A 60,575-nucleotide genomic window follows, 5' to 3' on the forward strand; every position below is an offset into this window, starting at 1 on the left:
GCCCAGCCAATTCATGCCATTTGTTGTTCTAGATGAGGTCCAAATGATTGTTGGATCTGGTTCAACTTGTCATAACGCAACTACTTTAAAATAAAAAATATGTTTTATTAGACTTATTACTATAATGAAATTTGGGATATGATCCAACTACATCATATCTAATAATACCTAATGGAGGTCGGATCTAGACCTCAACTCCCATTGACGTTTGTGTTTCTCACGATCTGCAGAATTGCAGACAGTAGAGGATGGTATTCTTTCAGAGCACTTCTGGATGCCCTTCATATCCAAAACCTGTACCAATGGGATGCTCGTCACTTAGATGGCCTCACTCTTTTTTCCGATATGGTTCGTATTTCAGATGGACAACAACATCTAAGGTGCCTCTCACAGTGTTACCGTCAAAGGACATGATCCTCTCAGGCTAAATCTTTGGATGATAATTGAGAACCCCCAAAAGTTTGGTATGCATTTGAATTATACTAAAAGGTTCGGTGGGTATTTGAAAATTTCCCTTCATACTGAATTAGGGAAAAGACCAAATAAGTATGAACCAAATCTAAATTTGAATTTTATTCAGGTAACATTGAAAAACAATGTGCCTGATAAACAATGTGCCTGATATCCAACCATTCCAATCCATTTTCCTAATGAAATCACGATAAATCTGAATTCTAATCTGAAAATCTGGGCATCATGTCAGAGTCTGAATCTAGACCCAAACTGGATCCGATGCAAGAGAGTTGAATCTGGATATTTCAGATGGCACAAAATGGTTGAAAACAAGGTTTTAACAAGTAAATCTGCAAAAATGGATTATATTTAATTTGGATACGGATAAAGATCCAATAGAAAGTAATGTTTCGTATCCACGTTCAAATGCGAACATGTTCAATCATGTAAGCTGGCTCCCAATAGTAGCACACATTCAGATTTGATTTTAAGATCCTTATCCGATACTGTTGTTTGGATTTGGACCAGAGTCTTACCAGATCCAATACATTTGCACCCTACTTGCAGGATCAGAATCTAACTAGCTCCCTAAACTCATGGGATATAAACAACTTTACTGGATTATGATCCTTATGCAATTTGGATATTCTCGATACGGGATTAGGACCATGAAACGATAAATAAAAACCAATAAATTTTTATAAGAAACGTGGGAAAATATAAACCCGTTTTGATGGCATCCCTAAATCCACAATTGGGTCATGAACTTGGTTTTGAAGTTTGACAAAGTTAAGGTTCATTTGGAAGCAATTGCAAGAAGTCCGAGAAAATACAAAAACTGGATTTCAAGATAAATGGATTTTAAAGGAGTTATGGATTCCCTCTATCACCATGTTTGGTTGTAGGTGAGTGTAGTTGTAAGTAAAGGTGGGCAATGAGTCGGGCAGCCCAGCCCAGCCTGTCATGGGCTGGGCTATGTCCAATTTCAACCTGAACTTGACCCGTATATTGGCTACTAATGAAGGCGCAAAACTAATGAGTAGAAATCACCTTTTTTCTTCAAAAAAATTTAATTTTTTGTAGATCGAATGTTACATATGAGATTTATGTGGTTTGTTTAGTAAGAAACTTGTTTTGAATCATACAATTATGACAAGTGATTAAGTTTGTAAAGGGGTTCCAAAATCAACTGCTCAAAATGTGCCAAAATTTTATAACTCAAAAGATCACATCAGAAAAGCACGATCCAAGGCTTGTTCCTTAGCAAACAAGCCATGTTGAACACATCTATGTGCTTAGTTTGAGTAGATACAACTTGCCCCTATGATTTCTAGCTCATTAGTTTTGTAACTTCATTAGTAGTCAATATTAACCTATATATATATAGTAATGTGCTGGTTATGCCCCATTAGGCGCCTTGAAAATTGCATTTTTTGGTATTTTTTTTCACATCCAACACCATAGATGTGATATATAAGTTTTGTTTAGTGGGAACTGACTTTTGGATCACCTGAATCTGACCTCTATATAGGTTTTTCTGGTGATCCAAAATCAATGTGGCTACGAAGGTATCGGTTTTTCTGACTTATAAAAATATATTTTCCGTCAAAAAAACAGTATCCAAGAGTTGATTCCCACTAAATCGAGCATGATAAACACATCTAGAAGTTCAGATCTATCATAAAACGCTTCAAACTATGGGGCTTAATGGGGCAGAACAAGAAAAAGAGGCCTAATATGTTTAGTTCTAATATATATATATATATATATATATGACTCCGTTGTTTTCAAAATATTGGCCTTGTTCTTTTAGAGAAACTTGTCAAACGCGCGCGAAAAATTACATTTATAAAGTACGTTTCAAAAGACTCAATCATGGATCCAAATTTATTGGGTCTCAGATTACATTGAGACTTAAATTTGAACCCCATATATAGTTCCATAACTTTGATTTTCAAAGAAAAAACTGATAACCCTAACCTCTCAGGTCTAGTAAACCAAATGGTGCCATCCTAGCTCACAAATGGTCCAGTCCACTTGGTCCAACCTTAAGTAGCAACTAAGCCCATATCCAAGGCAACTAGCACCCTTGATTCAACACCCCCTCAGCACGGCTCCCCTAAGCCCAGGTGGGTCAGATACCCCACAACTCCATGCAACTCGGACCAGGAATCGAACACAGATCCGGACCCTGCGTCCCGTACTTAGTTTAGTAACGGCTACCGTGGGGCCCACTGACCCACACTACAAAAATATGGGGGTGGTGGCACTCTGGTAAAATAAGCTTTGGAATTGTCGAGTTCCTGAGTGGAGGACCGCATCCGGAGATCACGTGTCGGCCCTAGTAGGAGCGGTCCAATGCCACCGCACACGTGTCCATTGGCAGGGCGCCACTTCTCCTCCTCGTTAAACGAGAAAATCAAGGCATGCAACTCCAAACAGCTGTCAGCTACTGCGAGCTGTTCCTCAGCACGCTACCAACTTTTGACATCTTCTATTTTCCAACCACTATTCCTCCGTCAGGATGGGAACCCGGCGGATCGGATACCGTTGGATCCGAAACCGGTCCAATCTCCCGTGAAGCAGATGGGGCCTACGAGTATCAGGATATCGACGTTATGGATCACAATTTTCCATTAGGAAACATATTTCAGGTCAAATTAATTTAACTAAGGATAGATTTTGTTGCAATAAAAATTTATATGAACCATTTATTTTTTAAAACGAAGTAGATGGTACAAACTTTTAGCATCATCCCTTGTTTTCGCTTAGACCAGAGAAATATGTCAAACATGGCTAATTAACGACTCAAAATATGTCAAACATGCCCACTTGATTTTTTTTGTTTATAGTTTTACCTTTTTGTGGCCTAACAAATTAGACACCTTTGGTTACATAATTGTTGCCTGAAAAATTTGGGTGCCCAGTTCAGTTATCGCCTGAAAAAATCAGATGCCATGTAAGTTGTTGCTTGAAAATCAAACATGGTAAAAGTGTCAATTAAATAGTAAATTGGTCATGTTTGTTATATTTTTTTTAACTTGCGGTTAGTCATTGTTCATAATTTTTTATATCTTTACGAAAATCTATCTAAATATGAAAATGACCTAATCTAAGTACAAAAAGTAATCCATAAAGAATGCATCTATAAGTTCAGATCAAGCAAATAACACACCAAAGTAATTTTAGATCCAGTTTAGGAAAGTTATGACAAATAAACTGGTTACAGCCTACTAATTACTCATTATTTAACATGTGATTAATGCGATTTGGCTTATTTATTGTATGAGTCAATTATTTTTTCAACTTCAAATGCATGCTTTATATATTAAAAGTATAACACTTCCAGATTTTTAACTTCTAAAACACGTAAAAACTAAAATCTTTTCTTTTATTGAATAATCATCAGCGGAAACATTCTTAATTTTGGTTCAAAACCTCACGTGGGTTACATTTCACATGAACACGATTATACTAAATTTAAATGCAGATAATACGACTCATTTAAAATATTTTAATTTCAAATGACAGAGTATTACAAAATCAATACAATAGTAACATGTATTCAAATTCAGTGATTAGAAAAGGAAATTGATTGTCGCAGCATCCCGTATTCGCTCCACAACTAAACTTATAATCACATGTATGCCCATAAAATGTGTCAAACTCGTGAAAGCTCGGTAGGTCTACACAAAAACACATGGTAAATGTACAAAGCTAATACATGTAGCACATTAATGATAATATAGCTCATTAAATAAGATATTAATGATATACTTAAATCATAATATACGTATGTGATATATATCATTTAGGAGAACATAATGCATTCATTTGCAAAGTAACTAAGTAGGTGTGATGTTTCATTTACTAACATGTATAACATGTTCAGTCATGATCTCCCACTAGGGGTCCATAGATGATAAGGATATAAAACACCAAGAACACATTTAATGATAACATAATTCATCAAATCAAATATTAATGATATACATTTTAATGCATTCAATCAATTCATACATACATCACGTATGGAATCACACCACATCATAACATTGTATTTCATATTATTCACAAGTTCATATTTTGAATTTTGAAACATGCATGTACATGAATCAAAACATGTGTATAGGTGAATCAAAATATACATACATAAGTGTAAGCATGCATATCCAATACATTGAATTAATTATATTTCATAATTCAGAACATGAATATATAACACATGAACTCCTATGCATATGTACAATTTAATATAAGATGTCAGAATTCATCAAGGCATGACACATTTTGATATAAAATATCACAATTCATCAAGGCATGGTGTAATTTAATATCAGATGTCATACTTTATCAAAGCATGATACATTTTAATATAAGATGTCACATTTCATCAAGACATGATACAATTTTAACATAGTTTATCAAGGCATACAACGGTTAACCAAAAATAGTATGCCAAATTTCAAAGTTAGCAACTAAGAAGAAACATGCAGTTTTATTCAAAATATAATTATGCATTATCAGGGAATATTTTTATTTCAAAAATGTGTGAATAAGAAGGTTATTGTTTCTCTTGATTACAATCTCCTTGTGTATGCAATGAAATGATCACCTTAAACAGTCGTGACATTTTGATAGTATATTATTAATGAGTTGTATTTTACTCGGGTGTCGAACCAAGCAGGACAATCTGTGATCAAAAGAAACTTGATATGATGAATATACAATATAAGATGCATCATAAAATAACTGCAGTAGTTGAGAATCTATCACCTGTACACGATATAAGATGCATACACGGCATTTGAAAAATGATGAGAGATGACTGGTATTTAGTAGATGGCTAGGGGGTGATGGATAGAGGTGACGTGTGATGAGACCTAATGGGGCTCGATGTGACGAACGTGAGGTGACAGGTTTTGGAGTTTAGGTTTGGTGAGACCCACTTGGTTCTCATTTGACCCAAATCCAATTCACTTCAATATATATATAATCCAAATCCTATTCATGTAAGAGAGATCAAATTGGGTCTTAGGTGGATCTAATTAATTTATTTCACTTTAATGAGATCCATTTGGGTCCCAAATGGATCCAACAACTCATTTTACATATTGAGATCCATTTGGGTCTCAAATGGATATAAATTATGGTTTTTTTAGTGATATTTATTTGGGTTTCCAAATGGATTCAAAACACTTTCTACTTTAGAGGGAATCTGTTTGGGTCTCAAAGGGATCCAAATCTCTTCTAGGTCTGGTTTAAACCCTTATATGGATCTAAACTTAACCCAAATCCATTTGGGTTGACCCAACTCATTTGGAGAACTAAATGGTGTGAATCAAAGTCTTGTAACTCATGATGGATTTATTTGAGTTTGGATCCTCTCTTTTGTGCAAATTCAACAATTCAAATTCAGATTGGGTCCACCAGTTGGATCCAATCCCAAACACTTGGGTTGATTAATCTGAATCCTCCCTAAGATCCAAATCCTGATACTTTATTCAAAACCTTGTGAATTTCCCAATCGAACGTTTGAATAAACATAATTGCCAAATATTTTAAATTCATTGATTTTCATAAAATCAATAATCGAATAATCTTAATTAAATACCAAAATATTGTTGATAATTACTCACTAATTAATTGTCTAGAAAATACCTGAATAATTTTTGTTAAAATTCCAAAAAAAAATGTGGGTATTACGGGAAGAAACCTTTTGATTACCATAGCAAATTAACTTTTGAATACACATAAAATTAATATATTGTATTTGTCTCATAAAACTGAATCTAGATGAAAATATAGTCATTTCTATTATTAGTTACTAGATATCCAATACCAAAATTTTCTTTCTGCGGGTTATGAAAAAAAACAATTAGACATTTGTCATGAAAAAATGCCTCTTATGATTGAGAGCCTTGTGAAAACTTACCAAAAATACCTCACTTCGTCGGCCACTTTTTTGGACATTTGAAACTATCACCCATGGCCAAGTATTTCTAAGGTATGTTTGGAAGCAAGAAACATTTTTATAAAAAAAAAGATTTTTTTTTCTATGACAAGTTTTGATATGATAATTTTTTTAAATGAAATTTTTTTCGAGTGGTTTTCTATAACATATCTTTTCGCAAAAGTGAGTTGTTTCTCTCTTTAAAAACATGTTGCTTACAAAGTGATGCAGGAGCATAACCAAAGACTCATTGTCCATAGTAGAGCCAAAGACTCGGAGTCCATAAGGATTCGTTTGGATCCATTTTGATGTTTTTCATTTTTAATCATTTAGATCATTTTTAGTATTTGGATAATTTTGTAATGAATCTTAAATCCGATATTCAAAATTTATTAGACTAGGATAATTAAGAAGAGTTTTATAATTTTAAGAGTTTATCAAATTAAGTAGTTTATTTGGATTGGGATTTGGGAGACTCATATGTAAAAGGATGAAAACCCTATCTAGAAGGCATATTGATTTCTCTTTTTCCTTTTCTCTCTCTAAACTCTATTCTTTTATTTTTTCTTTGTAGCTGATAGCATAAATCATAGATTGTAACATAATTCTTAGTGACAAATATCACGAAATTTATGAAGATAATATTGTGAGATTTGTGAAAAACTTGCGATAATATTGTGAGAAAGAGCTTGAAAGTTTAAAGCGGTAATTTCTCGCAAGATTTTCAAAATATTGTGAGTTTTATGAAAAATATAAATATATACCACAATTCAAATGCTTTATTTACGTTTTAAATGGCAATTGTCATGAAAACCATGTTTTTTATTTTTTAATATTTTTATTAATATTTTCTTATAAAATTTATTTTTATATTTTATTTTTTATTTTTTATTGCCAAGATTTTGCCAAAAATGAGAGATTTATGAAAAAATTTCAAATTCTTGCGAGTTTTTGAAAAACGATAATTTGCCGTTTTTAACTTTTGTCAGTATGACGGGATAAATGCAAGATGTCAAAGTTGTCCCCGTGAATGTGTCAATGGTTGTCCAATCCCGCATAAAAGAAACTGCATAAATGACATAATAATCAACCGGTGTCAACACTTGTCAGCATCAGATTAATGCGTGGTTGTCACGTCTAACCATCAATAATTTATAGGTTAAAGGTACTGTGATGTCTACTCATAAGTAATTTATAAAGTAATTTATAGGTTCAAGATAAGATTTAAGATCTTGAAAAGAAACATCAAACACCCAAATTTGTTAGTCTGGCCACAATTGGTAGACTGATTTGATAGGAAATCAGAACAAAATGTGGCAGTTGAACCTGATGATTATATTATAACAAGTGCAATAAAAATTTACGACCAAGGCACACTAGCTGGAGGCATCTTGGCATTTTATGATTTAAGAAATATTTAGGGCATCCTCCTTGTTTCTGTATATACTAGAATGTCAAGCGGGCTGTCTATATGGCTGGGCTCTAGATAGGTAAGATTTATGTTAATATAAAAAAATTAAATTAATAAATCTATGAAAATATGTATACATTTGAAATAAAACAATTCTTCTTAAAATAAAGTACATAAAAAATATTAAAGTCAACCATCGACCTTGGACACCACTTTTGGGAAGAAAGGTCTAAAAGATTATCCAAGCATCTTATGAACATTTTAGAGGAAGAAAAAAAATTAGGTTAATTTTAGAACATTTTTATGGCAAAAAATGTAAAGAATAACTGCATACCGTTGATTGTATTGGATATGAGTGAGTTGAGAGGGATATGAGCTGAATAGAAGATGATATAGATGCTGGTATGGGATTGTAGAATCAATAATTTGTGGAGATGAATATCTTAAAATAGCATCTATTTATAGATTGACCCTACAAAAACAACCTGTATAATAGCAACTTTATGTCATGCATGAGAAGGTTTGGTTAACGCTCTTACGTTTTCAGCATTGTGGTATATTAGAGAAAGAGAGAGACGTTTTTGGTCATGAAAAGGTAAGCTCTCTCACATTGACGAGAACATTAGGATAGGGAGAGCATCTAAAAGGTAAGCTCTTACGTTGATAAGAACATTAATGTGATTATATATATATATATATATATATATATATATATATATATATATATATATATATATATATATATATATATATATATATATATATATATATATATATATATGTATATATATATATATATATATATATATATATATATATTAGGGGTGGCAATTTCTGACACGACCCGCCAACCCGCCTCTTAGGCGGGTTCGGGTTGGGCTTAAGCCAACCCGTTTAATAAACGGGTCGACCCGCGTAACCCGTTTATTAAACAGGTCGGGTTCGGGTTGGGGGTATGCCAACCCGGCTGACCCGTTTAATAAACCGGTTAGGCGGGTGGGTCAACCCGCCAACCCGCCCCGTCAACCCGACCCGCCAACCTGACTACCTGCCAACCCGATCCGTCAACCCGCCAACCCGATCCATCAACCCTTCTTCCAACCCGCCAACCCAACCCATCAACCCGACCCGCCAACCTGACTACCTGCCAACCCAATCCGTCAACCCGCCAACCCGACCCGCGAACCTGAAAACCCGTTTACCCGACCCAACCCATTTATTAAATGGGTTGGCGGGTCGTGTCGGGTTACCCGTTTATTAAACGGGTCGGGTTCGTGTTTGCCACAGCTGACCCGTTTAATAAACGGGTCGGGTTCGGGTTGAGGTATGTTGACATGCCAACCCGCCAACCCGACCCGATTGCCACCCCTAATATATATATATATATATATATATATATATATATATATATATATATATATATATATATATATATATAGAGAGAGAGAGAGAGAGAGAGAGAGAGAGAGAAGCTCTCGAGTGTAATATGACTGCACACCCTCCATCTGAGAACAGGGCCTGTCAGTTGTGGGGCCCAAGGCCTGATGGAGGGCGATCAAGTATTTAATGCACAAATTTTATGCCATGCGATTGCATCCGATCCCGACTCTCTCACGTTGATGAGAACATTAACAAGAGAGAGACAATGTAGCTAAAAAAGAAAATTATCATGTGCCATGTAACTTTTTTTTTATAACTACGTAAGAATGACCAAACAAATTTTTAATTAAACTATTACATGTCATGGCATGCATTTTAAAGAAAGTATTGAAACTTCAAATATTTGCAAACTACTGTCCTCATTTTATAATATTTAAGATATAGACCACACGATTGAGCATAATAGTGGACGCCCGATCATTGAATCGGCGCCTCACACATCGATATGATACATGAAAAAAATAAGGAATTAGTGACAGTTGCAATTGCGTGCATCTTTGATTGTGTGCACGCGCAATCAGCAGAGCATGCACGTCTGACATAACGACGAACATTGTGTGTTTGATGTTATATATATATATATATATATATATATATATATATATATATAAAGAGAGAGAGAGAGAGAGACAAATTGGTAGGTGCTAAATTGATACTTGCTAAATGAGATTTTTTGTCAAAAACTCATTTAGCACATATCATTTTGCACCTACACATTACTCATATAGAGAATATGCAAACAATGGCAGATGTATGTGAACCACATGTTAACCCACTTAAAAAGAAAATAGGGGTCTCTAGTGGCAGATACTGCCACTAAATGGTCTTTTTAGCATTTCGATGTGTGGATGCCATCTATTGTTTGATGGCTGGGTTGGATGGAATGAAGAAAAAAAACAAAACATAACATTGGTTCTGTTTGTTTTATAACAACTATTCCAAGTCCAATGTTTGTTTGGACTGTACTCAAATGCTATGTTCCAAATGTCCGTTATTTTGGATCGTATGACCCGATCCATCTACCATTTTACATGTTTTAACAAGTTTATTATGTTTTTTGCTTGGATATGGATCCAATTACGAAATTATATCTAAAATCATGAATTTTTGCCTCGAATATGGATTTGGAATTGGATTTAAAACCAGGGGAAGGATAGCCAGCTGGCGGGTATGCTTGTGGGGGATAACCCTGTGGAGGATAACGTTGTGGAGGATACCCCTGAGGTGGGTAGCCTTGTGGAGGATATGCACCAGGCGGTGGGGGGTATCCATGTCCATGTGCGAGGTTTGAGAAGAAACCCTTGTCACTAGAATCTGAACCATCATGCTTTTCTTTCCCACCACCCATTTTTTCTTAAAGCGAAACTGATACAGAAACCAAAGAAAATCAACTATTAAATATTTATGCAGTTAGAAAGTAAAATAGATATAACAGAAATTGCAAATATGCATCTTGAGTAACCAATTGGCCATAACAAGTGACTGTTTAAACTAACATGGTTAAAATGAAAAGGTTTGCAATATATATACATATATAATGAAATTCTTGTATAATTATTAAGAATCAGCTATGTTAACAAGGTATATCAAGATGTTGAACTACTCCAACATAACACATAAAAATTACGGAGGTACTTTGAGAGACACCTAGATAGCACAAGAACACAATCGATTTGCTTGCACATTGGCTGTTTCTTTTATGTTATCCTCCCCTTGTATAAGGCATAAATTTTTATTCAGCTACTTTGCAAGCCTTGACAATAACATTGAACACAAACACGGTCAATCTATCATGTGATAACTTCATCTACAAAAGCAGATCCATCTAGATGAAGGCAACATCTTCAAAAAAATAGTGGCAAAATCCTTGAAATTCTAGTAGCAACTTCAGCTACAACAACCTTAGCAGTTCTATGAAAGTTTTAACCGTGAATTATAGTGTGCCAATCGTATAGGGTGACACCAACATATCTGACCATCTGTCTGGAAGAGGTCATTCACTAGATAAGACTATTTTCAAAAGTTAAATGCAACACCCTTTTGATTTGCAAAATTTGAATGCAAAGGGAAAGGACAAACTCTAAACAGTCAACCAAGTGAAAAATATACAGGTATAGGATGTCATCTACAGCAAAGAATAGAAGATAGAGGATGGGAAATTCAAAGAACAACCATTAACAGCTTGATGCTAAGAAACTACCACCCCTCAAATTTACTAGTAACATTAACAAGCAAATTTACACCATTTTCATTGTTGTTAGTGACAAAGCATAAGATCATTAACCACATTAACCACCTATCCAATCAGCAAGTAGTTGCACCACCTAATCTCACTGAGGATGTTACGTTAGCAACCCTCACTATTACAGAAGATGATGTGGTAAGCCATATGACTTGTATCAGCACTTCCAGACATAGTCAAGTTTGATTAACAGGTCTCAAAGATGATGTTCTAATTTTGTGAAAACTCTTACAAATTGTGATCTGCATGTAAAGATTGAGTATTCTTATAATGAGCAAACCCTGATGGAAAGATTGGAAATATTTCCAATAAATATATAATACTAAGAAACAACTTAAGATAGACTAACCAGAAAAGTTTTTTTTTTTTTTGCTTTTTCATATTCCCCCAAGAAATATGTTACTAGTTGAGTCTAACTTAATCATGTAAATCTGTTCTTGTTAAAGACAAATATACATTCTAAACTGATTCATGCACCAACATAAACACTTGCATAGGATCTCATCACTTTGATTCCACCTGCTCTTGCTGTCATATATTGCAAGAAGTCTTAGCCACACATAGATCAATCCAACAACTTGATTAACAAATACTGAAATCACTATTTCTGAAATTTATTCCCAAAGAATCCACACATTGATCGTTTGAAGTCTATCATTTAAAAAGTAGATAATGGAAAGTAGATGCACATCATTGAAGTCTATGATTTAAAAAGTAGATAATGGAAAGCTTATCCACAAAATACAGAGTACACCCATCAATAATTAAGATATACAAAAATAAAATTAAAAGAAAACAAAAGCTCTCATAGCATCCACATAAATGGAAAAAAGACAAGAAAAGCTGAAAATGCAGTTCGTAGGTTTGATTGTATGTTCTCATCACCCTGCACGCGCGCGGGCGGTGCGCGCAAAGCAAATGAAAAAGGAAACAGAGAATCTGAATATTCTTTCTTCTAACTCAAGAAATATTACGAAAACAAGCATAGTAAACAAACCCAAAATTTTGAGGCGAAACCTGTTCTCAAATGTCATATTTATCCCAATTTCTAAAAAAAAACAAAAAAAGAAAGAAAAGATGATGAAGAAGAGAGGGAAGGAAATCCATTAATCCAGAACGACAAGATGCATACGCCCAACCCAGAAATTCTTAATCTAACGTTCTCTTTTTCTATTTTCATCGGTCACACGCACAAATAATCCTTACTTCCACATCCTAATCCAAAGAAAACGAGCTTTTCCAGCAGGTAACAGAGCTAAACCAAACAGAAAGCCAAAAACAGTTGGTATCGTCCTCATCAAGATTTTCCATCATAAAAAAAAGCAAGGAAATCGATTTTTGTGATCTCATCAAACACAACTTGAGAGAACAATATCGGCAGATTAGAATCCGCAAAATAAAATTGAAAGGGGAAAACGAGGAACCAACTCAACGCAACGCAACAGTGAGATACAATCGAAGATGAAGAATTTGCAAAGAGAAGCAAGAAAAGGGGGTGGGGGAGCGCGAAGCCTAACCTATTGGTCTTCCCTTCCCGAACGTAGACAATGTTGTCAATTAGTTAGGTTTGTGTATAATAAGAAATAACACTTTTATTAGCGCGCCAGTAAAAGCATTTTTTCACTGGTACTATTTTGCTTTTCACCAGTGAAAAACTAAATTTTATTGACAAATTGTGTACTGCTCCAATATAATTAATTTGTTTCTGAAGCACTATAAAGTTGCACCAATCAAGAAAAAAAAATTGGTGCAATGAACAAGCACGTTTTATGTTCCCCCCACAACCCCAGGTGCGTGTTCTGGGATTTGAATGAGTGCAATGTATGTAACCAAGTGGGGCTCGTTTCCCCGTGTGTGTCGGCATCACTTAGCATCAAAGTCTAGTTTGTTTGCAAAGACTTAAGTACCCTTTCCCGCCATTAGCATCATCATACGACATTTCCAGTAAAAGACAAAAATATCCTTTCGACAGAAAAGAGAAAGGGTTAAAATCATTATCGTTTTCGCTCTAAGGAGTAACGATGCTTCTTTAACAGGAGCTCCTCGTAATATGTCACCCTAAACATTATGGCTCACCCTTTGACGATGCACCATCTATTGTAATAGGAGCCCCCTTTGACGACGCAACCTTTGACGACGCAACCTTTGACGTCGTATGCTACAGCAGGATCATCCTTTGTCGTCGTCTGCTGCCGTCGGAGTACCCCTTTTCGTCGGCTACTGTCGTCGGAGCGTAGTCGGAGCACCGCTGCCACCATCGACTGCATCTACCTTCTAGGTGTTTCGCCTCCACTGTCGGATTAGCAAAATTTGTGTTCTTTCGGTGAGTTTTGTATAAGGTTTCGTTATGAAAACAAATCGATTTTCGTTATGTAAAACTGAATGCTAAATCTTACAACTAGTTATACTATTCATGTTAAATAACACCTATTTTCATAGTGAAACAAACTGATTTGTACCTATCCACCTTCTTGGCATCGAAAAATAGTTAGCATGATTTGTTCTTATGAAGGCCAAACATTACAACGATATGTACTTATGAGGGCTAAATTTCTACAATGATTTATAAGTTTGAATTTAACAATGATTTATACATTCAATGCAGTAGCGATTTGTTTGATGCAACAACGATTTATATGTTTCAAGCAGTAGCGATTTAGCTGATTTATACATTTAAAACATCCACGATTTATACATTTAACGTAGTAGCGAAGGGTTTGATTTCTATAATGATTTGCGGTTAAATTTATGTGTTGTGCAGGTTAGCAATGACTATAATTTGTAAGACAAAAAAGCCTTCGTCGTTGGAGGGGATGACTCTTGGAGAAACCATCCGCCAATCCGATATATATGAGGGTTATGTAAAGTACCAAAATATAATGAACATTGAGAATGAAAAAGACAGGAACAAATTGTTGGATATTTATTATGCGGAGCCTGATCTATCAGATATTGAAGATGAAAAGCAAACGAAGAAAGATGAGGAAGAACTAAGGATGAAGAAGAAGAAAAGAAGGACGACGAAGAGAAGAAAAAGCAAAGAAAGAATGAGGAGAATGAAAACAATGCACACTTATGAGGCAAAAGGATTTCTTCCTGCCGACCATGCAAAATTAAATCTATATGAACATCATTCTTCATGTTATCTGTCATGATCGTCAGTTGCATCGCACTATACTATGCATTGAGTTGTTATTTACTGTGCCAATTAAAGAAACGACTTATCCTATGTGTGTTGACGATAGCAATTCACGTGACAGTAATTTAACGACAGCTACGATGCTGTGAAGCGATTTCAATTTTAATCGTTAAATGAACAGCGATTTGAATACGCAAATCACCACTGCAATCGCGCAACAATGTAAATGCCGCACACACATGTTTCAATATCATAATACAAATATCTTACAAATTGACACTAGCAAACACATAATATGTTACAAATCGATATACATATCGCATAATATATTACAAATTGATACGAAAATTTAGCATAATAGCTTACAAATCGATATTAACAAACAAAATAATATCTCGCAAATCGATAGTATGTTACTACAACCGCGATTTGCGTTATACTATTCCAATATTTTCTATACAAAGGCAAATCGTTGTGGCCAACATATACGTCATTACATAAATCGCATAAATCGTTTACCGGAATCTAGGTCTCACAAGGCATATCGATTTTTGACAATGAGCAGGATGTGGAACGACGTTTACTGTTGAAGCCCAAATGTTACAACAATATGTACTTATGAAGAGTGAAATTTCTACATTGATTTGTATGTTTGAAACTGTGATTTGTACGTTTAAAGCAGAAATGATTTATACGTTTGATGAAATAACAATGTATACTTGTTGACGATAGTGATTCACGTGACAGCTATTTAATTACAAGTATGAAGCTTTGAAGCGATTTCCATAGAAATCGCTAAATAGGCAACGATTTGAACACAAAAATGGCCACCTTATGTTGCTACAATGTAAATTCCTCACGCACAGTTTTCTATTACATACTATAATATCTAACAAATCGACACTAGAAAGCACTTAATATTTTACAAATCGGTACATATATCCCATAATATATTACTATACCTAACCCTAAACCCTTAATATCTTACTAAACCCTAACCCTAAACCCATAATATATTACTAAACCCTAAACCCTAAACCTAAAACCTAAACCCTAACCCTAACCCTAAACCCTTAATATCTTACTAAACCCTAATGCTAAACCCTAAACCCTTAATATATTAATAAACTGTAAACCCTTTAACCCTAAACCCTAAACCGTAAACCCTAATGCCTAAACCCTAAATGCACTACAAGAAAAATATGGATTAGTGACGGACGATATCCATCGCTAAATAATTTTAGCGACGAATTGGTGACAAATTAGTGATGGATAGCGTCCGTTGCATAATCCTAGTTGCTAATTAGCGACAGAACTTATTTGTCGCTATTTTTGTCGCTAATTTACGATGGATTAACTACGGATATGATCTGTCGCGAGTTCGTCGCTAAATAAGCATTGATTTGGGTTTGCAACGGATTATATTTCGTCACTAAAATAGCAACAGAATATAATCTGTCGCAAACCATCAAAAATTCATTGCTGAATATTAGCGACGGATATTATTTGTGACTAATCCATCGCAAAATTTTAAAAAATAAAAATAAAAAAAAGGACTCCAAGGTGTGCGCCTCATACGCCTTGAGGCACACGCCTCAAGGCGAGGCATGCCTCAAGCCAAGGCATACACGCCTTGAATTTTTTAATCAAATGAGGGCCAAAGTCCTCATTTGACCAAAAATTAGGGTTTTTCTCCATAACTCATCATGTGTCCCCTAATGGGCACAACTTTGATCGAGTATTATTATTGTTATATATATTCAGTTGTTTAACTGGTGTGACATGTCAGTTTTGTGGTGTCTGAGTAAGGTGCTTCTTTATGAGCATAGGGTCTAATATACTAAGTTTAGTGTTTTATTTCTCACTATTTTTTTTCACCTGCAGATGTTCAATGGAAAATTCTATTTGAATTCTGAATGGAGAAAACTAACTATTATTTGATTGTTGTAAATTTCAATGGAGATTATAAGAAAACACTTTAAGAAATGAAGAAAACCAGACATCAAGTTTCTAGAAGTATAACATACTACAGATCCAAAAAACAAATGTAAGACATACAGAGAAAATACAGATGATCATTTTAAACCTCCATATTCACCTGAAATTGTAGCTACTTTATTTCAGAGTTGAGGGTATAAGAAACTTAACAGAGATTCCAAAACATGATTTTTTCAAGTATCAACTTTATACAATATCAGACAAAGAAATCAAAAGCTAAAAACAACCATTAGTGAAAGGCTAATTATACATAACACATCATGCATGCCTTCGAGTGAGCATGTTGATTAGCATTCATTATTCTAAGTCTGATAAATACAAAAAACTGGAAAAAATATCTTATTCAAAGTAGATGCAATTATACAGGATATATATGTAAAATATGAAAGCATACAAAAGCTAGATGTTGAAGTTCTCTTTCACTTTGACATCTAACAAAGAATAAGGTTGAACCAATGAATATCAATGACCATATAAACATTAGGCAGAAAACAAAAAAATGGAAGTATACAAGTATGCACCAGTAGCAACTTAGGTAAAAACATAAGTCTACTGCATATGCACATAGCATTAGATTGTTAGCATGCCTCAATAATGTCAACCAAATCTTCATCTACACAAGAGCTCAAATGTCCATCATATCCAGGGTTATCCATCATACCAAAAAAACCAAAAAAATGAAATTCATATTTGAGGTCTTTAAAAAATTGAACATCAATGATTGAAGGATTATATCCGACAGAAAAACATGTTTTCCTAAACTAGAACTTTTCACCTCTTAAAGTGGTGCAAAAGATCCAACTGTGTCTGCTCATAAAAGATGCAGGTGTTTGATAGGCATTACCAGTCACAAGAACAATAACCAAAAAATAATCAATGATTTGAAATGTATGTAACCATTGACATGTTACATGTTGTTGTAATACAAAATGAAAAAATAGAGGGAAATTGAATTCTCACCTACATCTCATAATAACTTGAACATTAACACCTCTGTTTTTGTCTTGCCTGCTATTAAAACCATCAGCTGATCGGACATCTCTACTGGATTTCTCACTCGAGCGAGGAGTTTGTGATGGCGAAATAGGAACTGGCCCCCCTTTCTTCTGAAGTTGTGAGCCATGATCCATAACTAAAGTACCTAACATGCCCAAGTGATAGCATAATCAGAGAAGCTTCCATTAGAAACTAAAATCACTGGCGGGAGGGTTGCGGGGGGCAACGCCCCCCGAAAGAATTTTTTTTTGGGCTTATGTTTGAGACTCGATTTCTTATGGATCAGACTCAACTTGTTTAGGTTTAGGGTTGTCACCCTTGCCTTGTATAAATTCTTTCTTTTTTTTCTCTCTTGTAACTATTGAAAAGAGCAATAAGATTTCTCTCTAAGCGGCCATAGTTTTTTTATTCTCTCTGTTGAAAAGTGATTTACAGTAGAAATCAAACCAGAGAGTAGCGATTTACAATAAAAATCTGAATTGTACTGTAAATCACTATTCTTTGATTTGATTTTTGTTGTAAATCGATACTCTTTGATTTGATTTCTACTGTAAATTGTTACTCTCTGATTTGATCTCTATTGTAAATTGTTACTCTCTGATCTGATTTCTACTGTAAATCGTTATTATCTTATCTGATTTTTATTATAAATCGTTACACTCTGATTTGATTTCTATTGTAAATCACTACTCGCTGATTTGATTTCTACTATAAATCACTACTCTCTGATCTGATTTCTACTGTAAATCGTTACTCTTTGATCTGATTTTTATTGTAAATCGTTACTCTCTGATTTTATTTCTACTGTAAATCGCTACTCTCTTATCTGATTTCTACTATAAATAGTCATTCTCTTATCTGATTTCTATTGTAAATCGTTACTCTCTTATTTGATTTGTACTTTAAATCACTACTCTCTTATCTGATTTCTATTATAAATCGTTACTCTCTGATTTGATTTCTACTATAAATCGTCATTCTCTTATTTGATTTCTATTATAAATTGCTATTCTACTCAGTTTGATGTTGTCATCATTATCTCTATTGTAAATTGTTATTCTCTGTCTACTCAGTTTGACGTTTGCACCCTCATATCATGATGAACAATAGACAGAATGATGATTTTTCTGGTAGTTCAACTATTTCTCACGAATAGACGATGACAAAGAGTGCTCCGGTGATAATAGACGATAGCGACGACAAAAGGTGCTCTGGCGGCAGCAAACAACGGCAAAGGGTGCTCTGACGACAGCAGACGGCTACAAAGGGTGCTCCGATGATAGCAAATGACGACAAAGGGTGTGTCGTCAATTGGAGCTCCTGTTACAGTAGATGGTGCATCGCCAAAGGGTGATCGAGAATGTTTAGGGTGACATATTGCGAGGAGCTTCTGTTAAAGCAAAGGAGTTTACTCTTTAGGGCGAAAACGATGATGATTTTAACCCTTTCTGGTGGGAGGACATTTTTGTCCTTTACTCGAAACATCATTTTATGGCAAATGGCGGGAAAGGGTACTTAAGTCTTTGCAAATCCACCAGACTTTGATGCTAACACACACGGGGAAATGAACCCCATGTGCTTACATATGTGGCGCTCATTCAGACCCGAGATTACGCACATGCGTGTTTCGGGGGGAACATATAACCTGCTTCACACTTTTACAAACTAGAATATCAGCAAATCCATCGGGGTGTTTACCGCAACTATCACCTTCAGCTACTTTTTTGGGCTCAAAACCCAATATGGAAAGTGAGTCATCTTTAAGCACCTTTCTCCTTCACTGGGTAAGACATGAGCATGTTTGTCAGCTCAAGTCAAACTGAATCATCTTTAAGGATGAAACAGTTTGGGTTCAGATTCAGATTCAGATCCGATATGGCCAAATACCATATTCGTCTAATTGGATGTTGGTTAAATGAATTCGGATTCAGATTCGAAAGGTGAAAAGCTCATACCAGATCCTATCTTTTACACTCAGATTCAAAGTAGCAGAAAATCAAATCCATATTTGCATTCGGTTATAATCGGATATGGTTTTGGCTTACCAAATGCAACTAAATGAAAGGCCTGTTTGGGATCGGTAGTTGGGATGGGTGTCCATGGAGTTTATGCATTTAAGGAAGTGACAGCTGCTTTGCCACAAAGGAGAAAGGGCCTCACTTCTCATCCTAAATGCATAAACACTCATCCTAGCACCAAGATTTCAAATGGGACCATCATGGGCATTTGACCAAGATTTTGCTTCGAGAATACCAAATGCATAAACGCACGAGATTCCTAACAAGCCCGAAATTGAATTCATTGGGATACCAGATAAAATTTGATTCATTGACATTTCTAATCATTTTCTCACCCCCACCCCCACATTGAAAATATGGAAAATGATCGTATTATACGAATAATTTGATCTGATTCCCTAAAAATGTTATAATTTTTTATATTCTTTCGATGTCAAAAATTACAAATATCTGGCATTGTTAGGACCCTTTTACCCTTTATAACTGCAATTAAGGCCTTATTGCAATAAAATTGTATTGCTCGTCGGCTAGATCCAACTCTTAAATTAAGAATCGCAAGTTTTTTTTATGCGGACCTCACGAACTTACATAAATTTATTTGTGAAATTTTGGTGAAACTGAAATCACCAAAATCGCAAATATCCTATTGTTTTGCATATACGTCAATATTTCGCAAAAATATATTTGTGAAACACCTCTCGCAAATATCCTACTTTTTCACATATACTTTTCGAAATTGCATAAATTTATATGTGAAACCACTTACCACTAAATTCGCAAATAGTTGATTGTTTTGCAAAAATGTTTCTCCATGTATAGACAAGTCAATATGATTAACATAGAACTAAATACAGTTGATTTGCAAGAAATCAAATAACTTGAAGTTTAACAATTACAAAATTACATTCAATACATGAGTTTCATTATAAAGTTACACTCAAAGTTTAACTTGATCCATTCATTGACAGTTTAACTTGATTCATTCAATTACAAATGTAAGTTTAACTTGATTTATTACAAAGGTGCATAATTGTCCACATCTCAACTAGCTGGAGAGACTCTTCTAGCACTTCTCTAGCCGATGTCTCTGCCTTTTCATTGTCTTTCGCACCCTTGAAAGCTTTTTTCTTCATGTGCTTGTAGAACTTGACCATACAATTCCTTATATCGGTGACATTTTGCTAAAAATAATCCTTTATTAGCAAACAACTAACTACATCGAACAACTCAAACTAGTGAACAACTGACATATAAATACATATCTGCGTGAAGTTTAATCTTCAGTTTTTGCCCAAGTATTGTATATACTATATGATAAATATACCACGGTCATACCTTTAAAACGAGAAAATCCAAGTGAAAAATATGTACATGTACGAAATGAGTTAATAAATAAATGCAAAGTAATTACTTGTTCTCTTATTGAGAAATACCCTCTATGGTCTGCGTTGTCCAATCTTTGTAATTACGTTAAAAAAATGAACATGCAACGCATGCACGAAAAGGAGAAACATACACAAACAAAAGAGATAACAAACATACACAAAAAAGCGAGTACATTATTGAGTAAGTTATATTATTGTATTATTTGTTTGAGGTTTTTATCTGCTAAATATATATACGACATAGAATTGTAAAGCATGAAGTCCTTTTCCTTCATATCCATTCTTCAAAAAACTTAGTGTTCGTTGCTCCGAGTTGAAAGGAATTAAGAGTTGCAACATAAATCTAGTGTAACGTCGTTGTGCACGTAGAATTTTATTTGTAAGTATGCAAAGTTATGTAAAGATTATACATTGTCAACATCAAGAAAATTATATGGCAAATTGCTCTCTAAGCAGTCAGTTGCCCCCACCTCGTTGCCCCTTAGTTGTGACCATTTATTGTGAACAGATAAAGTTTACCAATTAGTTTTTTAATCGGTAGTAAAACAATATAAACATTGCCTTTCGGACTCATAAAGAAATACTGGGTAAGGTAAGTCTTCAACAAGTTATCTCTTTTTCTTTTCTCGTCGTGAGCTACTTAAAGACTTTGTACGAATCTTGTTAGATGCTACATAGTAAATCCAGTATGGTAACAAAAGAATAAACAAAATTATGTGCAAACATAACAAAAAAACAAACAAATTAATGTGCAAAACTAACACTTATGTCACTTGTCAAAAAAGTTTTTTTGCTAAACTCATACTCTTTCAGCTTTGGGGTATTATCTTTTATAGCTTTTCCTTTCTCATTAATTTGTTCTTAACAACAAAATAAATTATATATGATTAATATTACATATATACACATGATTTGGATATTGCTTATATATGATGTACGACAAGTTTTTCCATGTTGCTCGAACCTTAGGATTGTTTGAATCCCATTATACCGTGAGAATGTTTACGATTATACATCTCAAACTACCTAGATATACACACAAAGAAGCAATTAATTAAACACTAGATATACACACAAAGAAGCAATTCATTAAATAACAGTGGATATACATTGTAACTGTGAGACCAATTACGGGCTCTATACCATTGTCGAAGGCAATGCACTACTTGCACACGTATTTGTCATGCATTTTTCTTTAGTTCCTCTAACTTTTCTTTTACATTCGGCACCACAACGCCTGTCATATGCTATATCAAAATTTCCTTTTTTCAAAAAGTGTGATCAACATAAGACGAAGCTTTTCAATAAGTAGAATTAAGAGTTTATCACATATGGCGAGAATTTACGAATTAAAGCTCTTCACTATATTAGATGTTAAGCAACCATATCCTTTTATTGAAAAGTGATAGTTAGCTCAATGCTTTCAATGCACGTCAGTAGCAACATAATTATGTGTTTGTACTTTATTCCTTAATTTTATCAAAAAAATAATTGCATTGTTTTTTTGTGGTTGCTCAAGCTACACTCCACCAAAGTATACTGAGTGATTAACCATTTTTTTTTATTTTTTCCCTTCAAATGTTTCAAGCAAAATCCAACATGACATGTAGGTCATGTGTGAGGGACAACATACTTTAAACCTTGATGCCTATCTGAGATAATTGTCAATACTCATCTCTATAAACTCGTCAAAGTATATGAATTTGTGCTTTAATACCTCTAAAAACCATACCCATGAATCATTAGACTCCTTCTCAATAACTACAAATGCTACTGAAAATATCTAACTATATGGATCAATAGTATAGGCCAACAATAATATATTTATGTATCTTCTTTTTAGGAACGTGTCATCTACTATAAGAACTGAAAGGCATCGTTTCAAAAACTCATCGATGTTTGGCCGAAAGGATAAGAACAAATACTTAAATCGATCTTTCTGATCAATCTTATTATACCCTAGCGATCTTCGATTAGCCTTCATTAGATGATCCAAACAGGCAGAAAACATCTTGAAGAACTCTTCGAATGAACCATGCTTGTTTGGATGTAACCTCCACACCTTCCTCGTGACTAATATTATTCATGATTTCTCTTAGAGTTGTTTTTGGCTTATCGTGCATGCGTTTGTGAATAACACCTGAAATACACTTTCTTTACTACAAGGTTGTCCAATGATTCATCATATATATGCTCGCTATCATACCTCTTTATTTGAAAAAAATTTGCTTTGCATACCTTTGTGCAATAGATCTTTCATGGGTAATCAACTATCATATGAGCGTTCTTCCTCGTGCATATGACAGTGATTGTTATTGCAGCTCTTTAAGATTTTTTTTTTATAGTTATTCATGATCAGGTGACCTTTTAAAAACTCACGGCAGTGCTGAAGATCATTAAACCTTTTGCCCAAAGCAATTTCTCAATCATTTGAGTGTGTTGATAGCCATTGAAATTGTTCACAATCATTAAGTCTTTCATTACGCAATTGCTCATACAAATCAGATATCTTTGCTTTAATGATTTTCAATTGCCTCATTGTAACAAAGGGTTCACATTCTCAAAAGTAATTGGTGCATCGCTTTCAGCTGCCCTTATTTGTCCCATGTGATCATTGTCTTCATCCTCTCTTATCAACATGGTATACTAATCATCATCGTTATCATCTGATTGTTCATTATCAACATAATAGCTATTATCACTAATTGATTATTCGATTACACCAATTAAATCAAAATTCATTGTATCTATCACTTCATTTGTGTCCATGAATGCATCATTTCTGTATTTTCAACATTCAAGATTAACCATCAAAATATCACATTTATCATCACATTTACATCTCAACCATAAATTACATTAAAATTACTTGTACCTAGCATTATCGTATACCTGAAAAGGTTGCATGTTATTCAAATTATTGTGATAAAGGTTACTGACACTTCTTTGCCCATGTACAACATCAATATCGTTCACTATTTGAAACTGTTGAATAATCGACAAATGACTCAACTCGATAGATGATGCCTGAGATACATGCACATTCTCCACGGGATTCACAACATTTCATTGATCAACTATTCATTGTCTAGCTACTACTTTATTAACTTTACATACTTTCAAGTAAATATTACCACTAAATAACATTGATTCTATATCATCGTCCTATTCAACATCTATCCATATTTTTTTTTTTAAGTTTGAAAAATGACTATATCAAGGGCTCAATAAGTCTACCGCATATTTGGTTTTACGAGACATCAAAGCCGCAAATTAACTAAAGGTAATATTTTTTAATACCATTATAGATTTTCAATTACTGTAATCAGACCTATGGTAGTATACTTTAGTCCTTTCAGACACCATCATTGGCTGCCTACAACAACCACGCTAGTATACTTTAGCTCTTTCAATACTTGTGCAGAGTAAACCCTAGCTTCATTACACCAACATAAGAACAACAAATATTAACTAAAGGACAAGCAAATAATCATAAATCATCTACAACAATATTATTTTTATGAAAAAAATTGAAAATAGAGTAAACCCTAAATGATAAATCTGGTGTCTAAGAAAGTCGACGACAACACAAGAAAACATACAAAATATATCAAATAGCAACAACCAAACACAAATACGGATGGAGATATTCAATGATCGTGAACTTAATCTGTTCACACCTCTTATTGTAGGCTACCATATTAAATAGAAATATGCATAGGTATACACATGCATATTGTATGAAACTCACCTTTCGAACCTGTAAATAGAAAAATCAATTACAAAGATAATACCACAACCTCCTCGGAATGCAAGAACCACCACAAGGGTTCTACAAAGAAATTGTTTGCAAGCACAAACAAGAAGAAACCCTCAAACAAAAATGGGCATATATATATATATACATATATATATATATATATATATGATTCGACAAAATCATAAATATTAAGAAAAATTGCATACAACAACAACAACAACAACTACGCCTTCATCCCAAAACAATTGGGGTCAGCGATATGAACCAAAAAAAGAAATTCATTTTGGGTCTTCCACATGAATCCTTTTCCTCCAAGCATTTCTATCCAATGCCATGTCCTCGGTGAGGTTCAAAGCATTCATATCCTTTCCTATCATCTCCATCCAAGTCTTCCTAGGCCTACCCCGACCTCTTTTAACTAATATATTTTTTCATTTCTCCAACCTTCTAACTGGAGCATCATTAGGCCTTCGCCGAATATGTCCAAACCACCGTAAACGATTCTCTCGCATCTTATTTTCAATGGGTGCAACACCTACCTTCTTACGTATCTCCTCGTTCCGAATCTTATCTTTTATTGTATTTCCACACATCCATCTAAGCATCCGCATCTCAGCTACACTCATTTTTTGAATATGATGTCTCTTGGCAGCCCAACATTCCGTACCATATAGTAAAGCGGGCCTAATAGTCGTCCTATAAAACTTTCCCTTCAACCGCAATGGCATTCTACGATCGCACAACACTCCAGTTGCACTTTTCCATTTCATCCACCCAACCTTTATCCTATGATTTACATCTCCATCAATTTCTCCATACTTTTCAATGATAGATCCCAAATATTTGAAACAGTCATCTACCAGTATTTTTGGCTCACCAAGCTTCACTACACTCCCATCACTACTTCGTTGCTTACTAAACTGACATTCCATATATTCTATCTTACTCTTACTCAACTTAAAACCTCTTTCTTCCAATGTCTGTCTCCATAATTCTAACTTAGCATTAACCCCAGCTCTAGACTCATCAATCAAAACAATATCATCAGCAAACAACATACACCACGGTACATTTTCTTGAATTGATCTCGTAAGCTCATCCATCACTATCGCAAATAGAAAAGGGCTTAAAGCAGATCCTTGATGTAACCCAACTGTTATCGGAAAATTGGTTGTCACCCCTCCACAAGTGCGGACATTGGTTACTACTCCTTCATACATATCTTTAATTATACTAGTGTACTTGAGAGAAACACCTTTCTTCATCATTGTCCACTAGAGAACGTCCCTAGGTACTCTATCGTATGCCTTCTCTAAATCAATAAAAACCATATGCAAATCTTTGTTTCTCTCTCTATATCTTTCAATAAGTTGTCTAAGAAGATGTATAGCTTCCATAGTTGATCTTCCAGGCATAAAACCAAATTGATTCTCCGATATCATGACAACCTTCCTCAACCTAGACTCAATCACCCTCTCCCAAAGTTTCATAGTATGACTCATGAGTTTTATACCACGATAGTTTGTGCAATCTTGTATATCACCCTTATTCTTATATAAAGGCACCAAAGTACTCTTCCTCCACTCATTAGGCATCTTATTTGTTCGCCAAATCAAGTTAAAAAGATTTGTCAACCATTCTAAACCTTTTTCTCCCAAGCATTTTCAAGCCTCGATAGGTATACCATCTGGGCCAACTGCCCTTCTTGATTTCATTTTCTTCAAAGCCTCTGCAATTTCTTTCTTTTGAATCTTGCGCATGAAGTCACGATTTATCTCATGAAAAGGAATGGAGAAGTCTCCAAGATTTTGAGCATGACTATCATTAAATAGCTTATCAAAAAAATCTTTTCATCTCTCCTTAATCTCCTCATCTTTGACTAAAACCCTTTGCGTTACATCTTTGATACATCTAACCATACCCAAATCCCTCGATTTCCTATCTCTCATCTTTGCAAGCCTATAAATATCCTTCTCGCCTTCTTTGGTATCCAACTTGTCATAAACATCCTTATATACCTTACCCCTCGCGTTTCGAACTACTTTTTTAGCTTCCTTCTTTGCTATCATATACTTCTCCAAATTCTCATTATCACGACTCTTACTTAGATTTCTATAACATTCTCTTTTAACCTTAATAGCTAATTTGACATCCTCGTTCCACCATGATGTATCCTTACCTAGTGGTGCACCGCCTTTAGACTCACCCAATACCTCCTTAGCCACATTTCTCATGCCACCCGCTATCTTATTCCACATTGATTCTGAATCCTCCTCGAGACACCAATCAACTTCCTTAACTACCTGCTCTACAAACATTCCTTGTTTAGCTCCTTTCAGTGCCCACCACTTAATTCTAGGATCTATCCTATGTATATCCCTTTTGCGACATTGTCTAATTCTAAGATCTAAAATTAAGACTCTATGTTGTGTAGCTACACTTTCTCCCGGTATAACCTTACAATCGATGCAACAACCCCTATCTCTCTTTCTAAGTAGGAAAAAATCTATCTGACTCGTATCAACCCCACTTTTAAATGTTACTAGGTGAGACTTCCTCTTCCTAAACCAAGTGTTTGCTAAGATCATATCATAGGACAAACAAAAATCTAAAATCCTTTCTCCACTTTCATTTCTTTCTCCTATACCATAGCCTCCATGGATACTCTCAAATCCATCCCTACTAATGCCTACATGTCCATTAAGGTCACCGCCGATTAAAAGCTTTTCTCCATAAGATATCCCTTGTACTACTCCATCTAAATCTTCCCAAAATTGATGCTTAATGGAATCATCTAAACCTACTTGAGGTGCATAAACACTAATAATATTAATAATATCCGTACCTAATACTAATTTAATAAGTAAAATTCTATCACCTTTCCTACGGACCTCAACTACATTATCTATAAACTGACGACTCATAACAATCCCTACTCCATTTCTATTCTTATTTATTCCTGTATACCAAATCTTATATCCCCAAGGTTCTATCACTTTTGCTTTCTCACCTACCCATTTGGTCTCTTGTAGACATAAAATATCAATCTTTCTCCTACACATAACATCTACTAACTCTACCAACTTACCAGTTAAAGACCCTATATTCCAAGTGGCTAACCTAATTTTATGGTCTTGGACTAACTTCTTTACCCCCACCCGTCCAACAAAGTGAGGGAACCCTTGCCTATTTGACACCACACCCGGGCGCCGGTGTGACGCGTCACTTCTGGGCGACGACCTAGCAACCCTTGCCCATTTATCACTGCCTCCGGGCCTAGAGAGTACAGTGCGTCGCTCAGTAGGGAACGCCCCAACGAAATTCTCATATTGGTTCATTTTCATAGGGTATGACTAAGTTTTTATGCTGGCTGTCATAGGCCTACCGCAACCCTCCTCCTTTATCCAGGCTTGGGACCGGCAGTGTATAACTAAACAGTTATACACAGGCGGAGTAAAAAATTTGCATAGAATAAAAAAATCATAAATATTTAAGTAGAATATTTGTAATTTTATTGGTTCCCTTTAAGTAAAATTTCACACATACATTTATGTAATTTCAAGAAATATGCGAAAAAGTAAGATACTTACAAGAAGCATTTCACAAATATATTTATGCAAAATATTGACGTATATATGAAAGAATATGATATTTACAATTTTGGTGGTTTCAATTTCACAAATAAATTAGGTGAGTTAAACCTAGTCAACAAGTGGTACAATTTTATCGCAATAAGGCATCAATTGATAGTTGCAATGGGTAAAAAGGTCCTACCGATGTTGGATATTTACGATTTTGAACATCAAAAGAATATAAAAAATTTGTAAAGTTTTTAGATAATCGAGTCAAATTATCCATACAATCATTTTCCGTTGAAAATATCTTCAAACTATAGATTTCACGCTGAAAAAATGGCTGCACAATTTTATGATGTAAAATTTTGATAAACTTTTCCTAGTCTCCTTCAAGCATGGCAATTGCTAGATTTTGGACATGATCATTATTTAGGTCAACCATATAAAAGCTTATATATTACCGACGATATAAATCATCAACAATGAGAACCAAAACTCAGATCATAAACCAACAGATAATTTAATTGGCTAGGATAACTGGTAGACATGACTATTGCAACTACAATTACGAAACCGCACCTCCTTTACCAAGCTAAAAGTAGTGAAACAGCAGCAGTCATTATGCATACCAAACTTGACACACTTCAGACAAACAAAACATAAAGAGGCCTATTGTACTCATCCATGGCAGATAAACATGGATGATGGATGACAAATGCAGCATTCATATGACAAGTCGGTGAAACTATTTTTTAATTCACCGCTAACAGCCCTTGTAAAAGTCGGATGTATCTCCTTAGGATGGCTTCCCTTATTCATTTGGTTTTCCTCATTTTTGACTTAGCATATCTGGAGAACTAGGTTAAGAAATAACATTTTTTATGCTTTCTGAAAGAAAATGAATGAAATACACAACTAAGAAAAAGGTTAGCCATTGTTGCAGGAAGGATACTCCAAATGCATTCCACCACGATCCGAAGTGGCAAGCAGACAACCTTGAAGAGACCTTAGGGCCTCGGTGGAACACGCAACATCCTGCAGCACATAAGATACCAACAGTAAGCACAAAAAAGAAACAGGGATCCTGCTGAAAAGCATTTGGAAATTTCTCGTGGACACACAATAAATGATAAACATACATCAAATGACGGGGCTTGTATTGATAAGATTTGTTGTTAAAATCATAAAAAATTTCAGGGGTTCTAGATGGATTAACTAATAAAATAAAAATTTACTAGACTCTTGATTTTTCAAATACAAAAGCAGATTTCTCAGAAAGAAATAGCATTTACTCAGCTCAAGGCAGTGTATAAAGACCAGATTTGACATTTCTGTAATCCCAGAAACCACTATATAAACTTGCAGACTCCTTATGTTAGTCTCCTGCCTCAACTAGTCAATTCTAAAATAGCCCAACACGATGATACCCATCCAAACACTAGGCTACATTTGGGTTACTTAAATTTTTTGGAGGCATTTCAGAATTTTCATATAAAGCATGATTATTAAATTGAATGGTGACAACAGCAAAAATAAGAAAGACGGGATAACTAAGAACACATTTGTCAAGGATGTTTGCCGCCAGGCACTTGCAAGCTCCAATAACAAAGAATACAGGGATAGACAAAAACTATGAGCTACTAGAAAGCAAATATGTACACTTTCCTTTAGGAAAAAAATGTGCCTTAAGATTATTGATAAAGAAGAATTGTCCGAGCAGATTTCCATCTAAAAATCATATATGTGCCTACAGTCGTATGCATATCAGGAAAACATACCCACAGATGCCCTAAAATCACAAACTCATAAACACAGAAAAACATTTCCATTATGAAAATGTGTTATGCAGATGAATATATGCCTAACAAGGCATGCATAATAAGGTCACAATTGACAGTTTATGGATTCATGAACATGTCCAGCATTAGTTCTACCAGCAGGCTCCAAGGAAAATCAATCTGACAAGGAACAGTTGTGTTAGATTTGACCAATTTAACTTTCAAAGTAAACTTGATCATTGTCTCTTACAAATCTGAGCCTACAGCATGAAGCAGTCACCCTTACAAGTGCCATGACAACATGTGCTGATTTTGAAAAGGAAAAGCAAGGTAAGCGAATATTTGCTTGTGTTCTTAGGGAATGGACAGGTTCAAACATAATTGTTTAATGTGTGTGTTGATAGCTTAATGGCAGACCATAATCAGAATGCAATATCATAAAATGCTCTAAAACTGTCCTCCAAATTGCTAGGAGAGGGTGTCATATGAAGCCCAATTACCAGCATCAAATTAGTATCTGCACGTTATTGGCATCTATTTTTCTTTAGCAGACATGACATTGCTTTACTTCAGTTGGTGCGGCCAAGGTTGAGCACTTGTTCCGTCACCAAAAATGCCAAAAATGTGCCAAATGAAGTTCGGCACTCATCCTTTTCGGAGATAGAGCCCTACATGTGATGCACAATGATGAAAGAAGAGTCCAAGTATGTGGATGATGAAAAAATTGTATAAACACGCCTTTTGAGGTTTATCTCCTTGGGGACAAGGCATGTTTTGAAGGAATAGAGAATGTTACACTCCTCACTTTGGCATGGTCATGAGCATTTGTATAGGCCGTACTTGTATCAGGTTGGATCTCTGCTATGAAAATAAGTGGGTCCAATAAGAAGTCCAAACTGTAGTTGGATATGGTTCTTTGTAAGGGTTCAAATAATAACTTGTGGTGTAGGCATATCCACATATATCGGTGATATTTTCAAAATATTGTGATATTATCGCTGTAAAATAAAAAAACCTTTATTGAAGGGAAAATATAGCGATATTTTGAAAATATAAAAAATTTATATATATTGTGATAATATCACAATATTATAGGTGAGATTTCGCCTCTTCTAGCCCTGTGACAGCAGAACAAAGGAGCAGAGAAGGAAGGAAAGAAGAAGAAAGAAAGGAAAGAAGGAGAGAAGGAAGGAAGGAAGGAAAGACAGAAGAAAGGAAATGAGGAGGAAGTAAAGAAGGAAGAAGAGAAGACAAGGAAGTTTTGTCCAACATTTCTGTTTTTTTCTATTTTTCCAACTTTTTCATTTTAGTTTTAAAATACAAAGATTGTCGTGAGATTTATTGAAAAAACTTTAACATCCTGAGATTTTGCCTCGCCCAGATATAGCCATGTGTCTATGGGTGTAAGTTCTTAGGTAGCTTCTCTTGAAAGATTTCTAGAGGTTATATAGTTCATTCTTGATCTAATAAAGACTTGTTCTTTGCTCCTAATCGAGAAATTCTTGGAGGCACTCACTTTCCTTCAGCTAGGGGAATCATTGCGAATTCAGTTGTAGGAAATGGATCCATAACAGACTCACTCAAGTCAACCTGATCAACATAAAAAAATTTAATCCAGTTTGTCAAGTCTATACGTCAAACAATGTTGATGATGTACAATATTTATGTGATAAAGGTTGACAGATCAAGCCAGAGAGAGAGAGGTTCTGTATTTCCATCTATGGTACTTTTCTTGCTTGAAGGAACAAAGACGCTAACTAAGAAGAGAAGCTTTTCAACCCATCATATAAACCAGGAAATGGTAAGATAGCTCAACATGAAAATTTGTAAACCCACATGATGAGAAGAAATAAAATCTCTAACACTTCAGGAGTCAGGAGACGGTGCTTGTGCTCCAATTTTTCAACACTAAGTGTTCGACATAGTTGGACCATAGTTGGTCAACTCGTGACTCGGGCTCAGATCGCCCAACCCTTGACTCACGAATCAACGGGTTGACTCAGTGACTCGGACGAATCAGCACTCTATATTTTATAGTGTAAGCACATGAATAAGACATGGAAATAACTAAACTTCAAGCTGTAATATGTCAACAGTTAAGTTACAGAAACATATAACTATACATGATCATTAACATTTTTCATTGAACAGTATTAGATTCTTCATAACAAGTGCCTTTATATAAGAATTGTACATTAAAATCATAAAATGCATGATAAAAAGTTTATAATCGGCATTAGGATTAGTAACCTGAATTGGTGACCCATTTGGGGTCCGATCCAAGTCAACTTGGGTGATTCCCAAGTCAACTGGCCAGGTTTGCCAACTATGAGTTTTTGAACACTTCAAAATGGTTTAATAGTGTTAAGACTTATGTATCATAAGTGTATTACATTTAGTGTGCTACCCCCTCTTTGTATTTATGTGTACATTTCATTGTTTTCGGGGTACTTATGTATTTTAGCCTTAGTGGTAGAGAATAGAGTTAACTGTTTTTGTCTTGTGCCATAGAGGGGACGTCTCCTATTTCTGCTCGTAGCTTCTCATTCTCAAAACTAATGAAGTTTCAGTTCTCTCTTCACTCTTTGTGCTTCTTATTATTTGCTCTTTTTCTGTTGTGCATATGTGTATGGTATCAGAGCCATATTAAAACCAAACAAAGGATCGAAGCTGCACATAGGAGAGAAAGAAGGATTAATTCTGGTGTGTTGTTTCCCTGTCTCAAAATGTGTGCCAAAGGAGGTGACGGCACTGCTCGGCTGGTACGATCGTTTGGATTTTGCTTGATTGAGATAGGGCTTTGTAAGTTCTTGATTTTAGAAGTTCAGAGAATCAAGAATCTTGAATTTTGGGGCCAGATTGGATTCTGTGAATTTCGGAAAATTTCTGTAAAGAGGGTATTGGTCTGTCCAGATTTGATATTCTCGCTGTTTCTGATCTTATTTGGGGTTGTAGACAACTTAGATTAGTTGTATCTGGGTCATTTTTGAGTTTGCTAATCATTACGATCAGTTTGGTTATGAGTTTTGGAGATTTGGAGAAGTTCTATCGTGTTTTAGGTGGTTCCGAGGAGGCGGTAATGTGTTTTTTCTGTTCTGATTTGATAGTCTCACTGTTTCTGGTCTTATTTGGGGTTGTAGACGACTTGGATTAGTTGTATCTGGGTCGTTTTTTAGTGTGCTAACCATTATGATCAGTTCGGTTATGAGTTTTGGAGATTTGGAGAAGTTTTATAGTGTTTTAGGTGGTTCCCAAGAGGCAGTAATGGTTTTCTTTCTTTTTAATCTGAATTTAGTGTGATTTGTGAGTGCGCTGTGAATTGCATACTATTGTGGATTTTGGGTTATCTGGCATCGACTACACTTGGCTGAGATGGTGTTTTTCAGAGTTTGACTCGTTGTGGTTAGATTTTATTGTCCTTTGTGATAGGCAGCACAGTGGGTGTGTTGTTCTATGATTGTTTTGTGTAGTACATACTGGAGTTGGTGATAGTTTTCACACTGAACTGTGAGTTTGGGCTAGTATTGCTGGTTCCTACATCGTTACTATTGGCTGCATCTCATTGGTATCTTGAGAGGCAGATTTGGTAGTAGTGACTGTTTTATTGTGTGTGCATCTGATTTTGTATATCGTGGCATGTGTAGCTGCATTTGTGTTGGTGCACATGGTGTGGTGATTGGTTGTGTCTTGATTTGTTCATGGCTATTCTATTTCTGTTATCGTTGGTTTTATGCAGAAAAATATTGTGTACTTAGGGTTTGTTTGATGGCTTGTAACAACCCGTTAAAAAAAAAAAAATGGTTAGGATTCGGGTCGGATCCGGACCCGGACCCGACCCGGACCCAATGGAGGCACCGCCTCCCTCGTGCCTTTAAAAAGATAAGGCAGGGGGGGTTTCAAATACGAAACCCTCCCCCTCGCTGTCTCTTCTCCCTCACCGCCTCCCGACTCTCCCTCGCTCGTCTGCTGCCGCCATTTGCGACCTCTCTCCGCCGCCGCCGCCGACCACCAGGTACGTTCTCCCTCCTCTTCTTCTCCCTTTTTTTTTTCGTCTCTCTCTCTCTCTCTCTCTCTCTCTCTCCCATTCCTCCCCCCCCCTCGGTTCTTCGTTGCACAGGGAGGGGAGGGCTGAGCCTCCTCCCTGCTTTCGTACGGCAGGCGAGGGGCGGAGCCCCCTCCCTACTTCCGTACGGCAGGGGAGGGGCTGGGCCCCTCTTCCCTGCTCTCTGCTACGGCAGGGGAGGGGTCGAGCCCCTCCTCCCTGCCCCTTTTTGTTGCGCCAGCAGGGGCCATCGGCCCCTGCCTTTCATTTGCCAGCAGGGGCCCATGGCCCCTGCCTTTCTTTTGCACCAGCAGGGGGCCATCGGCCCCTGCCTTTCATTTGCCAGCAGGGGCCTATGGCCCCTGCCTTTCTTTCGTCAGCAGGGGCATAGGCCCCTGCCTTTTGTTTGCCAGCAGGGGCCTATGGCCCCTGCCTTTCTTTGGTCAGCAGGGGCATAGGCCCCTGCCTTTCATTTGCCAGCAGGGGCCTATGGCCCCTGCCTTTCTTTGGTCAGCAGGGGCATAGGCCCCTGCCTTTTGTTTGCCAGCAGGGGCCTATGGCCCCTGCCTTTCTTTGGTCAGCAGGGGCATAGGCCCCTGCCTTTCGTTTGCCAGCAGGGGCCATCGGCCTTTGCCTTTCTGTGTGCCAGCAGGGGCCATTGGCCCCTGCCTTTCTGTTTGCTAACAGGGGCCATCGGCCCCTGCCTTTTTGTTTGCCAGTAGGGGCCGATCCCCTGCCCCTTTTGTGCGCAAGCCTATACCCTTGGTCGACAGACCCGGGGAATCTTTGGAAGCTACATCGTAATGGGGACAGATTATTACAATTGTTGATCTCCAGCGAGGAATTCCTAGTGAACGTGAGTCATCTGCTCACATTGACTACATCCCTCTTTGGGCGGCAAGGCTCATTTGGCCCTGCCCCATCCTTTTTGGTTTTGAGTCATTTGGGACCGTTGGCCCCAACTCTATGTATTGGAGAAGTTGAGTCTTTGCCTTGCTTTTGCTTTGTCGGGGCTTGCATGTTAATATCGCATATTCGCAGCTACGACGGATCTCATTCGCGCTCCGCGACCCGAGCCGTCAATTGTGTACGTCCGCAGACGTCGGCAAGCTCGTAACCCTCCAAGGTAGGGGAAGATTGTACGAAAGACTTGGATAATTGAATTAAGTTCAATTAAACTAAAAACGATCAATAAAATGAATATATATATATATACAAATATATATATATATATATATATATATATATTTATACGAGTATGCACTTAACTCAAGGACGCGGTTTCACGATCCTTGCCCTTTACCTTATGTCAGTCTATACTTACCATCGTGTATCACGTCGAGATCTCGTGTTGCATTCTTGCTTATGGTTTGTATGTGCCGTCACGCATCGTGGCGAGGTTCAGTGTCGCACTTCTGCTTACCGCCTTTACCTTGTCGCCGCGCTTTGCGCCTAGGCTCTTGTTTTTGTATGTATTATTACTGCTTTGCTATTGCAGATGCCGCATAGGTTTTTGCTCTTTGCATATGCCTTAAAGGCATCCTCAGGCATTCACCTCTCTCTCTTGCGACGAGAGTTGAGATGGGAGCTAGCGTTACATCCTCGTCTAAGGAGGGGGATACCTTGCAAGGATCCTGACTCCTTAAGTATGCAGTCCTGCAGACGAGTTGGAGGTTCTGTTGAGAAACATGTATCCCGTCTATCGAGGCCGGTGTCGAGTCATGCGAGGCATGTAGATACCCCGATAGCGGATGAGGTTCTAGAAAATCGCAGGCATAATGTTGGCACAAGGTACTGCTGTTTCAAAGGATATAGTAAAGTTGATAAACTTTACATCCTTGTGAAACACTCCTGTTGAGGCTTCTTTTGAGGAGCTATACCCCCTTCATCCTAGAGTACTTGTAGTCGTGCACGACACGTCTAGTACTGCGATGATCGGATGAGACGGTCGTGCGACCACGAACAGTGCGAAATGCACAATGCTGAAATCACATAAATGGCCTCACATTCGCCTTCACAGGCAAGATGCTTGAGTGGTTTAAAGACTACAGCATAGAGTGGGTCGTTAGTTAAGCAACCCCTAACGTACCTGTTCGTTTCAAGTGGTCTGTCAAGGGAGAGGACAGGACGGTACAAACTCCAATGGACAGGTTGTTAACAACCACCCTACGGGCAATGATCCGGCCTCCCCAGTCATTGGAGTTAGGGGAAAGGGGCTACAATAGTTAGCTCAAAACTTCTGCAGAAGTTGGATGCATCCGTGGCACTGCCTCCTTCGGGGAATCCTCTCTCGGCTAAAGCCGTCCCTCTGGAGCGGACTCAACTAGCTTTTCGGGTTATTCAAATACATAGAATAACAGACGCCCGAACTAGTCTCAGTTGTTTCTACGTTTTGCCTGCGCGTACCCGCGGGCCAGTAATATCGAAACATAAAGTCTGTTCACACTGGTGGTTGAGTAGTGAGACTCACTTGCACTCGCTTGCACTACTGACTCACTTGGACTCACTTGCACTCGCTTGCACTACTGACTCGCTTGCACTACTGATTCGCTTGCACTACATACGCGTTTGCACTATTTATCTGCTTGCATTGCTTACCTGTTTAACTGCTTATCTACTTTAAACTGCGTAACCTACTGAATGAAATGTACATAATTCAGTTTCCTTGTAGTCTATCTTGTGCACCTACTAGTTTCTTTAGCGAAACTAACCCAGTCTATGGGTACAGGTGATGAATAGGCACTTCACGGGCGATGGCGCGATGGCAAGATGGTTTCAAGACTCTCTTCTTCCTGCTCTTAGCTCGCGTCCTGATGTTTTTGGGTCTTGTAATGGATTTTCCTTGGGACATCCGAATTTTGTACTTTTGGAACCTTCTTTTAATGAAAGTGCCTTTTTCAAGTAGCATGGGTTGTATGTTTTGGTTCTTCAGCTAACGTGCCCAAAGTGGTCAACTTGCCTTTCTAAAATTAACAAAAGGATGGGCTTCCGCTTATTTCTTAAACCAACTCTGAAATAAAGAGATTCTTTTAGTCTCTTGCCTGTTTTATGAAAGGTTTGAAAGTTGAAATTTTGGGGCGTTACATCTTGGTATCAGAGCTAAGGGAAGTAAGGATTCTTGACCATTGAGCATCCGCATCGCGCTGTGAGTATACCTTTCTTTTTGCTTAGTAGGTGTTTTTTTTGCATTGTTAAGCTAAGAGGCTTGACGCGTTCTGCTTATGTACCAGCATTGCTGGGTTTTCCTAAACTACTCATGTTAAACATGAATAGTACTTATGTTTCTGGCTTATTTCGAGCCTCCTGAAAATTCTAATTATTGGTATTCCTTGTTTACTCCAAGGATGGCAAGAAACTCGAATGAAGGGTCTGCTGACGATTGGTCAGATCAGCGGGGATTCGTGTTGGATTCCATAAGTTCCCTAGCAGCGGCTATGCGAGACCAGATTCGTTCTCAAAGGGAACCAGCGCCCGTTTCTGAGCCGAAGCCGCATACCGCAGTGACGTATGAGAAATTCCTGAAGCTTGACCCCCCGACCTTCGATGGCAAGCCCGACCCAGACATGGCCGATAACTGGGTGAAGGAGGTGGAACGAGTGTTCGAGGTCTTGTCAGTGCCCGATGACAAGAAGACGTTATTCGGGACCTTTAGGCTGAAGGAGAATGCCCGCAGTTGGTGGGACATGGCCCGGAGTATGCAGTTTTCGGGAATTTCGCCCATTCCTTGGGAAGCTTTTAGAAAGGCTTTCTTGGGGAACTACTTCCCGCCTCATGCGAGGGAGAAGAAGAAGGTGGAGTTCTTGGAGCTCAGCCAAGGCAATTCGAGTTTGACGGATTATATCGCCAAATTTCAGCGCTTAGAACCCTATTGTCCCAACCTGTTCGCGGATGATCGCGAGCGAGCAGGAAAGTTTGTTCGGGGGCTAAAGGAGGGGCTCATGCATCGGGTCCTAACCAGCATGCCCTCGACCTTCTCTGCGGCAGTTGCTGCTGCCACCCTCCTGAGTGAGGCCTGGGAGCGCACTAAGAGTACACAGGGCAGGAGGCCACCCGCTGCGGGTGGTGAGCCGAAGACACCTTCCGGTGACCCAGGCAAACGATCGTTCCTTCCTGTGAAGAGCGAAGGAGGAAGGAGACGATATCCTCCTTCGAAGCGTCAGCGGCCTCAGGGCAACCCTCCAGCCAGGCAGCAGACGAGCAATGTGTGCCCCAGGTGCGGTCGATCCCACATCGGGCAGGCGTGCCCGCTCGACACAGGCGGATGCCTGTATTGTGGCAAGATGGGCCACTACGCGCGCGACTGTCGCAAAAAGGCGGCTGACGACGCCAGGCAGACCAGCGGAGCACCTCTGCTCCCTCGGCCACCACAGTCCCAACAGCAGTATCAGACGCCGCAACCGCAGGCGAGCGGTCAAAGGAGGGCACCGGGACGCGTCTACTCAGCCAAGGCCGAGCAGCTGACCAAGGGCGACCTAGTGCAAGGTACCCTTTTTGTCGCTAACCAAGCGGCTTTTGTGCTTTTTGATTGTGGTGCCACACACTCTTTTATTTCGGTAAATTTTGCCGAGTTTTTGCGCGTACCTGTAAAACCCTTACATAATACCCTTGAAGTGTATAACCCGATTGGAAAAAATACTGTTTGTGCGACCTACGTACCAGAGTTGGACGTAGTCCTGGCAGATTGGCATTTACCGGTTTGTGCTATCCTGCTAGTGATGACGGAATTTGACGTCATCCTAGGCATGGATTGGCTGCACAAGTATCATGCCAAGATTTTTTGCAGAGATAGCAAGATTGTTTTGTCTCCCCCGGGAATGCCCAAGGTGGAATTCAAGATCGTGAAACCTGTTCGGGCAAGCAAGTTGATTTCGTCGCTGAAGGCGCAAAGCTACCTCAGGAAGGGATGCACTGCCTTTCTGGTTAGTGTCGTCCAGTCCGAGCCGACGCGAGTCTCGATGGGAGACTTGGAGGTTGTGCGAGATTTTCCAGACGTCTTCCCGGAGGAACTGCCAGGCCTTCCTCCACCTCGTGAGGTGCAGTTCAACATCGAGTTGCTGCCGGGTACTGCGCCAATTTCTAAGGCTCCATATCGGATGGCACCAGCCGAGCTCGAAGAGCTCAAGAAGCAGTTGCAGGAGTTGATGGATCAGGGATTCATCCGCCCCAGCGTCTCGCCTTGGGGAGCTCCTGTCTTGTTTGTGAAGAAGAAAGACGGATCTTTGCGATTGTGCATCGACTATCGGATGCTCAACCAGGCGACAATAAAGAATAAGTACCCGTTGCCACGCATCGAGGATCTGTTCGATCAGTTGCAGAGGGCCAAGATCTTCTCAAAGATCGACCTTAGATCTGGGTATCATCAACTCAGAATTAAGGGAGATGATATCTCCAAGACGGCCTTCCGGACCAGGTATGGGCATTACGAATTTACGGTCATGCCCTTCGGACTCACTAACGCTCCTGCAGCGTTCATGGATCTCATGAATAGGGTGTTCAAACCCTTCTTGGACACCTTCGTGATCGTGTTCATTGACGACATCTTGGTGTATTCCGATAGCTGGGAGCAACATCGTGAGCACTTGAGAGTTATTCTCGAAACTTTGCGAAAGGAGCGTTTGTACGCTAAGTACTCTAAGTGCGAGTTTTGGCTCGAGGAGATCATGTTTTTGGGACATGTCATCTCCAAGGAAGGTGTGTCCGTGGATCCAGCGAAAGTCGAGGCTGTACTCAGTTGGCAGCAACCGAGGAATGTTCGTGACATTCGGAGTTTTCTTGGATTAGCTGGGTATTATCGAAGATTTATCTAGGACTTTTCTAAGATCTCTCTACCCTTGACGCAACTCCTGAAGAAAGAAGCTAGGTTCGTGTGGGACGACATGTGCGAGAACAGTTTTCTGATGTTGAAGGAACGTCTTACGACTGCTCCTATTTTGGCCTTACCTTCGGGTCAAGGCGGCTTCGTGATTTACACCGACGCTTCCGGGACAGGCTTGGGTTGCGTCTTAATGCAGAACGATAGAGTGATCGCCTATGCATCGCGCCAACTTAAAATACATGAGAAGAATTATCCGACTCATGATTTGGAGTTAGCAGCGGTGGTCTTCGCATTGAAGATATGGCGGCACTATTTGTATGGGGAGCGGTTCGAGGCTTTTACAGATCATAAGAGCCTAAAATATTTGTTCTCACAGAAGGAGCTGAATATGAGGCAGCGGCGTTGGCTGGAATTCCTCAAGGATTACGACTTTACCTTGTCCTACCACCCGGGAAAAGCGAACGTTGTGGCCGACGCTCTGAGCCGCAAGTCTCCCAGCGTTTCCGTTAATTTGTTATTTGCGGGGTGGAAGCTGATCGAGGATTTGATATCGTGGGAACCGTTTGCAGTCACTCCAGTTTCGATCAGTCTTTCCAGCATGGTAGCTCAACCTGAGCTATTATCTAGGATCTTTGTTAGTCAAGAGCGATGAGCAGTACGAAAAGCTGAAGGCTCTAGCGCAGCGGGCCGATACCCCCTTTCGTCTGAGTGAGGAAGGAGGTGTATGGCGTAAGGATCGTCTCTGGGTGCCAAAAGACCCTATTTTGAGAGATGAGATTCTCGTTGAAGCCCACAAGTCCAGGTACACGATTCACCCGGGCGGCACAAAGATGTTCAAAGATTTGCAGCGCAGATATTGGTGGAGTGGAATGAAGCGGGACGTAGCCGAATACGTTTCGAAGTGTTTGACTTGCCAACAGGTTAAGATCGAGCACCAGCGACCAGGCGGAGTGATGCAGCAGATGGAGATTCCACAATGGAAGTGGGAGGACATCACGATGGACTTCATCGTCGGTTTGCCAAGGACGCGGAGGAAACACGATGCGATTTGGGTGATCGTGGATCGACTCACTAAATCGGCGCATTTCCTCCCTATTCGGCTCAGTCAGTCCCTGGACAGCTTGGCAGATCTCTATGTCAGGGAGATTGTGAGATTGCACGGTGTTCCTGTGTCAATCATCTCCGATCGTGACCCGAGGTTCACCTCCAGGTTTTGGGGACAACTGCAGTTGGCCTTGGGCACGAAACTGAAATTCAGCACCGCTTTCCACCCTCAGACCGACGGACAATCTGAACGCACGATTCAGACTTTGGAGGACATGCTGCGAGCGTGCATGTTAGACTGGAAGGGAGAATGGGACTCTCATACCGGGTTGGCAGAATTCGCGTACAATAATAGTTATCATGCGAGTATCGGTATGGCCCCGTACGAAGCTTTGTACGGGAAGCCTTGTCGATCACCTGTTTACTGGGATGAGGTTGGTGAGCGGATGTTAGATTCACCTATAGTGCTACAGCACTATACTCAGCAAGTGCAGATGATCAGGGAACGTTTGCGTACCGCGCAGAGTCGGCAGAAGTGTTACGTTGATCGTCGACGTAGAGAGCGGGAGTTCTCAACAGGAGATATGGTTTTTGTTAAGGTATCTCCTACAAAGAGCGTTTTCCGTTTTGGGAAGAAAGGAAAGCTGAGTCCCCGGTTCGTCGGACCTTTTGAGATCCTGGATCGGATCGGTGAGGCGGCTTATCGTGTTGCGCTGCCTCCTCAGTACGCTCAGATCCACGACGTCTTCCACGTATCTATGCTGAGAAGATACGTTCACGACCCATCACACATCATTCATTATGATGATGTGGATATCCAAAAGGACTTGACGTTCGAGGAAAGACCAGTGGCAATCGTTGACCGTCGAGACCAAGTGCTCAGATCGAAGACGATTTCTCTTGTAAAAGTACGTTGGCAACACCATGGAATAAATGAATGTACATGGGAGCCCGAGTCGGATATCAGGGAAAAATACCCTGACTTGTATTTTGACCAGTGTAAGGAATAAAAATTTCGCGGACGAAATTATTTTTAAGGAGGGTAGGATGTAACAACCCGTTAAAAAAAAAAAAAATGGTTAGGATTCGGGTCGGATCCGGACCCGGACCCGGACCCGACCCGGACCCAATGGAGGCACCGCCTCCCTCGTGCCTTTAAAAAGATAAGGCAGGGGGGGTTTCAAATACGAAACCCTCCCCCTCGCTGTCTCTTCTCCCTCACCGCCTCCCGACTCTCCCTCGCTCGTCTGCTGCCGCCATTTGCGACCTCTCTCCGCCGCCGCCGCCGACCACCAGGTACGTTCTCCCTCCTCTTCTTCTCCCTTTTTTTTCCGTCTCTCTCTCTCTCTCTCTCTCTCTCTCTCTCCCATTCCTCCCCCCCCCCCTCGGTTCTTCGTTGCACAGGGAGGGGAGGGTTGAGCCTCCTCCCTGCTTTCGTACGGCAGGCGAGGGGCGGAGCCCCCTCCCTACTTCCGTACGGCAGGGGAGGGGCTGGGCCCCTCTTCCCTGCTCTCTGCTACGGCAGGGGAGGGGTCGAGCCCCTCCTCCCTGCCCCTTTTTGTTGCGCCAGCAGGGGCCATCGGCCCCTGCCTTTCATTTGCCAGCAGGGGCCCATGGCCCCTGCCTTTCTTTTGCACCAGCAGGGGGCCATCGGCCCCTGCCTTTCATTTGCCAGCAGGGGCCTATGGCCCCTGCCTTTCTTTCGTCAGCAGGGGCATAGGCCCCTGCCTTTTGTTTGCCAGCAGGGGCCTATGGCCCCTGCCTTTCTTTGGTCAGCAGGGGCATAGGCCCCTGCCTTTCATTTGCCAGCAGGGGCCTATGGCCCCTGCCTTTCTTTGGTCAGCAGGGGCATAGGCCCCTGCCTTTTGTTTGCCAGCAGGGGCCTATGGCCCCTGCCTTTCTTTGGTCAGCAGGGGCATAGGCCCCTGCCTTTCGTTTGCCAGCAGGGGCCATCGGCCTTTGCCTTTCTGTGTGCCAGCAGGGGCCATTGGCCCCTGCCTTTCTGTTTGCTAACAGGGGCCATCGGCCCCTGCCTTTTTGTTTGCCAGTAGGGGCCGATCCCCTGCCCCTTTTGTGCGCAAGCCTATACCCTTGGTCGACAGACCCGGGGAATCTTTGGAAGCTACATCGTAATGGGGACAGATTATTACAATTGTTGATCTCCAGCGAGGAATTCCTAGTGAACGTGAGTCATCTGCTCACATTGACTACATCCCTCTTTGGGCGGCAAGGCTCATTTGGCCCTGCCCCATCCTTTTTGGTTTTGAGTCATTTGGGACCGTTGGCCCCAACTCTATGTATTGGAGAAGTTGAGTCTTTGCCTTGCTTTTGCTTTGTCGGGGCTTGCATGTTAATATCGCATATTCGCAGCTACGACGGATCTCATTCGCGCTCCGCGACCCGAGCCGTCAATTGTGTACGTCCGCAGACGTCGGCAAGCTCGTAACCCTCCAAGGTAGGGGAAGATTGTACGAAAGACTTGGATAATTGAATTAAGTTCAATTAAACTAAAAACGATCAATAAAATGAATATATATATATATATACAAATATATATATATATATATATATATATATATTTATACGAGTATGCACTTAACTCAAGGACGCGGTTTCACGATCCTTGCCCTTTACCTTATGTCAGTCTATACTTACCATCGTGTATCACGTCGAGATCTCGTGTTGCATTCTTGCTTATGGTTTGTATGTGCCGTCACGCATCGTGGCGAGGTTCAGTGTCGCACTTCTGCTTACCGCCTTTACCTTGTCGCCGCGCTTTGCGCCTAGGCTCTTGTTTTTGTATGTATTATTACTGCTTTGCTATTGCAGATGCCGCATAGGTTTTTGCTCTTTGCATATGCCTTAAAGGCATCCTCAGGCATTCACCTCTCTCTCTTGCGACGAGAGTTGAGATGGGAGCTAGCGTTACATCCTCGTCTAAGGAGGGGGATACCTTGCAAGGATCCTGACTCCTTAAGTATGCAGTCCTGCAGACGAGTTGGAGGTTCTGTTGAGAAACATGTATCCCGTCTATCGAGGCCGGTGTCGAGTCATGCGAGGCATGTAGATACCCCGATAGCGGATGAGGTTCTAGAAAATCGCAGGCATAATGTTGGCACAAGGTACTGCTGTTTCAAAGGATATAGTAAAGTTGATAAACTTTACATCCTTGTGAAACACTCCTGTTGAGGCTTCTTTTGAGGAGCTATACCCCCTTCATCCTAGAGTACTTGTAGTCGTGCACGACACGTCTAGTACTGCGATGATCGGATGAGACGGTCGTGCGACCACGAACAGTGCGAAATGCACAATGCTGAAATCACATAAATGGCCTCACATTCGCCTTCACAGGCAAGATGCTTGAGTGGTTTAAAGACTACAGCATAGAGTGGGTCGTTAGTTAAGCAACCCCTAACGTACCTGTTCGTTTCAAGTGGTCTGTCAAGGGAGAGGACAGGACGGTACAAACTCCAATGGACAGGTTGTTAACAACCACCCTACGGGCAATGATCCGGCCTCCCCAGTCATTGGAGTTAGGGGAAAGGGGCTACAATAGTTAGCTCAAAACTTCTGCAGAAGTTGGATGCATCCGTGGCACTGCCTCCTTCGGGGAATCCTCTCTCGGCTAAAGCCGTCCCTCTGGAGCGGACTCAACTAGCTTTTCGGGTTATTCAAATACATAGAATAACAGACGCCCGAACTAGTCTCAGTTGTTTCTACGTTTTGCCTGCGCGTACCCGCGGGCCAGTAATATCGAAACATAAAGTCTGTTCACACTGGTGGTTGAGTAGTGAGACTCACTTGCACTCGCTTGCACTACTGACTCACTTGGACTCACTTGCACTCGCTTGCACTACTGACTCGCTTGCACTACTGATTCGCTTGCACTACATACGCGTTTGCACTATTTATCTGCTTGCATTGCTTACCTGTTTAACTGCTTATCTACTTTAAACTGCGTAACCTACTGAATGAAATGTACATAATTCAGTTTCCTTGTAGTCTATCTTGTGCACCTACTAGTTTCTTTAGCGAAACTAACCCAGTCTATGGGTACAGGTGATGAATAGGCACTTCACGGGCGATGGCGCGATGGCAAGATGGTTTCAAGACTCTCTTCTTCCTGCTCTTAGCTCGCGTCCTGATGTTTTTGGGTCTTGTAATGGATTTTCCTTGGGACATCCGAATTTTGTACTTTTGGAACCTTCTTTTAATGAAAGTGCCTTTTTCAAGTAGCATGGGTTGTATGTTTTGGTTCTTCAGCTAACGTGCCCAAAGTGGTCAACTTGCCTTTCTAAAATTAACAAAAGGATGGGCTTCCGCTTATTTCTTAAACCAACTCTGAAATAAAGAGATTCTTTTAGTCTCTTGCCTGTTTTATGAAAGGTTTGAAAGTTGAAATTTTGGGGCGTTACATGGCTTGTCCAGGATTGGATGAAATGAACAAACAAAACAGACAAAACACTCATTATGTAACAACTGTACCAAGTACAATGTTTGTTTCGACTGTACAAGAGGTTGTGCTCCTTGTCTCTAACGTTTGTTTTACGCTGTGTGCGGACAAAGAGAGAGGAACGAAGAACGGGGATACACAGAGATAGAGGAATGAAGAAGTCATCGGCACCTCACCGCCGGCACCGGTGACCCCCAACGCCGGCCTCACCCAACGTGGCCTCACCCAATGCCGGCTCACCTCCGCCGGCCTCACCCATCGCCAGCCTCACCCCCCGCCAGCCTCACCCAATGTCGGCTTCACCCAACGCCGCTTCACCCCCATCGGCCTCACCCAACGTCGCTCTCACCCTTGCCAGCCTCACCCAACGCCGCCTCACCCAATGCCTCCTCACCCCCGCCGACCTCACCCAATGCCTCCTCACCCCAGCCGGCCTCACCCCATTGGCTGCAAGAGAGAGAGAGAGAGAGAGTCGGGGGACCCCTTCCCCAACTTTTTTTTTTATATTCCCCCATCCCTGTGCTAACTGTAACAGGGGGTGGAACGAAAATAACATGATAAAAAGGACGTGGCAGACGCGTTCCATGCATCCACCGCATCCCTTGTTTGTTCGACAAGGCGTTCTGAGCGACGCGCGGAACGCCGCATCAAACAACCCCTTAGGGGTTGTGACTGTGATGGAAAAAGAAGAATGGATTTAGCTTGACCCATTGAAGTTTGATGGAACACGTGCTTCCGTTTGTCAGAATGGTAAATTCATTAACGAAAGGATTACTATTTCAAAAGCATCGAGGGATGGCATGAGTAGTATGAGATGCCACTATTGCAAAGAAATTGGGCATAACAAGCAATTTTGCCCTGCATTAAAAAGGGTGGAGGTTTTGCAACTCAGTCCATTGGAAAGAGTCCCCTAGGGATAAGAATGGGCAAATGGATGATAATGGAAAGATTCATCCTACTAGCTTACCTATGGGAGGTCTACGGATTTTAGATTTGATGTGGCAGATGCAACATCAGATTCTCTAGTTGTAGCTCTTAACTCAGTCATTCACTATTGCTCCCTCTTCTAACCTCTCTTTTGTTCCCACTTTCTCTTATGATATTGCTTGTGCAGTTATTTTTGGTAATCCTCTTGGATGGCTGATAAATTCAAGAGTGTCATGCCACATGAATGCTCACGAGTCCATTTTAGCTAATTGTCAGCCTTGTAATGGTATTTTTTGCAATGCAGATGGCTCCTCCATGACTGTATCCAAAGTTAGGTATGTTACTCACAATTCTTGTCCTAAGAGTTAATTGAATACTTCACAAGTTTATCATGTCCCTTCTCTTGCAATGAATCTTATTTATGTTGGCCAAATTACCAAAGCTTAACTATAATTTTATCTTCTCTCTTGTTGATTGTATTGTGCATGATCAACTATCAGGAAGAAATATTGGAATTGGCCATAGGAGGGGAGATCTGTATTATTTGGATTGGTTGGACATGAGCTCTCAGAAGAAGTATGGAGTTAGTCTAGGAGCTTCAGTTATGGATGAGTTAGCTTTGTGGCACCAGAGACTAGGTCACATTTCTAGTTCTAGATTGCAATATTTGGTATTTGCTGAGAGTTTAGGTGGCTTTGAAATTAGTTGTATCCTATGTCACATGGGTGCGGGTACGGGTGCAATAAAGGTGTAGAGCAATTTCAAAAATTTTGAACACGGGGACACGGCTATATATATATATATATATATATATATATATATATATATATATATATATATATATATATATATATATATAAGATTGTAAATTTTAAAGGAATAAGTTGATCGGTCAAAGTTGACAAAATATATATATATAACAATACAACAACAAACAACAACAACTAGCCTTCATCCCAAAACAATTGAGGTCGGCGATATGAACCAAAAAAGAAAATCATTCTGGGTCTTCCACATGAATCCTTCTCCTTCAATCATTTCTATCCAATGCCATGTCCTCGGTGAGGTTCAAAGCATTCATATCATTTCCTATCATCTCCATCCAAGTCTTCTTAAGCCTACCCCGACCTCTTTTAACTAATATATTTTCCCATTTTTTCATCCTTCTAACTGGAGCATCATTAGGCCTTCACCGAATATGTCCAAACCACCGTAAATGATTCTCTCTTATCTTATTTTCAATGGATGCAACGCCTACCTTTTTACATATCTCCTCGTTTCGAATCTTATCTTTTATTGTATTTCCACACATCCATCTAAGCATACGCATCTCAGCTACACTCATTTTTTGAATATGATGTCTCTTGGCAGCCCAACAATATGTATCATATAGTAAAGCGGGCCTAATAGTCATCCTATAAAATTTTTCCTTCAACCGCAATGGCATTCTACGATCGCACAACACTCCAGTTGCACTTTTTCATTTCATCCACCCAACCTTTATCCTATGATTTACATCTCCATCAATTTCTCCATACTTTTCAATGATAGATCCCAAATATTTGAAACAGTCATCTACCAGTATTTTTTGCTCACCAAGCTTCACTACACTCCCATCACTACTTCGTTGCTTACTAAACTGACATTCCATATATTCTATCTTACTCTTACTCAACTTAAAACCTCTTTCTTCCAATGTCTGTCTCCATAATTCTAACTTAGCATTAACCCCAGCTCTAGACTCATCAATCAAAACAATATCATCAGCAAACAACATACACCACGGCACATTTTCTTGAATTGATCTTGTAAGTTCATCCATCACTATAGCAAATAGGAAAGAGCTTAATGCAGATCCTTGATGTAACCCAGCCGTTATAGGAAAATTGGTTGTCACCCCTCCACAAGTGTGGACATTGGTTACTACTCCTTCGTACATATCTTTAATTATACTAATGTACTTGAGAGAAACACCTTTCTTCATCATTGTCCACCAGAGAACATCCCTAGGTACTTTATCGTATGCCTTCTCTAAATCAATAAAAACCATATGCAAATCATTGTTCCTCTCTCTATATCTCTCAATAAGTTGTCTAAGAAGATGTATAGCTTCCATAGTTGATCTTCCAGTCATAAAACCAAATTGATTCTCCGATATCATGACAACCTTCCTCAACCTATACTCAATCACCCTCTCCCAAAGTTTCATAGTATGACTCATGAGTTTTATACCACGATAGTTTGTGCAATCTAGTATATCACCATTATTCTTATATAGAGGAACCAAAGTACTCTTCCTTCACTCATTAGGCATCTTATGTGTCCGCCAAATCTTGTTAAAAAGATTTGCCAACCATTCTAAACCTTTCTCACCTAAGCATTTTCAAGCCTAGATAGATATACCATCTGGGCCAACTGCCCTTCTTGGTTTCATTTTCTTCAAAGTCTCTGCAATTTCTTTCTTTTGAATCTTGCGCATGAAGTCACGGTTCATCTCATAAAAAAAAATGAAGAAATCTCCAAGATCCTGAGCATGACTTCCATTAAATAGCTTATCAAAATAATCTTTTCATCTCTCCTTAATCTCCTCGTCTTTAACTAAAACCCTTTGTGTTTCATCTTTGATACATCTATCCATACCCAGATCCCTCGATTTTCTATCTCTATAACAATAAAATATCTATAAGATCAAGCTTAAGGTTGATGAGCCGGTCAAGAGATATAAGGCAAGATTAGTAGAAAAGATTTACAACCAATAGTTTGAAACCGACTTTTCAAAAACCTTTACACTTGTGGTTCATATGACCACCATATGAACTTTGCTTGTAGTAGTTGTAGTGACACAATGGAGCTTCTGGCAACTAGATGTGAAGAATGCCTTATTGAATGGTGACATAGATGATGAGATGTATATCCAGAGAGTAGAGTAGCGTATGTGGGTTGAAGAAGGCCTTGTATTGGCCCAAACAATCTCCTTGAGTCTGGTTAGAAAAGTTCAGTTTTGTTGTCAGATCTCTTGGTTTCAAGTAGAGTTACCATGAACCGGCCTTGTTTGTATCATCTTCCTCTTAAAGGAAGTGCATAATACTCTTATATGTTGATGATATAATCATTAAAGGAGATGATTTGTAAAAGGTAGATGATACCAAGAAGAAACTAGCCAACATCTTTGAGATAAAGGATCGGGAAAATCTAAAATACTTTCTTGGCTTAGAGATTGCATACTCAAAGACAGGACTTTTCTTGTCAAAGCATAAGTATGCAACTGATTTGGTTGTAAAGGCAAGATTAGCATATGATTCAAAAAGAGCTTAATTTTTCTATGGAAGCTAATGTTAAGCTAAGAGCTTCAGATGGAGTGGAACTAGACGATCCAGTGGTATATAGGCAGTTTAGTCGGAAGCCTAATATATTTGACTATATCTAGACTGGATATCACTTATGTTATTCATGTGGTTAATCAGTTTGAGTTTCCCCAAGACAGTTCATCTTGTAGCGATACTCCGGATTGGACAGTTCATCTTGTTGCGATACTCCGGATTGTTAGACATGTGACGGACACCATGCACTATGGGATGTTCTTTTCATCATCATCATCATCCACAGATATAAAAGCCTTTTGTGATGCTGATTTTGAAAGTTTTACCTGAGATCGTCTTTCTATTACTGGTTTTTGTATTTTTCTTGGGAGCTCTCTAATCTCATGAAAAAATAAGAAAGAACAAAGAGTTGCCTTATATACAGCTGAAGCTAAATACAAAGCTATAGCTCAGGTTTCAGTTGAGATTATTTAGATAAGATGGCTATTGGGAGAGTTGAGAGTTTCTATCGATGGTTGAACCTTCTTATATTGTGACAATATGACTGTCATTCATGTTACAAAGAATTCAAAATTTTATGAAAGAAATAAACATATTGAGATAGTTTGTCACTTTACAAGGAGGGCCTATGAAGATGGAGTTATCTCTCTTGAGCATGTGAGCTCTAAGAATCAAATTGCAGATGTGCTCAACAGGTCTTACTCCTTTGCACTTTGGCACATTCTTTTCCAAACTTGGGATGATTCCTCTAGAATCATCTCAAGTTTCAAGGGGAGTATTGAGACATGTGTCATATATGTATTACATTCAGTGTGTTATACCCTCTTTGTATTTATCTGCACATTTCATTCTTTTTAGGGGTACTTATGTATTTTAGCCTTAGAGGGGATGTCCCCTATCTCTAGTTGTAGATTCTTATTCTCAAAACTAATGAAGTTTCAGTTCTCTCCTCTCTTCGCTTTGTGCTTCTCTTTGTGCTTCTTCTTTGCTTCTTTTTTTGTTGTGCATATGTGAATAAATAGCAGTTGCACATGTTGCATAAGTACGTCTCTTTTCTTTTCCATCTTTTTTCTGTCTTGATCTATTCTGCCGAGTCCCTTGATATTCCAATCTGCTCAGTATCTTTTTCCTTCACCATATTCTTGTTGAAGATTCCTTAAAGCTTACTAAAATTCTGTACTAGTCTCTTATGCATTGTGTGACCAGTTTAAACCACTTTTACAAATCAAATTCCAAAGTTACTTTCATTGAATAAATATCAGTAGATGTGTCTGCATATCTAGTTTTTCAAAGCCTGGCATTTCTACCTGTGTGCACCACCAACACCCATACAAGTGTCATTTAGACAAACTAATTCTGCGTACCTTAACATCATGAGAATAACCATGTAATGTTCTTCCCTGTTGGACTGACTTAAGAACATTAGGTCATTTACTCATCATCCAACAATTCTTCAAAAATTTTGACATGATCAACAATCTGACCCAGTTAACCATCTTTCTTAGCCCTCTTTCCAGCCAGTGGAATAAAAGATCTAAACTGACCCCAGAATTAACCAAACAACACAAACAAAAACTGAAAGCTATGTCACATAGTGCGGGTGCGGGTGCGGCGATGTGACACTTTAAAAAAAATTTAGGTGCGGGGGTCCGGGAGGGTGTATATATATATATATATATATATATATATATATAGAGAGAGAGAGAGAGAGAGAGAGTTTGGGTCTACATCAAGTGTGGATCTATATTAAGATCCACACTTGATCCAAACCCACCTTTTTTAATAAAAAGGTGGGGTACGAAACCCCCTTTTCTCTCTCTCATTTTGGGTTTCCAGACCCGCCTTTTTTAATAAAAAGGTGGGGGGCACGAAACCTCTCTCTCTCTCTCTCTCTCTCTCTCTCTCTCTCTCTCTCTCTCTCTCTCTCTCTCTCTCTCTCTCTCTCTCTCTGGCAGATTGGAAAAAGGAGAAGGAGAAGAAAAGGAGGAGGAGGTGAAGGTCCAACCCTTCATCTTCCTCTTTTGTCTTCTTCTTTCTCCTCCTTCTCTTCCTCTTCTTCTTTCTCTTTTTTTTCGTCTTCTTCCCTCTCCTCCTCTTCCTTCTCCTCCTCTTCCTCTTCCTCTTCCTTCTCTTTCTTTCTTTTTTTTTCTTCTTCTTCCTTCTCCTCTTATTTCTTCTTCTTCTTCTTCTTCTTCTTCTTCTTCTTCTTCTTCTTCTTCTTCTTCTTCTTCTTCTTCTTCTTCCACCAACAATAAAAAAAAAACAAGGGTCACAATTTTTTAATGGTCCAAAACGGACTCAGTCAAAGTTGACCAAGTCCATTTTGTACAAATATAACCCTGAGTGAGGGTTGACCGCACCCAGGGTTATATTGACTGCACCGGGTGCTGCACCCGCACCCATGTCGCACCCAGTTTAGCGAGTCCCTGTGACATAGACTGAAAGGTAAGTGCAAACAAGTTGTGCTTCTCAATAAAATTGCAAACAAAGAGGAGCTATGAACAATTATTGGCTCCTTGATGTCCTAATGTCAAGTAATTCATACCAAGATTTAAAAAATTCTAGTAAAGTTTTACAAAGAAATGGAAAAACCAAATTCTTACAAGCATTGAAAAGCACAACCAATTATTACTATGGTTAAAATTTATAAAAAAAAGTATGATGCATTTTGAAAAAAGAAAGACTGCCGTACATTCATGCTAATGAACACACACACAATCAAGTCAAGATGGAAGATACACTATGGTTTCAGAATAACCAATGAGTAGACATCCCATTGTAAGATCTTCCCCTTTTCCATTGGCAGGACAGGAATGGACAGGTACATCCTGGTGGTACCTATGACCCCAATGTGACAAGCGCGCATGCACACACTTACTTGCAAAGACTGCATCCTAACTCTATCTTTATATCTTTAGCAAGTGATCAAACCCATATACAGATTTTCTAACACTCGCACTGTCGCACGTGTACCAAACAACTCAAAATTCCATGATTTCTTTTAGTCCAAAATAAAAGCTCCATATTTGGTACCGTCAATTCTTTTACCAAAAAATCTCTCCAGACCCACCCCTATAATCACATCCAAGACAATTGCCAACAGCAAGAAAGAGAGCAAATGTAAAAGATCACAATGAATTAAAAAACTTCATATACTTTACACAATAAGCCTACAGAACAAAGATTAGCATTTTCAGATAAACAACAGCAGCACCTGAAAATCAGCAAAAGCCACAGGCATTCCACCTTTTGTCCGCATCTTAAGAATCTGGAATCCCGGATACCTTACAGCAGTAAAAAAATAACTCACAACTCAGTAGCTGATGGAAAGTATAAGAAAAGTGTAGCTGGTAATAGCCAGAAATGAAAATCAAGGATACAAGCTATATCACCAGATACAAAATAGAATATCAGATACAGGCCCGGGGACTAGCATATATGGGGACAAGATACATTGGAGATAATGGGATACGTACAGTATCAAGGAAAACATACCAAAAAATAAAAAACTTCTAGAACTTACTTTGATAGAACAGTACTAAGTTCTTGCTCAGTGCAAGTTGGGCCAAGATTTGCAATAAACAATGTGGAACAAGGTGCAGTTTCCCCTGATACGGGCTTCTCCTGGTGGTCCTGTAAATACACCAGAAATATAAGATAACATTCATGGAGAGCATACGAGATAATGAACGGATACATGCACATGCTCAGAACACAGCTTAGAGAGGAACGTGTTGAACAGATATTATTTTCAGAACTCAAGACAATGAAATGCATACACTTAACACTTTTGTCACCTTAATGGAATATGATGGCACTACTATGCTAGGAAAAATCACTTACAATTAATGTAGCTGAGTTATTGTCCTGAAAACTAGTGAGATCACCAGCTGCCACTCCACTAACATAAGCAGCAAGAAATTCACACAAATGAAGATCAGTAACTATAAGCAAAAAACATGAAATATATATATAAGTTACAGTTACATGGCACAATGATCATAAAAGCACCAACTTTAGATATTAAAAATTTCAAGCAACTTAACAATTTTGTGTGATTTAAAGTGCAATACACCTCTGTGCTGATGGTAAACCACTCTTGTTGCTCGACGGGTCATCAGTTACGCCATCTCCTGAGTATGAAAATGTGCCAAAAATGTGTGAAGTGAGCTATAGTAGCAAGTTGTTGTGAGTGTCTCTCTATGTGAAGTCTAGATAGTGCATTTTCCAGTAACTGCATAAAAACAATAGACACAGAAAGCTACCGCACAAATTGTATGACCATAAACCAGCAGAAAAGTTAATTCACCATGTTAATGAAATTCCCATCAACAAACAGTGAACCAATCAATATGTAGCAGCAAATTTCAAACAGCCCATGACCAGCACATACCATCATTGCTCCAGTTCTCCTGACCATCCTTAGATGTCTTCTCTCTCTTATCAATTACTGCATAAGCACCACTACCTTCAAAATAAGCAAGATTTTCCTCCAATCACTTTTTTGATGATTAGCTCAATGTCCGGTGCAAATCACAGCATGCACACTCAACAACAGACCCTTGGATAGTCCTTTTCTAACAGAATGAAGCTGCAGCAACTTCAAAAGCATGGGTTGCAAGCTAGTACCTCTTGGATGTTTGGTCCGTGAATTTGACCTTGCAAGCTCAATATGCAATGTTGCACTGGTCAGAGGATCGAAGGATGTACCCTGGAAGAGGACCACCAATAGTTTGTGGTTACCCACTTGGGTCAGTTTTACACAAATGAAACCAGGAGAAGAACATGGATTTGTCAAACTTCTCACATTCAGTGCTTCCATTGCAGCCATTGCAGATTGGTGGTCAAAGAAAGTCGCAAATGCAACAACCTGTGCACAACAAAACTCAACTTTTAAAAGAAAAGAGAAAACATCATGAACAACATAGACCTCTGTCAAATGAACTCAGACGAATATGAAAATATTTAATTTTTGTGGCCTATCTCCGGCCGCGGGCGGTGAATTCTTTGTGGCGGGGGAGAGCAGTGAATTCTTCGTGGCAGCGGCGGAAGGGGAAAGGAGGGAGGATCAGGCGCACCTGGTCGCCGCGGCCGGTGTACTTGAGCTGGCAGGACTCGAAGCCGTAGCGGCGGCGAAAGAGGTTGTGGATCTCGCGGGGTTTGACGTCGTCGGGGAGGCCGGAGATGAAGATGGTCTTGATGGGGTCTTGGTAGGGGTAAGCGTTTGGGTTGGGGTAGTAGGTGAGGTAGTGAGGGTGGTGGGGGTCGATCTGCTCGAGAGGCCCGCGCCGCGCCTGCTGGACCGCCGGCGACATGGGATCCACCACCGCCGGAGGGGGAAGGCCCCCGCCGGGAGGCAGGCCCAGGGAGCTCGAGTGGAAGAGAGCCGGGGACGGCTTCAGCTGGTGGTGCGACGCCAGCGCCGCCATTGCCACCGCGTGCGCGCTGCTCGGATCCATCGCCGGACGGATCTCTCTCTCCCTCTCTGTCTCTCATCCTCCACTGGCTGCAAGACCTGATAATGGATCGGGTTGACTCGATACCGGCTAGGATCGGGTCTCACAGGATCCGGTAAGAGTTTGAGGAATTGGGGTACATAACATGCCTTCATTGAGAGGGGGTTGTGTGTGTTCTCCCAAGAAGACAAATTTGTGTGTTCGGGTGTGTACGGAGGAATATCTTGGGACTCAAGATAATTCATATGTCAATGTTACCTATGATGATTTTATAATAAAATAGCATATAAAAAAGATAAATAACATATAAATAAAATAGATATGTGTTTAACGAAAATGTCCTCCTGTGAGAGAGATATGTGTTTGACAAAAATGTCTTTCCATAAATAGCTTTGCACATTGTCGTGAATCAAGGTTTCCGCATTGGTTTTTAGCTTGTGTTACAACACATTGTCGCCTTCTCATTCTTGTCTTGTGTTACAAAACATTCCCGGGTTCATTCCTACCTCGTGGAGATAACTATAAATTGATCGACTGGTTCGATCATTGGTGGGCATTTGTCAGCCATCTCTTTTTGCAGTCTTCTTTTTTTCTTCGTTTTTGTTAGGCAGTATGGAAAAAAGCAATGACGAACAAACATTCCAATAAATGTCATTAAGGCATCATGAGTACATTTCCATGTCATCATGTTATTGTTGAAGAACATATGTCGTCGTGTGTGCCATTAAGGCATTATTTTGTTATTGCAGGTGCATGTTGGCTTTTAGACGGTTGGAAAATTAAAGATATTTGTAAGATGCTGGGACCTGTTGACAAGAATGCTTGGTTACAGATGCGAGGAAGGGCCTCTACCTCATCTGGTATTGTCCATTCAATCAATATATGCAATATAACGCAAATCGCAGTTGTAGTAACATACTACCGATTTGTGAGATATTGTTTTATTTGTTAATATCGATTTATAAGCTATTATGCTGAATTGTCGTATCGATTTGTAATATATTATGCGATATGTATATCGATTTGTAAGATATTATATATTTTCTAGTGTCGATTTGTAAGATATTTGTAGTATGATTTTAAAACATGTGTGTGCAGAATTTACACTATTGTGCGATTTCTGTATCGATTTATAATATATTATGCGATATGTATATCGATTTGTAAGATACTATGTATTTTCTAGTATCGATTTGTAAGATATTTATAGTGTGATTTTAAAATGTGTTCATGTAGAATTTACATTGTTGTGCGCTTGCGATAGCGATTTGCATATTCAAATCGCTGCTTATTTAGTGATTTCTATTAAAATGCTTCACAGTGTCGTAGATATAATTAAATCGTTGTCACCTGAATCGCTATTGTCAACACACATATATGATAAATCGTTTCTTTTATTGGCAGGATAAATAACAACTCGATGCATAGTATAAGCAAATAACCAATGAGTGTTGCTTTTATACTATGATTCATTCAATCGTTTCTTTAACTTGCTTAACTAATTGGTATCTGTTGTTATATGCATCTTGAATAAATCGTAGTAAACGTATGCGCTGGCTAAGGCAAATTGATATCTTGCTTGTGACAGTGGTGAGCTTATCATCTGGTTGCAGTGAAGATGATGTATCTCAATCATTAAAAACTTATGGAGAGGTAAACATTTGTACTAATGATGCACCTGAAGAAGTAAACATGTGCATTAATGATGCACATGATAAGAAGGATGCAGGCATTGGATTCACTCTTGACTTGAATGTTCCAGCAGAAGAAATGCAATTCGATAAAGAAGTAGACGATCATGACAGTACACTTAATAAAGGTGCAGGCACTGAGAATGTATATGATAGTGCACTTGACACTGTTCCCACAAAAGAAAATGCACTTTAATAATGATGAAGCTTCATCCAAATTTTACAATGATTATGCCTTAAAACTTGGCTTCAGTGTTAGAAGGTATTCTTAATTAAAAAATACACAGGGTGTCATGGTGAGAAAGACATATGTTTGTTCTAAGGAAAGTTAGAAGAAATCAAGCAGAAATCCAACAAGGAGCAAGACAGATTCAAGATGTGGTTGTCCAACGAGAATGGTGTTAAGAAGACTTCCGAATAGAAAATATGTAGTTCATACTTTAATCAGTGATCATAATCATGAATTAGCAACTTCATTTATGACTCCTATGTTAAGGTCACATCGTAAAGTAACTAAAGTTCATGTTGCAATTGCTGATAGCGTAGGCATTGCACCAAGGATGACATATAATTTGTGCATGCACATAAATGATGGTTGCGAGAATGTGTCATTCACACTTATAAATCTAAGAAACCACTTGAGAAGGAAGATGACAGATAACATGAAGAATGGAGAAATATGTTCTTTAGTTGATTACTTATAAAAGAAATCAAGCAAAGACCATGGTTTCTTTAGTGCAATGCAACTGGATGAAGATTGATATGTTGTGAATATGTTTTGGGTAGATTCAAAGTCAAGAGTAGATTATGAATACTTCAATGATGTGCTTTTTTTTATACGACAGTGAAGATTAATATTGAACAATGGCCATTTACGCAGTTTGTCAGAGTGAACTATCACTCACAGAGTTGCATATTAGGCGTCATTTTTTTGTATGACCAGACCAAGAAAACCTTTGAGTGGTTGTTCAAAGTATTTACACAGGCAATGAATGAGAAGCACCCTAAAGTTGTACTTATAGATGATGATCATGTAATTGTGACTGCAGTGTCTCATGTATGATCAGATGCACATCATCGCCTATGTTTGTGGTATATCATTCAAAATGCAACAAGGAACATATGACACATATTTAATCAGAAGATAGGGTTTTGATAAAAAAATTACATGGTGTGTACTTGAGAGCGTAGACGATGTCATCTTTATGTCTGATTGGGAGGAAATGATTTAGATGTATAACCTTGAAGACTGTGTGTGATTACAAAATTTATATACAGACAAAGAAAAGTGAGTATTGACATATGGAAGACAATACTTTTGTGAAGGTATGATAAACAATAAAGAACTTAATCTATGCATGTCATACTAAAGAAAACCTTGTATTCATGTTTAACAATATTTCGCTTCATGGAACAATATGAATTATTTGTAGACGATCTTAGACAGAATGAGCATGAACAATATGTGAAATGCTTTAAAACGCGTCATGTAACTTTGGGCATGAAAATATTGATACGACCTGCAGATCTGTATACACTAACTGCATTTGAATGGATTAAGAAGGAGGTTATACAGGTCACGACTTGCAACATAGAAGGACATATGCAAATCGAGAATATGCAAAAATATCATATTGTATGAGAGGGCGAAGATCATCCGAAAAGGCAAGAAGCACATATTACATACAATGTTGACAACATAACAATTGAATGTACGTGCAAAATGTATGAATTCAAATGTATTTTATGTCATTATGCATTAAAGGCATTTAATCAAGAGAAGATATAAGAAATACTTGAGATGCGAAGATGGACGAGACAAGCAATGATTGAACTGTTGAATACAGATAATGTCAGTCCATCTAGTGTTGATGAGAAGTGTCACATAACCTCCCATTACCAACAACTATGTAGGTCACTTATGTATGTTGCATATTTGACATCGAAAAGTGAAGAAACCTATGTATGCATGAGAAAAGTGTCAAAGGACTTACTTGAAAATATGCAGTTAATTTATTTCTCTTATATATCCACCCAAATGTGTCTGGTCGCTATAGAGGGGGCCTTGTTCTCCCTAGAAACTTCAACTAAGGTGAGCTTCAATATGTTTTGCGTTAAACCCTAATTTGAGTGTCCTCAAAATGGTGAGGAAGATACTTCTATATATCACTCTTAGGCCATATTTCAGCATGACTTTTGGTTTCTTATTGATTTTGACTGAGGGGTTTCTCTTGTTAAGAGCAAAAGTTTTCTGCGAGCCCGTGCAACGCCAGAATGGTAAAGGACATCTCCACTGCCCTTGTTTAGTGATTGCATTAGACGACTGCGTTTTGTTTCTAAGAGGATCAACCAATACAATCCTCAACTAGGGTCCTTTCCAGAACAAAACTCAATGATTAACGTGGTTCGTTCTTCTTGACCTACATCCATGACTCTAAACTTTTATCTTCTCTTCCTCACTTACATACGTACGAGAGGAGGAGGTTCCCTTATATCATCAACTTCTTTACATTTTGATAGACTTTTACATGTAGAGGGTGTTAGATCATTTTTCAGATCACACAGTTTCACAATCAACATCATGATATAAAACATGATATAAATCAAGATATGCAGCAAAATACAAATAATGATTAACAGTAGATCGAAACAGAAATAGGGAGCAAACATGTCGGTTTCCGCATCATACCAAAACTTAGACAATAGCATAGGAACAACCAGATGCAAAGAACACAATAAAAACAACATGAACATGTTTAGATTATGTAATAGGCTAAGGCGTATGAAAGTACTCCTCTTAGAGAAGATTCACCCCCACATACAGTGCAAACCGCGTCCAGCGCCCTTCTCCAAGGATACAATAGCCTCGACAATCAAAACTAGTACACTCCGACATATCGTTCTTCAAAGACAACCTCTACGAACCGAAATTGCAGAAAAAACCCTTCAAGGAAAACTCAGGAGAGAGAGCAAGAGCAACAGGGAAAAAGAAAACACAGAGTCTTTCTTCAGAATTCTGTGCATCTAGGATCTGCGTAACCCTAGCCCTAACCATGCTTTTATAACCCACGAACGGTTACAAAACGTGGAAGGAGCCCGTTATAGAATCCGAGGCACCGAGACCCGTTAACGGACTCCAAAGAGTCGAGATCCGTTAACTGGATTCGAAGAGACAATACCCATTAACGAGCACATACTATGAAGAGTCGTGACCCGTTATCATTTCTCATAACCCATTAAAGCATCTAAATAAACACAGAAACTTTGGGCAAAAAGGTACTTTGGTCTTGATTGGATATGGCCCTAAAGGGCCAATTACCCGAGCCTGAGCTCGAGCCCGACTCAACACGACATGGCGAACGGGCGTGTGTGTGTGTGTGTGTGTGGTAGTCATCCCAACCTATTGTTCTGAGGAACAAGTGTAAGAGTTTACATGTAGGTTATAAAGCCTACAACAAACTTAAACACCTTCAATATGGGACCATTCCACGTCATCAAGTCCAACCTTTTCCAAAAAGGAAAACAACCCACGTTTTATTTATTTGAATTCTCTTTCACCTTCTCTTCTTGCACCCAACATTCTCCCACAATTTCAAAGAATGAAAACATGAGGAAACCAAGATGCAAGATAGGATAATCTGCAACAGGACATATCATGCTTTCAGTAATGGTACCTTCC

At 38.9% G+C, this 60,575-nt stretch overlaps 1 protein-coding gene across 2 annotated transcripts; it reads right to left on the minus strand.

Annotated features, from left to right (window-relative positions):
* Positions 1-28,866: 28,866 nt before the first annotated feature.
* On the minus strand, positions 28,867-55,264 carry LOC149820237 (uncharacterized). Of its 2 annotated transcripts, none has more exons than XM_089983721.1 (10): positions 54,828-55,264; positions 54,557-54,619; positions 54,379-54,460; positions 54,143-54,217; positions 53,825-53,882; positions 53,593-53,650; positions 53,273-53,382; positions 52,964-53,033; positions 29,323-29,405; positions 28,867-29,219 (listed from the first exon to the last, which is right to left on the minus strand). In XM_089983721.1, the coding sequence occupies exons 1-10, from the start codon at positions 55,206-55,208 to the stop codon at positions 29,186-29,188; spliced, it is 1,014 nt and encodes a 337-aa protein (XP_089839847.1). In that variant the 5' UTR covers positions 55,209-55,264; the 3' UTR covers positions 28,867-29,185. The 2 variants fall into 2 exon arrangements, with proteins under 2 accessions (XP_089839847.1, XP_089839846.1); XM_089983720.1 differs by having other exon boundaries at positions 53,825-53,879; positions 54,828-55,259.
* Between the last annotated feature and the right edge of the window lie 5,311 nt (positions 55,265-60,575).

This window comes from Nuphar pumila, chromosome 12, assembly GCF_984573655.1.
Source record: "Nuphar pumila chromosome 12, dmNupPumi1.hap1.1, whole genome shotgun sequence".
NCBI lineage: Eukaryota > Viridiplantae > Streptophyta > Magnoliopsida > Nymphaeales > Nymphaeaceae > Nuphar > Nuphar pumila.

Excerpts from the sequence above, each read along its gene's own strand:
- LOC149820237 (XM_089983721.1), bottom strand. The coding sequence starts at position 55,208 with ATGGATCCGAGCAGCGCGCACGCGGTGGCAATGGCGGCGCTGGCGTCG. Across the intron at positions 54,218-54,378 it reads ACGGACCAAACATCCAAGAG|GTAGTGGTGCTTATGCAGTA; the intron begins GTACTAGCTTGC and ends CTTATTTTGAAG. Across the intron at positions 53,883-54,142 it reads GGAGAACTGGAGCAATGATG|GAGATGGCGTAACTGATGAC; the intron begins GTATGTGCTGGT and ends TTTCATACTCAG.